Here is a 60,599-nt window from a genome sequence, read left to right on the forward strand (position 1 = left end):
TTGGCAAGAGACAGGTTGAAGATGTCTGTAAACTCCAGCGAGCTGCTCCGCACATGCCCTGAGTACGCGTCCAGGGATGTTATCGGTCCAGCAGCCTTGTGCGTGCTGGTCCTGCTCAGTGCTGCAGACATCTGTGGAGGAGAGTGTGATGGGGGGGTGATCAGCTGAGGGTTTGAGCTTGGTGGAAGTTTCTCTGTTGTCTCTTTCAAAGCGAGCATAAAGTCATTAAGCTCGTTCGCGTTGAATGAATCAGTGGCTGCGGGGGTGGAGTGAGTGGGTTTTGTAGTCTTGAGTCATGATGGCCTTCCATACATGCTGAATGCCCGCACATGCGTCGAGGGTCAGCGTTGGAGAAGTGTCCCTCTATCTCAGCTTGTAGCAGTGCTTGGCCTCTTGATGCCCCTTTTCAGATTTGCCCTGGATGTGCTATAGGCCTGTGCGTCTCCTGATCTGAAGGCAGTATTGCGTGTCTTCAATAGGAGTCGCACTTTCCTGTTCATCCATGGCTTCTGATTTGGGTATGTGGTGATCTGCTTCTGGGTTGTAACAGTGTCTATGGTGGTGTTAATATAATCCAGTACAGAGGAGGTGTAGCAGTCAATGTCCGTGTGAGAGCCACTGGTGGCTTGAGTAGCAAACGTACTCCGGTCTGTGTGTAGAAACCTTTCCTGAAGTGATGAATCTGCTCCTGCAGGCCAAACCTTGATGGTCTTCACTGATGGCTTCACGCGGTTGATGAGAGGTGCATATTGGGGGTGAGGAACAAAGAAAGGTGATCTGACTGTCCCGGGGGGGGAGGGGGTGTCGCGACGTAGGCTCCAGCCATGTTTGTGTAAACATGGTCTAAAGTTTTGTTTCCTCTGGTGTGACAAGAAACATGCTGGTGAAATTTTGGTAGCACTGACTTCAAGTTTGAATGATTAAAATCACCAGCAACAATAAACGCAGCTTCCGGGTGAACGGTCTGTTGCTTGATTGTGGTAGTCCAGTAGACAACTAGATGAACCCGGAAATGTTGAGTACACCAACGTTTTAATACAGATATTCAAAGTATGGGTCCCCATTATACATAAACTGCTGGGTGCTAATTTGCATATATGAGCAATTAGCATAATTAGCATTAGCATTGTCCATTTTGACCACATATTTTGCACTTTATAGCCAAGTTCTGCAAAAATTGTTGTAGTGGTTAAAAGTATTTCAAAGAGCTAATTCTCTTACAAATTTGATTTATTTAGGCAGATTCTGATTACTTTCAGGCCTGATTTTAGATTATTTTTATGGTAAACACAATAATCTTACATTTCAGAATCATGAGTGCTATTGTGAGGGTTGATGCATTGTTTTCAGGGTGGAGTGAAGCTGATCCCCTCCTGACACTTTGAACATTCAATGCTTTTTGGATAAATGATGAATCTTTGCTATGCATTTCTGGAGGAAAAGCATTGCGGCTATTTGACATAACTTGGATCCGGCTGTACGATCAATATTAATGGGGTGGCTCTTTAAGACACCCAATGAGATGACATCACCTAAGCCCATCACCGTGTGATAAACCCAACTATATACAAATATACACTATATACTGTACATGCCATACAAGACAGGTCCCACAAGTCGCTAGGCTAACGCTCAAATGTCTACCCAAGTTGGTCCGCAAGATCCAACAAGGACCCAGTTAACACCGCCAGATGCAAGAGTTAAAACCAAATTCAACCTAATTGGATGGGACTATACACTGAATTCTCACAGAATCACAACTGAATCATATCTTGCTGCTCAGTCAGACTTAGTGTCAGACTAGAGACTTAGTGTAATCCGCTCATCGCGGCTTCATCGGTTGCACTTTTGCCGAGCCAGGATGAACAGGTGGAGCTACGTCCAGTCAGGTGGAGATAGCCAGGATGAACAGGTGGAGCTACGTCCAGTCAGGTGGAGATAACCAGGATGAACAGGTGGAGCTATGTCCAGCCGGGTGGAGATAACCAGGATGAACAGGTGGAGCTATGTCCAGCCAGGTGTAGATAACCAGGATGAACAGGTGGAGCTATGTCCAGCCAGGTGGAGATAACCAGGATGAACAGGTGGAGCTATGTCCAGTCAGGTGGAGATAACCAGGATGAACAGGTGGAGCTATGTCCAGCCAGGTGGAGATAACCAGGATGAACAGGTGGAGCTATGTCCAGCCAGGTGGAGATAACCAGGATGAACAGGTGGAGCTATGTCCAGCCAGGTGGAGATAACCAGGATGAACAGGTGGAGCTATGTCCAGTCAGGTGGAGATAACCAGGATGAACAGGTGGAGCTACGTCCAGCCAGGTGGAGATAGCTGGGATAAGTGCACGTTCACGGCTTTCTCAAATAGACCACGTTATCGATCCCAGATTTCCTGATGCAGAGATGAGAAGACGCATGCGCCAGATGTTTCACCCAATGAGCAGCAGCTTCTAATGGACAGTAACGAGGAGCGGAAGAATGTAATATGGAAACTCAGGAGGAGGGGAAGAATATAATGTTGAAACTAACGAGGAGGGGAAGAATATAATGTTGAAACTAACGAGGAGGGGAAGAATATAATATCAATCAGAAAGGGACAACAACTAGAAAAAGAAGTAAGTGTCTTCAATACACGCTGTGAGAACATGTAAAACAATGTTCATGGTGTATTCTTCTGACAAGTGACCGCACCAGAATAAAAAGATGAAGAAGCGTCGTGGTGTTCCCGGTGTGATGAATGATAACTCCACTACACACGTCCTGTATATAGACCACGTGATTGGTCCAGGGATGTGAGACATTAGGCCGACATATTAAGGAGTAACACAAACTACCCTTCATTAGAGAAGGACAAGCAACAAGAACATGAATCATGAATGTATTGGTCTCTGATCAGTCTGCCATTGTTAGGCTGTCATCTGGGAATATCGCTACATTGAATATCCCGGGTTAATCCCTTATCCTGGTTTGTGCAACAGGCCCCAGGACTACAAAAGAAAGTAAAAAAACAGATAGTTGTGCTACTTCATCAGATTGCATAGGCCATGTGTTTATGTTTATGTTGCACAGGGAAAATGATAGGATCCCTGGGTATGAATCATAATGTTCAACGGTTACAGATACGATACAAATTTCCTTGGTGACTAGATTTAGCTAAGTTATTATTCTTATAAAGTCAAACGCAATTATAGTTCAAGGATTTCTCATTTGATTTTTTTGTAGCAATATAGGTAATATCCTTAAGTGTAACAAGGAGTCAGTTACCCCATTATTAATGTTTTCATTTTTTTATCCAGTACTGGAGGAAGTGCTCACGGTGCTAAGCTGCAGCCATAGATGAAGACTATGATGAAGGCCAGAGCTTGCATAAGAAGGAAGACCAGCACCCTCATCCTCTTTCTGGCTGTGGCTGTTTTAGTCCTTGTGCTACATTACATGGAAGTCTTGGAGGTGAGAACCTGGTTTTACTCCATTTTCACTGGATTCTTTTCCAATGTGCAACCAACGTGTATTTATTGGTGCTTTGTTAGTTAATAGCTTTGAGTGTATTGTCCCCATCTCTCTGTAGACCCCCAGCCTGTTTCAGCATGAGGTGAACTCCACCATCACCCCCCCGAGAGTTTTCCACTGACCCTGACGTGCATCTGGGCGTCTGCACCTTCCAGCCACTGTCCCTAAGGACGCTCTGGAGGAACGCCTCCTACTGGACTCCATTGCTTGGCCTGAAAATCCAGTACTGCCAACTAATCTTTCCGTGGAGCAGACCAGCGACCCAGCTCACAGCACCTTCACCATTCTCCCAGGCAGGGGGGGAGGACAGTGGCAAGTAGGGGATCAGCTGGAGGTTAGGATCAACATGTCTGATTTCCAGGGCCGTCCCAAGACGTTCGGGGGAGACTTCTTCCCGCCCGGCTGCACAACAAGCAGCTCGGTGCAGGTGTGGCTGGACAGGTGGAGGATCATCTGAACGGCAGCTACTCTGCAGTGTTCTCTTTGGTCTGGGAAGGAGCCGCGCAGGTGGAGGTGAGGCTACACACCATGCTAGACATGCTATGTCTATTCCACTATATTATTTATAATATATAATGATGACGATTGCAGATTTACCATTCAAATTTCAGAAACAACGGGATATTTTCATTTCAGGTTGAAGATTCTAATTGAGCCAAGAATAACATAAAAATAAAAAAATACATAAATATGGTAGTCATTTTCTATTCAATAAGCATCACAACCATACATAATGACATAAGTAAACTAAGTAAATTTAAGAAAGGTACTTAATTAAATTAAATAAAATACCGTAAAAAATGTAGCTTGATCAGTGTGAAATTTTACTTGTAGAATTATTAGGTTGACAGTCCGATGTTTTGTTTATCATGCTATAGAATAATATCTTTTGCTTACATGAAATAGTTATATACACATTTATTGTCCATGGCCACAAATCTCGAAACAAATTTGTTAGTGGGATAAATATTGTTGCATTTTATAATGTAATAATTTCTATTTATTGGGGATTAGATTTGTGTCCGACTTGATCCCGACTTGATCCCGACTTGATCCCGACTTGATCCCGACTTGCTCCCGACTTGATCCCGTCTTGATCCCGACTTGATCCCGACTTGATCCCGACTTGATCTTGACTTGATCCCGACTTGATCCCGACTTGATCTTGACTTGATCCCGACTTGATCCCGACTTGATCCCGACTTGCTCCCGACTTGCTCCCGACTTGATCCCGACTTGATCCCGACTTGATCTTGACTTGCTCCGATGTCATGCGCACGTCAGCAACGATGAGCTATGAGATATGTTTTCTCTCGTTTGGTGGGCGTGTCTCAGCGGGGTAACTTAAAGATTACATCTCACGACGGTATGTCAAATCTGAGGATTCACTCCCAAGGTTCAAAGACGTCCTCACAAATCTCTCAATCTTCTATCGCCTCTGCAGAGCTCAAGTTGGAATGTAAAAGGGCTAAATAGTTGAGCAGATGAACTTTTAACGTGTCAACTCTGGTTCTCTACCTATCGTTTCTATCTAGGTGACGCTGGTTCACCCTTATGAGGCCATCCCGGTGCTACAGAGACTAAACACCAAAAACTTTGACCGGCTTTACTTCAAGAGCGTCTTCCGTTCAGGCTCCATCTCTGAAACTACCATCTGTAATGTGTGCCTACGTCCTACCCAGCCGCTGTGCAACTACACCGACCTCCGTACAGGCGAGCCTTGGTTCTGCTACAAGCCCAAGAACCTGAGCTGTGATGCCAGGATCAACCACGCCATGGGACATTACAACCAAATCTTGAAGGCCACAGAGGAGAAGCTCTTCCAAAGGTGAGGGAGCACGTAGACAGGAGTGGCATTTTAAGTGACTTCTGATAAATACAGACATCTCCTTGGTGGGACCTTTCTAAAGTTTATTGATAATAATAATAAGAAACACTATATGGCAGAAGGGTGTTTTACAACATTGAGCACACCACAACCTTAAGAGCCAAACTTAAACGCACCCACTAAGTCCCATCTCTTGTTTCTCAGACAGCGTCAGTGTCCATGCAGTCTTAAAGAGCAGCTAGTATTCTCTGTGTCTTCAGCTGCAGGCTGTTGTACGTCCCAGTGATCCAGTACAACTACACTTTTAGCTGTCAGGATTTTAACCAAGACATTCCTGGTAAACAGATGCTCTGAGAGCTGTCCACTTGTGATCAGATTACTCAGGACAGATGTTAAAACCAGGCCAAAGCCCACTTTTAGACACACATTCATTATTATTTGCCACGTGGGGCAGCACAACAAGCTATTGACAGATCACCTTATAAATAAAGTTAATATGACTAAAGTGTTATCACACAGTGGCTTGTTTACGTCACCATTAGCATTTATTTGGAGTTGTGTTAATGCGTTCCGTTAAGATCGTTGTCCTCCTTTCTTGTAGTTCTGATGATAATGTTGTAGTTTGTGTAAGATATACTCATATACTTATAATGCATGCTTTTCTTCAGTGGTATCAACTTGAAAGTGTACATCCGGGCTTCAGGACCTGCCAGTGTCACCGTGTTGCCAAAAAAGCAAGGTGAAGCATCATTTTTACTACTTTAACTGCCAATTATAATAATTCAAGACTGAATGTGCTACAGACACTGAAAGTAGAACCGGCAGAGCAAAAACCTTTGGAAACAACTCACCCCTTTCGTCTGGCCAGTGTTCTGTAGAAGAATGTTTCAGCCCAATTTGAAAATACCTTTTCTCTGTACTGTGTGGAGGCAGCATTTACTATTTGCATCTACCAGTGCACTTTTAATACAAAATAACTGCCACCTTTCTCTTTCTAGAAGTTAGCTTGATTTTTGCTTTAGCTGCTATTATTAGGAGCTAGCAGACCAGTTTTCCACATTCAAACTGTGTATTTGCATTTGGATTCTCCCTTCCTCCCTTTTTTGTTGTTGTTCTCACATGGCTGGGCCGGTGCAGTTGAGGGTGGGGGGGGATTGGCTGAGGCGGGTTTCTCTACAAGGCACACCTTATCCTCAGCTTGTTGATTGTTCTCCACATCTAAACCGTGTCACATCTCCACTCCGTGCCAGATTATTCAGGGTGTGGCTCACTTCTACTTGTGTCTTAGTCCCGACCTCTCTGACTCTCGTTGAGGAAGTTCTTGGATTTGGATTTAACTGTTGTTTTTTCATGGAGTTTAAAACGCCCATATCATGCTAATTTTCAGGTTCATAAATGTATTTTGAGGTTGCACATTGTTTCATTTTCAAAAAACAAGTCTTCTTTCAAGTCGTCTGGCTCCCTTGGATCCGCTCCATGGTCATGCCTTTTGGCCTGACCAACGTCCTAGTCGTTTTCAAACTTGTTCATCTACCCAGATGATATCTTGATATTTTCCAGGTTCCAGTAAATCTGGCCGATTAGACTCTTTTCAGGTTGAAAATGGGCCGGAGCTTTGATGGGAACTTATTAGGTCACAAATTCTTTCTATCAAAAAGGATGACAAATGTGTCATTTGTCCAGCCCTAGCAGGTGCAATAACAGTGGACTCAGGAAGATGCCCATCTATAAACACCTGTGTGGGTGTTCAGGGCCTTTAAGGTTGAAAAATGCGAGTTCCATGTCACATCTGTCAATTTATTAGATTTTGTTATGGAATAGGGTCAGTTAAAGGTGGATCTGTCAAGATCCTGGCCGTGGCCGAGTGGCCCATCCCTTCCACTCGTAAGCAGTCGCAGAGTTTGTGGCGTTTGCCCATTTTTACAGAAGATTAATTCGCAACTAAAGCAGGGTTGCAGCCCCATTATCACAGCTCACCTCCTCTAAAGTTCGCTTTTTGTGGTTGCAAGCCGCTGACATTGCTTTTCAACCGTTGAAGCATTGGTTTACCTCTATGCCTATGCTCATCCATCTAGAACCAGCTCTCCAGTTTGTGATGGAGGTTGATGCCTTGTGTCATGTGTAATTGATCCCTAGATGATGTGTAAGTAAGTGAAGCTTGGCAAGCTGTAGGCAAGGAACCCGACCTTGGCATGAGACTGCTTTACTGCGCTGTTTGGATGTCAAATAGAATGTGAAAAGGTAGTAGGAGACTCAACATTGCCTATACATTTTAACTCTTTTTTTAATGCTACACTCATGTTGTTAAGAACATCGCAAATTTTTCTATGTTCTGCACATATATTTGTTTTTGTATTCACTATTTTATTATTTAATTCATGGTGTCAGATGACATGGTCGGCCACCAGAAACACTGCTGGAGCAGGGAAAGGGTTTGATGAAAACCGGGGTGACATTCACTCTTAGAAGAATGTTGGCAGAATTGGCGTAAACAACCGCAGAATAAGCATATTATATCAATATTATAAGTAAAAATGAGCTGCATAAGTTGCGCAATAAACTGCAGTTTTAAAGACCTCCTGTGACGAGGTCTCCCACCTAGACCTAGATATCCACCTTCTTGGACAGAGCAGTGGTGGAGTCTGGGGATCTGCAAGCTGGGTTTTTCTTGCGCTATTTTTTGGTCCCCAAACGGGACAGGGGACTTCATCCAATTCTGGGGGTCAAGCAAGTACCTTCACCCGGAGATTCAAGATGTTAATGGTCCCAAAGGTAAGGAAAACCATGGCAGGTGCCTAAGGTTCCATCTGACCCGGCCTATCAAGTCACAGTCACTCTCCTCTCCTGAAAAGGGACAGGGGGTCAGGTAGCCACACTCCTTGTTGATTGAGTGTCTTTGAAACCCAAGGTTATAACGTTTTCCTTACCTTGTTTCTCCTTGGTCCACCAGCCTACATAACGCCATCCCTATCCTTTATCTTCCTCTCAGGTCAACCAGAGGTGGAGAGCAGCATTGCCAAGGTTGGACCCTCTGGCCATTACTACCAGGGGGTTTGGCACGCACTAGGGGGCCCCACAGTTCGTCAGTTCAACACATCTGCCATCAGTCAGTGTCTGAAAGGCAAGGTGGTCCACATGTATGGGGACTCCACAGTCAGGCAGTTTTTTGAATTCCTCATCGCAGAAGTACCAGGTAGATGATCCACAGGTATTTATGGCAACAGTTGGATTTTGTTCACACTGCAGCTAAATCTGTTCCCTCTGTAATACTTTTAGGTCTTAAGGAGTTTGACCTGCACAGCCCGAGGCAAGCTGGACCTTATGTTGCCTTGGACTACGCAAACAACATCTTGGTGACTTCCCGTTTCCACGGTCCCCCTATCCGTATTGTTCCTGTCTCAACCAGCGAGCTTCGTTACATGGCCAATGAAATAGACGGCTTAATCGGAGGCCCCAACACTGTTGTAGTTTTTGGCATCTGGGCTCACTTTGGAACTTTTCCCCTGGAGATCTACATCCGGCGATTGCTGAACATCCGCAGGGCGGTGGTGCGGCTTCTGGACAGGGCTCCAGACACGCTGGTGGTCATCCGGACTGGGAACCCCAAAGTGATGTCACTTTCGGCGTCGCTAATTTTCAGCGACTGGCACACGCTGCAGTGTAACAAGGTGCTCAGAACCATGTTCAAAGGACTGAACGTTCACCTGATCGATGCCTGGGAGATGGTCATTGCCCACCACCTGCCGCACAACCTCCACCCACCACGTCCCATCATTGAGAATATGGTTAACGTTATCTTGTCCTACACGTGTCCTAAAACAAGCGGCTAGATGTGTGTTTACTGAGGTAAATATATGTATATATTATGGTTGTTTCAAGTTCAAGACCTTTATTTGTCCACAAGGGGTGATTAGTTTTGCTGCAGTTGCAAAGAAGTTGACAGTACATGACAACAAAGACGACAACATCCATTAAAAATACAGGATCAGACCAAATGGGGTTTGAAGTTCAACTTAATGTGAGGTGGACTACTTTACAATTTGTAAACTATTAGCACTCTACTGCAAAGCCTTTACAGACTGTGTACTATGCTTTTGACCCCATTTTTTCTGAAATCATGACTTGGTCTTAAACAGCCGAATTATTCACAGGTGTGCCTCAGAATGATGAATCCCAATGTCTTCTTAATTTGAAAGATTGCGGGCGCCCATATGTGGAGGTTTGCTCCTCGACGCAGCGGGCCCGGGGTTCGACTCTGACCTCCAGCCCTTTGATGCGTGTCATTCCCCCCCCCTCTCTCCCCTTTCATATCTTCTGCTTTACTGTCAAATAAAGGCCTAAAGTGGCCCAAAACAATAATCTTAAAAAAAATAAATAACTTGAAAGCTTGTGCCCGTTAAAGAATGACTAAGCTGTGTAGTGAGTGGTCTCGGGCACTGGCAGGGGGCCCCATAGCGCCCCCTAACGTGCACCCTGAATTTCTAAAAAAGCAACCATTTATCATACTAACTTTTGAGGGAACATGTGTATCATCTGGAACTCTATCAAGCTATTTTTAGTTAAAAAAAAATCACAAAAATTCAAAATTTAAGATATGGCAATTTTTGTGCGAAATTTCTCATTTTACGAAGACTTGTTTGAGGACTTTGGACTTGAATTTCTAAAAAAGCAATCATTTATCATACTAACTTTTGAGGGAACATGTGTATCATCTGGAACTCTATCAAGCTATTTTTAGTTAAAAAAAAATCACAAAAATTCAAAATTTAAGATATGGCAATTTTTGTGCGAAATTTCTCATTTTACGAAGACTTGTTTGAGGACTTTGGACCCAGGTAAACTCTCAAAATCTTGCAGCCATGTGCAGAATATGAAACTCTTTCCCCTAAATACACATTCAGGCTTTAGAGTGGTATGGTTGCCCTGTAGCGCCCCCTTAATTGTTATTTGCCCTTGGGCACATTTTTGACGGCCTCAATATGTACGAAAACTCACATAAATTGGCACCCATATATATATATATTTTTTCTTTTCTTTTAATGTCTCCAAATACTGTTAAAGGCCAGTTTCAGATTAGATTAGATTAGATTAGATTAGACTTTATTCATCCCACAACAAGGAAATTTTGTTGTCACAGCTGTAGCATTTTCTTCAATAACAGCAAAAAACAAAAACACACAAACAAGTAAAAACGCACAAGAAATCCAGGCCAACAATAGACAATGATAAAATGGTAGACTGAGTAAGCAAAATGGCGTCAGATAAAGGTGTTTTGAAGTGCCATGATACAAGAAACAACATTGCAGTGTAAGTGGCGTTAAGATTAAATTGAATGTGTAATTAGAGCAATGAAGCAAGAGTCGGTAGCATATTATGAATTATATTAACCTGGGACCATAAATATTGAAAAGTAAAAGTAAAATTAAAGATAAGCAGAAAGTGGGTGGTGTAGATGGGAGAAGAAACAGGAACAGAAACTACAACGTTATCATTATAAGGTGTCATTTTTGGTTTTCACAGTTTTTTAGAATTGGGGAAGTCTGCTGGTGAGTTGTGCAGACAATAATGACTTTTTGTTTTTTACTGTCCGTGAACAGCACCGAGGGAAAGTCACCGTTTGCCTTCTATCTAGTGACTGTGATCCTGTCGTTAGTTCAGATTAGTTCTGGTACACTGATCTAGATCTAGGAATAGAAGGACTCATGCTCTCTCCTATTGATTTGACAAAAACGCAGACTTTTAAAATACATCCATGTGGAAGCTTTTTAAGGAGAGAGCAGGTAGTTTCTCACCTATTTTTCTACCTCACTGCACCACAGTCCCCTGACTTCACTGTGCACACAGTGTGCAAAAGGCTAACCCGGCACCTACATCCTGTTCCTCATGCTTGTGACATTTCCTGTTTCAGTTCGACAGATGCTAACATAATTCATAAACGACAGCTCCTGCAGCGTTATACATTCTTTCCAGCATGGGGATTGTGGTGAAGATGTTGCTGTGGGCCTGGATGGTCCTGGACCCGGGGGTGTGTTCAGTCTCACTGCCAGACATCACCGATGGGAACTTCGTGGATGAATGTGTGAGGGAACACAACGGGGCCCGGTCCTCTGTCGGTCCGCCTGCAGGTGACATGCTGTACATGGTAGGCCTGATGCATACTTTCCCCCCCCCCCCCTCTCTCTCTCTCTTTCTCTCTCAGTATCTCTAACACATGACAGTAGTGCAGTGGTGAAGACTTCACCAACACAATGGGTCTATCATCTGATGGGCACGGGGTTAAACTGAAGTTACATTGTTGTGATGCTCGTAAAATGAAAATCATTTCTCATGACGTGGGTATGTGGTCAGCCCTCTATTGGTTTAATGCTGGTAGAGTAGTGCCTGAAGGATACATGCTAATGTATACTTTGGGGGTTGAAGTAAATCTTTTGCTTGAGGTTCAATTTATGAACATTGCCACACATATTTGCCACGCTGACTGATAGGAAACATCTTACAAATTCAGAGGAAATGTAACTCTTAGCCGTGTTGCGACATTAGGGTTAATTCTACGCTCCTTTGTTGGTTATGAAGTACTCCACAAAAGAAGACACTTATGAGACAGGAGTCCGTAGTACACGTCTTTTGACTGAACTGTATGAGTTCATTGTCCCGTTACTAACAAACTAGCTTCATTTTTTTCTTTATTGAATTCCATTTTGGAGAATCCTGTCAACAAAATACCACATGGCCTTAATGGCACAATAAAGAGAAAACATAAAAAGACTCTCAGAGTTATTGTGACAGGGCATAATGGAGGAGAAGGAGTTTTTGTTTGCAAGTGAAAAATGACCAATCACAAAAATGTGTGAGTCCCATGGATTACACAGTAGTATTAGGAGTAACCAGCACATAGTTTGGGGAAAATACACAAATGAATTCCATTTACCACCATCATTTTGGAGAGATGTTTTATGACCTCGTATTTGTTGTTCATGAATGAAAACTCAAACATAATAATACAGTAGTGAAAAAAATCAGACCACCATAAACCCAAACATGGAAAGCGATCAGCAGCTATTCTTAATAATGTTAAAACAGGATATGTAAATAGCTTACTTGTGTTCCTTCAGACGTGGGATGAGGGCTTGGCCATCACTGCGAGAGCGTGGGCGAGGCGCTGCGTGTTCGAACACAACATCTACCTCCGAGACGTCCGCCGCGTGCACCCCACCTTCTCCTCTGTGGGAGAAAACATCTGGACAGGCCACCCCCCGTCGTCGTTTAATGTGCGAAAGGCCGTGAAACGTTGGGTGGGTGAAAAGCAACACTATGACTACAACAGCAACGGCTGCACAAAACTCTGTGGCCACTACACACAGGTACGGGCCCACTACACAGTCTTTTCTGTTTGGGGTTTATTCGGTCTGCATTAACCCTTTTATTGTCCCCAGGTCGTGTGGGCCAGCACCTACAAGGTTGGCTGTGCCGTCCAGCTGTGCCCCAATGGGGTGAAAAGCTTTGGCCCTGAAGAGGGTGTCGTGTTTGTGTGCAACTATGCCACGGCGTAAGTTGAACACATCTACCAACGCAGACTCGGGAGTTTAGGACTTGAAAACCAGGTTCGGTTAGGCAAGGTTTCAGCCTTGATTTCAAGTGAAAAGCAAGCTTTAAAAGCTCAAAAACAACCATGACCGTACCCTAACCAGTTTCCATATAATTTGGCTGTGCCATAAGAGCTCCTTTGTCCAAAAACTATTACCAGACACATGAACTGTACCGTTGAACTGGGAACAAACACTAGTTTAGTGAGATTTGGGTTTTAAGTATGAAGTAACGGGCTGAGGGCTGAGACCCAGACAGGTTAGGGAAATCAGAAAGTGAAATAACACATTGTGGTCTTGGGTCCTCTCATGGGGATTTGTCAACAGGAACATAGAATAATGCCAGACCTCCATATATTAACCCTGCTGTCTTCCCGTTAACCATGGACTTGAAGTTTAGTCCAGATACTGGTTTGAAACCCTTGAACAAAATAAGTCAAATGCTATAAGATTAAATAAAACACCCAAAGATTCAATGAAAGTAATGTTGTATGAAATCATCAATGTTATTTTTGGACAATTTGGCTGAAAGAAATCCATATTTCTGATATAAAAGACTTGACCCGAGGACAACACAAGGGTTAAAGCAAACTACGTGACAGGTATATCTGCGGATTATGTGTATTTTTATTATTTGAATGAATGAACCAACAGTTGCTACCTGCAGTATGGTAATGCCCCGTTGACGGGGGTCCTTGTGCAGGGGGAACGTGAACGGAAGGAGACCTTATGAAGAGGGGGCAGGCTGCTCCGGATGTAAAGGGGACTGCGAGGACAACCTCTGCCGTGAGTACTCAGTCCACATTTAGTGGTGCAAAACATTCACGTCCTGATTTTAAACTGCGGTTTACGGATTTCACACATCCACGTTTTAGTTCTTGGCTTTTTGTGACATCTGAGATTTTAAGACCCGTTTATAACTACACGCTTAACCAAGCCAAGACAAAAAGCAAGAGCTTGGCCGTGTTATCTGCTTTGCTACTGAGAGAAGTTAACAGGCCATTTTACCAAAGAAAAACCTAGGAAAAGAATGAAAACGCTTGAGTGAAATGTAGCTGCTCAAGCGGCGTTTCAACCATTTCTGTCTTGCTGTCGTTGCAGGAAGTAAAGAACGAGATTCCCAGAAAAGTAAGTGAGAGTACAGTAGATAAGACTAAAGATACACAGACAACTTGTTTAATGAGTAGCTGTGGTTGGGACATGGTGTTGGGGAAGAAGAGCGTACCACATTCCACTGGATTAATCAGTTTAAACCGGGCTAGGTGTAAATACTGAAACCACTCTGTTCATGTTCCCAGGGTACAACTGGACCCCCGACTGGGACGCTGCTCCGGCCACCAGGGGCTCCGACTACGTGATTATTCTGGTGGTCCGGCCCACCGCCCTCCTCTTCACCTTCATCACAGCGTATGCAGTCCACCACTTTTACCCCGATGTATTCTGCTATGAATAGAGCACCTGCCGTGACCTTAAGAACACACACACACACACACACACACACACACACACACACACCACACCACACACCACACACACACACACACACACAACACACACACAACACACACACACACACACCACACACACACACACACACACACACCACACACACACACACACCACACAACCACACACACACACAACACACACACACACCACACACACACACACACACACACAAGGCTGCAATGAAGATGCAGGTTTTACTAACCCTTTCATTTTGTGGTCTATAGTCAGCTTCTAAGTAGTGAAAGATCTGTACATAAAGGTCAAACACTTTAGCAAAATAGAGCCCAGACCTCATCCAAGGCATTCCCCATCCCACAATGCATTGGGAATTTCCCCAGTCTGGAGCTCATTATACCGACACCACGCGAATGCAACATCTATTCAGAGATGTGAATGAAAGTGAAGAATATGTGGTGTTCCCACTCTTGAGCTTTGATCCACTCCAACATATAATGGGGTCTTACCTACCCATGATGCACTCTTCCACTGTTTCCCCATCGTGTTTACAGGCAAACGGAGGTAAAATAGAATCATGTCTAACAGTGACCTTTATTTTTGCATCCAAAGATGTGCTTTAGATAAACTGGACTTTAAATCTAACCACCAACAAATGTGGACTTTGCTACAAACCTGTATCTAGAGATATGATAAGTGAAGCCACATATACTTTACCTCTATATTAAGTTTGTTTTCATGATCAAAAAGAATAAAAGGTAACCCTACAAATATAAGCTCCAGGTTGTAAAAATCTTCCTTTAATTTGACATTTCCACAGACTGGGCCCTCCTGGACAAACCCTGTCCCTCTAAAGGACAGAATGATATCTTCTGACATGTAGAAATACTGAGCATCCTGGCCGAGGACTGGTCTCCAGATGGAAGGTTATACTGGGTTTATGAACAGGATATCCTAGTTCAATAAAGCAGCCAGGAGTTTGTGATGAATTCATTGCCTGACGTCCCGTCTTCCCGACCGAGTCCTGAGTCTGTCCAATAGGACTGTCCAACAAAAACCAGATCAACAATGCTGGTCTAAGTCTAAGGGGCTAGCCTTTGGTTTTGCTCTTTTTCTTTTTGCCAGTGGTGGTGCTGGTGGGGGGAGCCGGGTTCACAGGGGGAGCCCCCAGTTTCTTAGTTTTGGCTTTTCTCACTTTGTCCTTGATGGCTTCGATGTCCAGCGTGGCTTCTGTAGGAGCTGGGGCAGAAATAAGGGGGGGGGGGGGGGGGGGGTAGAGGTTAGCTGTACAGGTTTAGACCCATTGGCTTTGTTCTCAGGTAAACAGAGTTTCCCTTATTCCTACCTTTTGTGGTTTTCTTCATTAAGGGCTTTTCTTTAGGAGGAATGAAAGCTTTGTTCCTCTCTTCCTGCCTCTGGGTCAGCGCCTCCGCTTGTTTCACCTGAGAAAGAGGAACGACGACGTCACATCATTTCACACAGCCTCTCATGCTAACCTAGCGGCCTTTTAATGAAACTAACTAAGCAATAGAAGGACAGCTGGACTTTGTTATATTAATACCACTCATTGAACCCAGCAGGAGAGGAGTCCACCCAGTACTCACCTTGATCTCTTCCATCTTCTTTCTCTTTTTAACGCTCTCACGCAGGAAGAATTCTCCTGTGGCCAGCTCCTTGTCAACCTACAAACATAATAATCCACAGACAATCCAAATGAATAAATGGCAGTCTAAATAAATCGTACTGTGCATATTAGTCTCAATAACCCAAGTTATTATACCCAACCCTAATCATATTAAACAGTGGTGCCGGTACAGGTTATCTTCAGCCAGTACACTAATGTTACGGCGTTATTCAACCGTGAATGTTGGAATAAAGGTCTGACCGTGCTCTCCGGCTGTGCTGGGGGGAACGGCGTGTACTCCTTCTTCACTCTCTTCTTCTTGGGCTCCCTGCGCTTGGTCAGGTTCTTGTGGCGGAACTTGGGGAGGAAGCGTTCCCAGCTCTGAAGCCGTAGGTCGGGGTCTTTGGACAGCTCCCGTTTGATCATCAGCGTCTGGTGGTTCCAGTCGCCAGGACATGTGGAATGGGGGTGGTGGGGGGGGGGGGGGGGTGTAAAAGTAACAGAAATGTGATATTTTGGTGATGCACCGTCACGTTCACTCTGTTCCCAAGAATAGTAATCCCACATGAAACACTCTGGCTGTTACTTGTATTGAACAAGTTGTTAGACCAGGATGAATGAAGAACATTGTAACTATCCCAACCAGGTAGTGTATCAGTGTAATGGGTTAGGGTTAGGTATGAGTGTATGTATGGGTGTAATAGGTTAGGGTTAGGTATGAGTGTATGTATGGGTGGGTTAGGGTTAGGTATGAGTGTATGTGTGAGTGTAATGGGTTAGGGTTAGGTATGAGTGTATGTGTGAGTGTAATGGGTTAGGGTTAGATATGAGTGTATGTATGAGTGTAATAGGTTAGGGTTAGGTATGAGTGTATGTATGAGTGTATGTGTGGGTGGGTTAGAGTTAGGTATGAGTGTATGTATGGGTGTAATAGGTTAGGGTTAGGTATGAGTGTATGTATGAGTGTAATAGGTTAGGGTTAGGTATGAGTGTATGTGTGAGTGTAATAGGTTAGGGTTAGGTATGAGTGTATGTGTGAGTGTAATGGGTTAGGGTTAGGTATGAGTGTATGTATGAGTGTAATAGGTTAGGGTTAGATATGAGTGTATGTATGGGTGTAATGGGTTAGGGTTAGATATGAGTGTATGTATGAGTGTACTGAGTGCTGCAGAGCGTCTGTGGCTCCTTCAGGCCCTCAGCTCCGGGCGGGGCCAGCCTCGGCGTACCAACCCGGAGAGAATCACTTCAGTCAGGAGATCATGAACAAGGATGGAAAGCATCTTCACCGGGCCTGTCTGCAGTCTAACCAGTACTAGAGGGTCTGAGCTGTGGGGGGGCAGAAGGCTGCCCCAACTGCCCCGGGCTGTCACACGTTGGAACGTACCTTGATGTTGTAGATGGGATGAACGTTCTTCATCGTGTCCATCACCACCTTGCGTACCTGAACAATAGAAAAGAAAAGACATTGAAAAAATGCTTCTACATTTTCTTTCTTTGTGTAAAATTATAGTTCATAATTACGGGGAAAAATGTAATACTTGTGAAATAGATAAACTCAAATCAATATTATGAAATGCTATTCCACCCCCCTAACCCTAACCTCCATGTACCTGCCTGCCTCTCTAAAGATAGAGAGATTAACAGCTACAACCAGACTTACTACCACCCTGAGCTAGAGCAACAACAGAACCAGAGTTAAAGTTAGGCTCTTGCTTACGGCTTACTAACCCTGGTAGCAGTTGTTTAGCTTCCTTGCTTAAGAGAGGGGGGGTGTAATTGGCTGAAAGGTGGGGGGACAGTGATAACATAAAGACATTACAAGGGCTTTTCCAACACATGCTGGCCTGGCCCGGCTTGGTTTTTATTTAGAAGCTGCAAAAACAGAGAGCCGTTTCCAGAAGCATCTAAAACACTTTCTGTTAGGTTGTCAGTTTCTCCACCGTTCAGATCTAACAGTAGGCTCCTCTGTGAAGCTCCTACCTCCTTCAGCCCGTTGAAGGGCCCCAGGGCCGACACCGTGTTGCCCTGCACCATCACGTAGCAGTTGGTCAGCAACTCCAGCGCCTGGAGAAAAGGGACAGGAAGTCACGTGAATCATGTAGCTCATCACTTCAAAAGAACAAAGCTGTTAACAGGAAGGAGGACGGAACAGAAACACATACTGTGGCTTGGTAGAATCAAAGCTGCCACCTAGTGACCTGATTAGGTTAAACGTTTATGTATATATGTATGAGCAATGAGCCACTGTAAAGGTTGAAGAATCCAATCCTTCTCTGGCATGTCTACTGTACACTAACTTGCTTCGTTTCTTCTTGGTTATGCCTGAAGAGAGGGTTAGACGCTAAGCTGTGTTGCTTGTTTTTATTGCTGAGAATAGCATTTGATTATGCCCAATATCACCCCAAAGCAACAAGTGTTGACAGTTAAAAACTCCACATGCTTTCACCTATTCCAAGTCTGGTCCAGGTTCCATGGAGACTTGCTATCAAGCTAAGTCCTGCATTAAACTGCCGTTCCACTGCTCATTAGGGGCTTAGCCATAAACCTGGTTATGAGAGGAAGTCACCTGAGGTAGCAGTCTGATAGGGAATTCATTTTGATAAAGTCTTTTATTCCTTATTTCTTAAAGTAGTTTCTTAAGTAGTATAACTTTCATGCTTATTATGTGTAAATTTGACAAACTGTGTTTTTCTAGTTACTGCTGTTTAACACAGAGACGGTAAATGTCTTAGTTTCGAGGACAGCCAAAGTACATGTTGCACAAACTGTCTGCACTCTGAAAACTGACACTCTTGAGTGTAGACATAATAAAGATAACCACCGTCCAATGTATCCTTGTGTGTGTATAATAAAATGACTGAGCTGCAGAGAAATTGTTGAAGATCCTAGGAGCAATGCTGGTGATAGGTTGCTCTTAGGTTTTCTTCCCTTTTGTGGCAAAAGTTCTATAAACTGCTCACTACCGTCTGAGTCTCGTTTGTTGCCTTTACCGTCATTATTTAGTCAATTTAAGTGTCCTGAACCTGACAGTCAAACATTTTAACAAACACCGTCATTTAAAAGTAGCATCTCTGAGATGAGTGCTGCTTCCAGCAGGTCTGAGATGTGTTGGAGGACGGCGGGACGGCGGTGTGGGACTCACTTTCAGAGTGGAACCCTTGGGGCCGATCAGTCGCTGTCTTCGCTTCACGAAGCGCTCCCTGTTCCTCACCAGGGTCCCGATTTTGATGATGTCACACGCCATGTCATCCTGTAATATCCGCACCGCCTGGAAGCGAAAAAAACAGGGATGAAGAGAGAAACAAAAGCCCAAAATAATCAGAACGACTCCGTCAGCTCAGCTGTTGTGTTGGCACTGCCTTCACCAAGCATCACAGGTTTCTAAAAGCAAAACCAACCCCCCTTCAGAAACTACATCTACATACCTCACGCAGGGATGGGGATCTAGGGTTGGCTACATCTTTAATCGGTACAGGTACCTGAAGTGGTGTGTGTATGTAATGATCAGAGTCTTTATCGATACTGTTCTATTATTTGCTGGAAAGACTAGATGCCAAATTCTGAATCTTAACAGAACTATTATTGCTTTTATTGTAAAAAACTGAGCATGTGCCTGTTTGATTTCTTCGGTCTCTGACGCCGTGCTGGTTTAACGTGCTCTAAGAGCCAGTTTCCAGTGGGGAGACTAGTATTTACCTCTGGCTTTCCAGTTTGCGCACATATCTATTTTCAGACAAAACGTTCTATGATGTACTAGCCTCGACAGCAGCATTGATAAGCTCGACCCTTATGGATTTGAGGAATTTGGAATCGGGTCTCGAGAGATGTCATGTGCTGCAAAAACCTTCTTTTAGGGGTGGGTAGGAGACAGAAAGTGCCCCACCCCCCCCCCCAACCCTACATGACAGCAGTGCCTGGGATCAGGACCTGTTCGAACGGGACGCTCCTGGCCAGCAGCTTGATGAGGTCTCTGGCTCTCACGATGGCGTACGGGTCAAACGTTTTCTTAGTGGTGCACACCGTGATGCTTCCCTCTATCAGGTCCAGAGAGGCTTTGATGTTCTGAAAAGAGCAAAAGATATCCAGATTACTTTTAAGTAGCATTGTTTAAACACTGAGGTGTAAGTCATTTCCCCACCTTTGGTTCGCCTGGTCTCCCTGTGTAATAATGCTTGTATAACCTCAACCCTGCTATACGCAATCCAGTTATCATTTCCTTCAGGAGAACCCGAGCTATCAGGACACGCATGCTGCTAACATGTATAACTTGTTATGAGTTTTAAGACAAAAGAAACGACTGAAATGTCCCAGGAATGTATCGGATGACATAGAACGATGATGCCTCGGTACTTACCGACTCTCCTAAAGCCTTCTCCACGAGCGGCCAGCACTCCTTCAGGTAGGCCTCTCTGTATTTGGGGAAGAGGGTTGCAAAGCTGCTCTCCTCCAGAAGACCCCGGGGGTTGTCATCTTTGGTGAAAGCCGCCTCTTTCCATCCCTCGGGAACAGACAGCAGTTCAGACTCGTCCGCTGCAGGACACAGAACCACGGGAGGGTTAGACGAGCCAACTCAACCCCGTCCATGTCCCCCATCACTTCCACTACTGGCCTGTGGCTGTTTTAAGACTGAATGTGTCTTAGCTGTGGCACATGGTCTTTACATGGCAGCTACTCCAGAACCCAGAGCCTTGGTACAAGGCACTTACAGCTTCAAGACAAACATGGACAGAAAAAGATGTTTCCTAACTTTATGAGTTATCTGGCTTAGCGACATTGCAGGGGGAAAGGAAACATGAATTACTGGGTACTATGCAACAACCTGCGTGTTCCCACTGCCTGGGCATGGCGCAGTATCTGACGGTGCGTTCACGTACAAGCGAAGAGCACAGGGCTAACGTCTGTTCTAGCATCACTGCAGTGCCTCGGGGCATGCTGGGAATTACACTTCTGGGGGGGGGACAGGAATACTAATAACATAATATCACGTAAATGTAAAATGTTAGGTTGCTGTTGTTTCCCGTAGGGTGGACTCCAAACGAAGCCAAATAGGGTAAAAAGGGTTTTAAACACGACAGCTCACTTGTTAGCTCACTTGTTAGCTTAAGGCTAACGTTAGCTCATGTTTGCATTACACGCCAATTAGACGAGGAACTACCGAGGCTTTACCGTGAATGGGCCGCTGATGGTAAAATAATGGTGTCTAACTCGGCAGCAGCCGTTACATACCTAGGCTTTTAGTCTTTTTCCCTGTTTGTGGTTCACTCACGCCGCCTCCCGTCGTGGAGGACGCCATTGTTGTTGGAGGAAACGGGCTTCTTCTTCCGGTGTGGAGTTCACCGGCGGCCTTCATCCTCAGTGTTGGCGTGACCGCCATCTTGTGGAATTAGCTAGCTAGCATTAACCTCACCAGTCCTGCCCTCTGAAGCCAGACCAACACCTCCTGACCTCACTCCAGTCTGGTTTTCACTCGCACCTCTTTCCATTCAACGTAGTCCCAGTGTCACTTCCCCTCCTCTTTTCCAGTGTCTCCCTCTCATGTCCTAATCCCAGTGCTACTGCCACTCTTTGATCCCCCTTCTGATTTTAAGAGACTAATATGTGCATCTGATTTTTTTTTTTTTTTTAAATATCTTTTTTTAAAGCCATTTGGCTAGCGTGTCCACTCTCTCATCAGAATCGCCATGTGAGCAGGAACCTTAAGGAATGGGTTTTTTTGGGGGGTTATTCTATTGTATTTCCACAGGTAAATAAATCATTTGGTTTTCCCACAGGAAAATTGAAACATTGCCGCTGAACACAACAGTATAGGGCCATTCGTGACCTTTCCTCATGGTGTATACCTGTGTATCACATACAATACACCACGTAACAAAAAGCCTATACCCTTAGAAGACAACTATTAGTATTATGTAAGCATTTCCTTATTCTCGTTAGGCCCGTGGCGGAGGCCCCTGTATTCCCCCCTCACGTGTTTTCTGGAAGGTGTTTCACTAGTTGAAGCTGGAGTACATACGGTGGGGAGAACAAGTATCTGATCCACTGCTGATTCTTCCAAAGCATGTAGAGGTCTGGGATTTTTAGCATAGGTACACTTCAACTGTGAGACGCGGTAAAAAAGAAATCACATTGCACGATTTTTAAATAATTGGCATTACTTATGTCATGCAATAAAACGGCTAATCATTTTTAAAACAAATTCCCCAATAAGGCTTATATCCAAATTCTCCCCAACTGGACATGTCCAATCAGTAAAGTGACCCGACAATGAGGAGAAATGACTGACACTGGGCACCAAGTCTACAGCTCTCTCATGTTAGCATGCGGCTACTTAATATTTAGCGCTAGCGTGTGGAGTTTAAATGTTCTCCCCGTGTTTGAGGGGGATTTCCCTTCCTCCCACCATTAAAGACATCAAACTAAATCAATCTGATTCAGTGAAAAATAGGCTAACCAATCTCCTGGGACACCATTTTGCCTTTTAGCCCAGCTTAAAATGGATCTATATCCCAGTGACCCTGTTGGTCTTATATACCTCTGAGTTGAATCCAGAAGAAATGCACTTTAATGAATTAGGATTTACAAAGGGTTAAGGGTTAAATTACCAGCAGACAGGTAGTTTTTCAGCCTATACGGGGCGGAACAACAAGCTGTGAACACAAGACTGACCTTATAAAGTTTATATTTGTTTTGCATATGAAGGTGAAGGCATGTCCCACCCTCCTCTACCTCCGATTGGATTACCCGGGTATTCTCACCCTAACGAAGCCGACTCCTCATGGCTAAACCGAGCCAACCAACCACTGAGCCACTAAAGTCATCCTGCTACATCCACCTTGAAAGGGACATTATGTGAAACATTTTAATAAGATGCTTAGTTTCTGTCCCGTCTGTCTCGCTAATTACAGTTAACGATCTCCATGATCATCATCACACACACACACTCACAGATGGTGTTCCAAACACTTTATTGCAGCCGTAGTCGCTCATAGTAAGTCATGATTGCTTTGGTTGCACTCACTGAGAGTACGGTTACGCCCAAAAAGCCGATTAGCCCGGCCACGATGGAGATCATATGCTCCGGCCCTGCAAACAAACGGACACAGGTCATTTCATTAACTCTGGATTCTGAGGGCACATACACACCTCCCACGGAGTTACAAAAAAACAACTGTAGGTTAGGTCAATCATTTTAAATTAGTGAAAATAATGTCAAAACATAACATATAGCTAAAGAGGCAGTGAAGGCTAGTGATGCAGTCCATTTGGATTCTGATACTTTAAAACGCGACCTGAGACATAAACTCACAGTAAGACTGGGGGGCCGCTGACGTCCCCCTCCTGTTGACCACCAGGGGTCCAGCAGACACTACAGCAGCTCGGGTCCTGTCTGGGTCCCTCGGGCTCCCTCTTCGGGACCTCTTGGAGCGCTGCCGACTGCTGCAACGCTGTCACAACACCAGGCTCAGTTGGGGATTCTCACTCCTTTACATGTATTTGGCAGATTTCAGGTTTTTTTTCAATATGAAGACTGTGTTTAATATCATTTAAAGGGCCCCCCCACGTCAAGTTATAGTGCACTAAAAAGGCCTGGCAATGCAACACTTACATTTTTATTCATTGCACTTTGAAAACTATTACTCATTGTCCGTAGTGTCTTTGTGTGTAGGCCTACGTAGTGTTTCTGCTTGTTAATATTGTTTTGGTTGTTGTACAGTACGTTTCTCAGCGGTTTTCTGTTTTTTTTGCTGCACCTGAGTGGCCCCACTTGGATAAAAGATTTATAGAATTGGCCTTCGTTTACCTTTGTGCAGTCTTCATCATGTCCACAGATGTTGGCCAAGCAGTGCATGTAGATGGGCAACCCTTTGGGCATGGAGAACATCTGGATGGAGAACCTGCTGTTCTGGGCCCGGCCGTTCACAGAGAGCCACCGGAACGTGGTGTCAACAGCACAGCTGGGAACCAGAGAGGACAACATTAAACATCCCTATCAGTTCAATTATATTACACGCTCAACTGAAAGGAAATATCTATTAATATTTATCTGGTCATGTAGCACTAAGGGAGGGAGAGAAAGACTCTGGCTTGATTGTAACTATTTCGAAGTAATCTCAACCATCCAGGGTGGTGCTAAGCCCCCGATAGCACAGCAGAAGAAGGGCAGGGACATCCGGATGTACATTGGTTGAGTCCGCCTACATTTCCACCTACCCATCCTGAAGAAGAACACCCTGGACTGTGTCCTGGGGGTCGGGGCTCTCAGTGGCCCAGCAGGATTCCACCTGCAGGAGCACGTCTGAAGCAAACGAGTTGTTGGTCTGCAGGGCCACCTGGAGGAACAGCGTGTCCTCAGGGCCCAGGGTGATGGTGTCCCTGTAGGGGTCTGTGTACGACTCATCTGCGTACAGGGTCATGGTCAGGCCTAGCTGCAGGGAGGAGTTCACCGCCACCAGGGAGACGGAGGAGAGCCTACAACCAAAGGAAGGACCGGTTTAGACGTTTTGGCTCTGAACTAGTTAACAATGCTTTCTTTTTTTAATTCAGGCAGAGACAAAATATGAAGACCTTCCACTCACCACTCCACATCCACGCCGACTTGAGCGTTGCGAACATAATGTCGCGGGTAGACGCACTTCCAGACGACTTTTAGATCCCGGCGGGTGATGGCTTGGTCGATGAGGGTCACAGTCAGAGTGTTTAGGAACTGGATGTGGGTTTTGTTCACCTGGAGAAACACCGTTTGCAGTTATGTTAACTCAATTGTCCCACTTCAAAGAGCAGAATAGACTAAGAAACTGAATACACTTGGGTTTCTCCTGCCAATTTGGTTTAGTTTCTTATAGTTTTAGGGTTTCATATTGAAGATATCTTGTTATGGGATGACAAATTGAACACGATTCTGATCTAAATGTCAGCAGGATTGGAGAAAAACTACCTGCCTGATTACCACGAAACTTAGTGGAGGGTGCAACAGGGGCCAAAGATTCACGGGGCGGATACACTTGTTATTGTCCACTTTCGTTAACATTGTGAGATAGAGCGTTTGTGCTGCACCTATATGGTGATGGAGTAATCGGGGCTAGTTATTGGCAGAGGTCTGTGCTCTCTGAGTTCCCTTCTAGTTTGTGTACATGTTAAACACCATAAAACACTTTAACCACTTTGGTCCCCCCCCCTTCAGGTTAGCAGAAGTGTCCATTACATTCCATTATGCAAGGTTGTCGGATCAGGTAGTGGACAGCTCTGCTTCCCACCAGTAGGGGGACCGAAGGGGGAAAAGGGCTTTAGTGTTGCTTTAAGAAGCCCATGATGCCAATGATTACATCACTTAGAGAGATATAACAATTTATTTTCCTGTAAGAATGAGAATAATCGGCATTACCTCCACTATTCTGACCGTTAGTGGCTTTTTAGTACAAAAAAAATAGGACATTTCACAGCCAATTTTAAAAACGGATGCCATGTCCAATTTTCTCTGGATGTCTCACTCCCTTGCTGCCGTTTATGGAACATGTAGCTGTTAAAGTGTTAAATGAGCACATAGAATTTCATCAGTGACTTTACCTAGTATGTAAAAATAACCTTGTTGGGTGCATAGGGCAAATCTACTGTATTCCTATTTAGTGATAATACAAGGCTCTTATGAATTCTGTTCCCATTCCTTCAGGTCTCAGTGGTTCCCTGCATATCTGCACAGAATCTTTCCATCACTTCGTAATGAAATGTCTTCATCAGCTCGATCGACCACTCACCCGCCTCTCGGTTCCACATTCAGAGGCTTTTCGGGAGATGCGGAAGTGGTAGAACATCTCACTCTCTTCCACAGTGCACGAGCCGTTGTTCAGCCTCACATCTAACTTCCCCCCGATGGAAGAGGTCAGGTAGGGTTTGGCTATACCCCCCGTCAGTTTACCCAGACAGTGACTGAAAAGTCCTTTTTCTGTTTCAAAAAAAGGGTCAGAGTCAAGGAATCACACTTGCAGACTCTAATAATACAGTAGTAGTGATCTTCATTTAAAAAAAAGGAACATCCATTGTAACTGCATGCTAAAGCTAAAGTGGAATCTCCTTAACATGGAGAAGGGGGCTAGAAACTCATGCAAAACCTCATTCTGGTTAACTTGTTGGTAACCTCTACAGCCTATAATGAGGCCCCTGTCTGCAGTGCTCATTATAAAGAAGCTTTAGTATCATATCGCTGAGGTCCAATAATACTAAATGAGATCAATTCTTAGAACACAGGTTTAACAGGACAAGAGTTTACCGTTGCAGATTGGATGTGACGCCACAGGAGGCCCGATGACGGAGCTCACATCGTAGTAGCCATGTTGGCACAAACAGGCGTAGGAGCCCAGGGTGTTGATGCACAGAGAGTTAGGAGGACACAACGTTGGCTCGGAGGAAGCACACAGATCAGGACCTGAAGTCCAGTCGAGGGAATCAAAACAAGATCATTAGCTTCAAGTGTCTGGAAGACTTTCCACTGAACAAGTCGAGCTGATTTTATGGATCACCCACCTTCCCAATGAATGAGCCCATCTGTGACCGCCATGAGGTCTGTATTCAGGGAGTGAACGTAGTCCAGCTGATCTTCAACAGGCAGGGGCACGTCTTCCTCAGTTTTGGATGCGTCAAAGGATATAAACAGAATGTCCGTTTTGTTTGGCTCGCCTGCGGGTTCAATGGCAACCAGCTCAACGCGGGCTGGCAGATGAAAGTCATTTAACATCTCCTGTAGCTGTAACACACATGGACACACACACATGCTTTGGGCTGAATGCTAAAATCAGCTGCTAACATGCTTACAATGCCAACATTCTGATATTTAGTCGGTATAATAAGCGTGTTAGCATTTCTCCATATAGCAGTAAAACACATAGTACAGCTGAGGCTGATGGGAATGTTATGAGTTTTGCAGCTATATGATCATAAACAAGTATTTGACAACATTTTGACCTGATAGTGGGACTGAAAATGTAGTTATTACAATTCATCTTTCGGCTACCTGTACATTTTTGTACAATATTTCACTGCAAACCATCCAATTGTTGAGTTGTTTCAGCCTGGACCAAAGATACGTCAGTATTGTTTTTGTGTATAAAAAGAGAATTGTGTGTGGTATTTAGCATTAAAAAATATTTCCAGTTTTTACAAATTCATTATAAAAGATTCTAGACTGTAAGTTGTAATGCTGTCTTGACATGTAAGTATTACCGGGCTTGTTGGTGAATTGTTTAAGTTGTTGGACAGGTTGTTTTTGAGAAAGGTCTTCTCAGTTACCTCAAACTTCTGCTTATTAAAAAGCAAATGTGTCACCAAAAAGAAACGTGCACTGCCTGGATCTCAGATGAAATCATGCCCACACAGCACTGTCTAAAGTTAGGATGAAAACTGGACATGCAGCCTGGGGTCACTGATGGGAACCACCTTATCTTGAAGAGTCTTCCCCATTTCAGCTCTGGGTTCCGACGTGTCATCCAGTAGATCCTCCGGCAGGGACCAGGGCACGACCATTGTGAGAGCCATGCTGAGAGGATCTACCGGCGGCTCTACAGACGCCCCAAAAGCAGAAGCACAGTGGGTTAGGGTTCACCTTGAAAAGGTTATTATCAACAAAACAAGGAGATTAGAAAAAGGATCAGGCCTACACTGGAGAAACAGTTACTGTCTGGTCATTTCTGTACTTTTTATTCTATGTTTCTTGGAAAGTGATGTCGGAACAACAGGCAGCTGTTTTCCACTGTCACACATGTTGAGTGGACTGTCAGATTAAACTAGTGACGCCCAAACCAAAACCCCAAATCTACAGCCGTCGGGCGGACTCTTTATGGTTCTGGGGGGCTTTATGCAGCGTGATGTAGCCAACGTAACTGGCCTGAGCAGAGGGTTAACTTTAACCCTCTTAATGCTACCTCAGACTGACCTTGGTCCAGAGGAGATCCAGAAGCCCTCCCAAAGAGCTTCAAGGATGAATTAGCTCCCTCAAAACACACACGAGACCGTTCAGACTCCCACTGTCCGTCACATTCCTCCCACACGTCGAGGGTGTAGGTCGTCCCGTCCTCCAGCCCTGGCAGAGACAGCTGTGTGTCAGTCACCCGGCTGCTCCGGAGGGTGGTGCCGTTCTCCAGGGACAGTTCATATACAAAGGCAACACCAGGCTGGTGCGTGGTGCGGGGTTTCCACCGGGCGCTCGAGTCTTTGGAGTGGTACCTGAGCTCAGAAACCCCCAGAGGTCCTGGGTACACACAGAGTCAGGCCATATATTAATAACCAGTCTGTGTGTCATCTCATCCGTGTCTACATTACCTGTGTGTGCTGCAACTGTCTCGGCATTCATGAGCACGCCGTCTCCACACAGCGCCTCCACCCTAGCCTGGTGCTGTTGGCAGGGCTGCAGCCCCCTCACAGTGAAGCTGGTGAAGAGCGTGGTGCCCTGCAGCGCCCCCTCGTGGTACACCCTGAACATGGAGATGGACGAGGTGTTGCGGGCGTCCCAGCTCAGGGTGTAGTTGTCGGGGCCGTACGATGTCTGACACAAGGCCTCGATGTTGGAGTGACCTGAGGAGTAGAGACAGGATGAGGTCTTGCACTGTGGGCTTTTCTAAAAAGGAACACATCGGCAGGGTGAAGACAAAAAACACCTTTAGGGTTTTTACAGGAGCGGCCTGTCATATTTGCTCAGATTGCATGTTCATATGCTACTCTGGTGTAGTTTTCTATTCTTTAATGCAATGCCCCGTTCCCCAGCAGGGATCACTAAGTTTCACTTAAAATCGCTTCTCTTTCTAATTGGAGTCTCATTTTTTTGGCATTACTGTGTAGCCAACCACTGCTAGAAGCTACCGGATCAAGAAGGCTGTTCTGGCAAAAGCACTGAGCATTTAATTTCTCATCATCACGAACTTAGTTTGTAAGCTCTGGGAAATATGCCTGTAAATGGATTAAAAAAAAGAAAGAAAAGAAAATCCTTTTGGACTTCATAAATGAAACAGTAACCATATCTTAATTTCTGTACTTTGTGTGTAGTTTTCTGGCTCTGTGTGTATTTTTATGTATAATAGGTTCAAATGGATAAATGCATGATGGGCCATCTAGTCTCACCGGAGTTGCCCTCGTTCAGGACCATCTGGCTGTAGCGGGACTCTATCCCGCCTGGCAGACCGTCTGCAGGCCAAACCGAACTCTGGTGCAGGGCTCCAGTCGGACAGGACGAACACAAAGGTGTCCTCCTTGTGCCAGAAGAGCACCTCCTCTGTGATCTGGTCGGTGCCGCTGAGGTAGAAGGCGGTGAGTAGGAAGAAGGAGAACTTGCAGTTCTCAGGGTAGTCCCAGGCCAGCGACATGCTGCTGCTGTTCCATAACGTCACCCCAAAGTCCATGGGAATGTCTGGGTCTGGCCGAAAAAGGAGAAGAATTGGTAAAGCATTTAAACCTGCATTCACACATTCCTTTTGGTAACACAAGACTTATAACATAATATCACCTTTCAATAAACGGAACAGTTGCTTATTTACATGAAATGGCTTTGTTTTTTGTAACCTGTGTACTCTTGTGTTGGGTGGCTGCTAATCCACCCCACCAACAGTCGTACCAGTAATAGCGGAGAGGCAGGTGAAGGTGCGGGTGGCTGCTAATCCACCCCACCAACAGTCGTACCAGTAATAGCGGAGAGGCAGGTGAAGGTGCGGGTGGCTGCTAATCCACCCCACCAACAGTCGTACCAGTAATAGCGGAGAGGCAGGTGAAGGTGCGGGTGGCTGCTAATCCACCCCACCAACAGTCGTACCAGTAATAGCGGAGAGGCAGGTGAAGGTGCGGGTGGCTGCTAATCCACCCCACCAACAGTCGTACCAGTAATAGCGGAGAGGCAGGTGAAGGTGTGGGTGGCTGCGGGCTCCACACAGGCCACGTAGCGGCTGCAGGAGTCCAGAGCGGTGAAGTGGTAGAGGCAGTCGGTGGTGGTGTCCGTGCTCAGAGTTTTATAGGAGCCCATGTTAGCGTGATACAGGGTCACCGTGTGGCTTCTGCTGACTGCTGGGTGCCGGGCCACCCAGGAGACCTGCAACGTGGAGGTGGTCCTGGACTCCAGCCTGACTGGGAGATGCATAGTGTAGCCTAGGAGAAGCAAAACTGGAGTTTCAGTCACACAAAGAAATAGAAATTTAAAGCATTATTAAACCATATAGGATTACTTCACTTGCATAGATGTGCTAAGCTAACTTCATTGCGGTCTAGATTGACATATATTGACATTCTGGCCTGAGAGGAGCGCTGGAGTTGCCCCCCCCCCCCTCCCCCTGTGCTGCGCCATGTAAACGTGTGCGAGTGTGTATCTGATGAGCAGCCTCGGCCACAGTGTGTGAATGGTTCCTGTTCTACATAAATAGGGCTTTGATTGGTCATCGAGACTAGAAAAGCGCTATTAAAAAAAAAATAACTGCATTTTGACAAAGAACATTTTTTCTTATTTACGACATTATTCATTCACAAAGAAAATTGGTCTCCATGAAAAGGTTGGATTTTTCCTAATTTTTTGTAATTAAGGCTTTAAGGTTACTTTTCCATATATGATTTTTTATTTCCGTGTTTTAGTCAACTTTAGCAAAGCAGGGTTCATAAACCTATGAGCAGCACTGTAGCTTTGATTTCTAACATTAAAAGTGTATGTAGGCTTGGGCTTCCCACAGTTAACCCTCATGTTGTCCCCATGTTGTCCCCATGTTGTCCCCATGTTGTCCCCATGTTGTCCCCATGTTGTCCCCATGTTGTCCCCATGTTGTCCTATATCAAATGTTCTTTTTAATTCCCCAAAATAACATGATTGATTCCACCCAACGCTCTTTGCCAAGTACACATCTCTACTTTCATTAATTTTGGGGCGTCTTATTCCATTTTATAGCATTTGAAAAAAACAACTGAAGTGGTTTTGAAATAGTATTGAGTAAAATTTGACATATTTTAGTCTGTGATTATATTAAAAGACCGATGATGGGAATCACTGGACCGCCGACTGCAGGGACAATGGCTGCGTACTCGGGCGATAGAAGAGCAAGGGAACGGAGGAACGGAGGAGAAATATCTAAATCTAACTGTCTCTGACCAACATCAGCAATACCAGCAATGTTAACCCTGAGCCTGAACTCTAAAAGGGAGGGCAGGGCAACATCTGAGTTCAAAAAGAGGAACGCACATGAACAGATAACCTCACCGAATGCCAGGAAGAAGTTCTCATCCTGGTGGAAGAACACGGTGCCATTTTCACAGGAAAACACTTCATCGGGACTCATCATCTCCAGGAAGTCCTGAAGAAAGACGTTCCAGGGGTCGTCAACGAAAGCCAAAGCAAGATGGAAAGTATATTGGAATTTCATCCGTTATAGGAGAAGTACCTTGGTGACACTTGCTGGTTGCTTTAGGGGTTTCTGGAGGCCTCGGATCTTAGTGAATTTTGTACCTTAGATAGATTTTGTTTAACATTTTATAACTATTGATTTTAAGTGGGCAACAAAATGAACATTTATAAAAAAAAAAAAAAAAAAACGATGCTTACGTGGGTCAACTCTTAGAGTCCATGCCTGAACAGAGCCTCCATACTGTAGCGTGAGCTTGTTCTCAACAACTGGGGACACCGTCAGGGAGGTCACTTTCCCCCCCTTACTGATGAGCTTTAGGGACGTCTCATTGAGCCACAGGTTTCCATTTAACCTAGAGGATGGAGAAGAAGAAAGCCTCGGTACCAGGGCCTGGAGTCACCGACCAGTCACTGGGGCTAGGGGATCTGAAAATCTACTAGTCACAGATCTTGGTAAGAATACACATTTAAGTGCTGCTTGCCGATTCGCCAACTTGGTTCAGGTTCTCTCTGAATCTTGCTCATCTTGTCTTATTTAAGTCTGCCTCGTCACCCCAGTAAACGCCAAAGGTTAAAGCTTGAATCCAAAGAAAACAACTATGAAATCAGTCAATTCTAATTGGCTACCTGCCAACGTGGCAGATGGATTGACAGTCTCACCCGTCAAGTGCAAATTTCACCCACATTTGGCGCATGGTCAGGTGTTAATTTCAGGTCCTGGTGGTGCACTCCAGTTACACAAAGTCATTCCAAATCCTAAAATCTAAAAACCTGGCTCTTTGATCCTACCCTGCTTATCGCCACATGGACACATCGGGTTAACACACAATCTCCATCCCTTGACCAGCAAGTCTCCAATTCATCCGGTACACTACGACAGCTCGTCCTAACTTTACTACAGAACCCAAAGTATGTGGACGTCACAGTCACTTTAGTGTACTTCCGGTCCTGGGCTGTTTTTCGTCTTTCAGCTGGGTCCCCTAGTTCAAATTGATATGCTACAGGTCTCAATGATACTTCCGACAATAGTGTGATCCACCTTTGGGACAACAATGAAGGAAAGACCATGTCAAATTTGAGAACGTGACAATGCCCCAGTGCACAAATGGAGACCCATACGCAACTGGTTCTGGTGGGGAGGAACTGATTTAACATATGTGGGATTAACAGGACCGCCATCATCACACAGCCTCACACACACACACACACACACACACACACACACATAAGTGGGAAACGGATGCCTGCCAGGATCCTGAATCTGGAAGAAGGCCTTCTTAGATGGGTGGAGGCTCCAGATGTAGTGATGTGGTGAATTTACCAGAAATATATTCTCAGTCACACAAATAATGTTCAGCTATATGTCCATCTTGGCTGTATGTTGGCAGAGAAACACTAAATTGTGTTTTTGGAAATTAAGTTGGGCCTGCGATCCTCTTCAAACATTACTCGATCAAATAATCGAGCAAAATTAAGAATTGTGGGAAATACTGTAGACCAGAGATCTTCCAGGAGCCCTAGGGGGGTCCTCAGAGTTACTGCAGGGGGGGCCACCAAATTAGTATTATTTTTTCAATTTTTTTTTTAAAGATTTTTCAAAAATTAAAATGACTTCACATACAAATATAATAATGTTCTTTGTCCCCGAGGGGCCATTCAAAATTAATTACCTTAAATCCAACATAATATTAGTAAATATAAAACAGCCTAGCCTACCTATATGGGTAATCTCATACCTATATAAGGGTATATGATTATGGTAATTAGCTTAGTATTCCATGCACTAAAAGGTATGTTAACACATTATTCTAGACACAGCTTATTATGCAACTTCACTGACATACAGTAGGCCTACATGTAGTAGGGGCCCCAGCTCCATCTCTCTTCAGTAAAGGGGTCCGTTGAAGCCCCCTGCTGTAGACCCCCCCCTTGTAGACCCCCTGTTGGAAACTACACGTGTCTAAGCCAGCTTTTCTTCTTCGTGTGTTACCTCTCCAGAGCCCCGTGCTTGCTCATCCAGCATAAGGAGAAGGAGATCTCGGCGGTGCGTCCTGCGGGAAAACCAGGCAGATACCTCCAAATGTGTCCCGGGCTGGGGTATCTTGACTCACAACAGGCCGGGGGCCGGGGTTTTACTCACCAAACGATACGGTGTGACACACCAGTAGGAAAAAGATGACCGGGAACTCGGATTTCCTGAAATATAGAAGCTGATTAATGCGCGGAACTGGAGCCGGATCAGCGAAGGACCATCAAGACCATCAGACCCCCTGTCCCCTTACATTTTCGTCGGATTTCCATCAAAGGAAAGCATTGCGGGATTATTCAAGCCGTGGCTGGAAATGTCACCTGTCCGACGGCCTAATGAGTGACAGGTGTGCGCTGCCTTCACGTGCCGCTCGGAACTTCCTGAAGATAAATTCGTGTCATATATTATAGTCTCCAATACTAATAGGCTATAGACTCTTTTGTGTTATTATTGTGGTGTTCTCATGAATAAATTCCTTTTATACTATTAATAAAGAATGTGTATTGCTTAACAGTTATTGGCAATAAGCTAAGATGTTGTCCATTCTTTCAACACCTTTGTTGCTTTTTTCAATGTTTCTCACTTTCTTTTGACGTTTTTAACACTACGTAACACTAACTTATTAACTTTAGTTTTTCAATTATCTTATCTTTGGAATTTATGGTCAATAAACCTCATTTATAGGAAATTATGCCTAATGTTTGAGTTAGAAAAGCAGAAATGAGGAATTATTGAGACTAAAATTAAAGGAATGGATGTTGATGATAATCACAGACTGGAATATCTCAACTTTTACTCAACACTATTTCAACAACACTTCCATTTGTTTTACAATGCTATAAAATAGAATAAGACCCAAAATTAATGAAAGTAGAGATTTGTACTTGGCAAAGAGCGTCATGTTATTTTGGGGAATTAAAAAGAAGACTGACATAGGACAACATGAGGACAACATGAAGGCAACATGAAGACAACATGAGGACAACATGAGGACAACATGAGGACAACATGACAACATGAAGACAACATGAGGACAACATGAAGGCAACATGAGGACAACATGAAGGCAAAATGAAGACAACATGAAGACAACATGGAGACAACATGAGGACAACATGAAGGCAACATGAAGACAACATGAAGGCAACATGAAGACAACATGAGGACAACATGAAGGCAACATGAAGACAACATGAGGACAACATGGAGACAACACGAGGACAACACGAGGGCAACACGAAGACAACACGAGGACAACACGAGGGCAACATGAGGATAACATGAGGACAACATGAAGACAACGTGAAGGCAACATGAAGACAACATGAGGACAACATGAGGACAACATGAAGACAACATGGAGACAACATGAGGACAAAATGAGGTCAACATGAAGACAACACGAGGACAACACAAGGACAACATGAAGACAACATGAGGACAACATGAGGACAACATGAGGACAACATGAAGACAACATGGAGACAACATGAGGACAAAATGAGGTCAACATGAAGACAACACGAGGACAACACAAGGACAACATGAAGACAACATGAGGACAACATGAAGACAACATGAGGACAACATGAGGACAACATGGAGACAACATGAGGACAACATAAGGTCAACATGAAGACAACACGAGAACAACATGAGGACAACATGAGGACAACATGAGGGCAACATTAGGGCAACATGAGGACAACATGAAGACAAACATGAGGACAACATGAAGACAACATTAGGGCAACATGAGGGCAACATGAGGACAACATGAAGACAACATTAGGGCAACATGAGGGCAACATGAGGACAACATAAGGTCAACATGAAGACAACACGAGAACAACATGAGGACAACATGAGGACAACATGAGGGCAACATTAGGGCAACATGAGGACAACATGAGGACAACATGAAGACAAACATGAGGACAACATGAAGACAACATTAGGGCAACATGAGGGCAACATGAGGACAACATGAAGACAACATTAGGGCAACATGAGGACAACATGAGGACAACATGAGGACAACATGAGGGGTAAAAACAAAAATCAGAACCTGATGTCCCTTTTAAAGAATGGTTGTGTATGTAATCCAGTTTCATAAGAATCCTTGTGTGTGTGTGTGTGTGTGTGTGTGTGTGCGTGTGTTTGTGTGTGCGTGTGTGTGTATTGTGGAATATGAACTCCTCATAGGTTCTCATCGACCCCATTCAGAAAGAAGGCAGTGGCAGACCTGCCAGTAACGCTGCAACATGTTAGCAGAGGTAGCCTTTCATGAAAGGATAGAACTCTGGAGAATAAATATGGTTATGAAAGGGCATTATTATACACACAATATTACAGGACCAGTTCTATAAGCAACTTCATTTTAGACAGTAAATGTATAGGGCGTCCCTGATCTGTCTCTCTTTCAGTTAAGGGGTCCTGGTTTAACAATGTTGAAGCCCCTTTCCTAAAGATATTAATAACTAATGCTGTGCCAGTGTTGGGAGCCCTTTCAGCGTGTGACCCTTCAAAATAAAGCAGCGTGTCCTTGTGTCCTCTGCTCACAAGGTTTTCAGCGTGGACACAGAGGAGCAGGGTCCCCTCTCAGATTGCTTGATGGATTTGAAGGTTTGTGTGGAAAAGTAAACATGATTTTGTGCTACATTTCTTTTCTTTCGTGCCCCTGTTTTGACTCCAAACTGTCTCGGGACCCCCATGGGAATCACTACTGCATGTTGTGGTGCAGAAAGCCTGTAGGGGCAGTGTGCACCTTAATGACATTCGCAGTCCACCATCTGCAATTTAGAAGTACACTAAAAAAAGGGTTTTAATTAAACATCAGGACTTGATTAACTGAATATAAAAAAAGTGATTTTAAAAAAACTGTAAGGACACTTAAAACTTGAATGGCTTTGTTGATGCGACCAAGCCCTATTCCTTCATGAAGCCTGCTGGGTTTTCCCCATTTACCTTCTGTGTGGGACTTATGTGATTTCATTAAGCAAATGACAAACGTCTTGTCCTCTATTAGTGGTCCCGCATCACAGAGTCTGGATCCAGCGTTCCAGGGGTCTACTGGACGCCACCCAGCGATCAGACAGTGCAGCTTTTGTCTGAAACATCTTAACAGGCCACTAGCTAAATTGGAGTCACAAGTCTATGGAGAGTTTCAGGCTGCCACTTTTCTGCCCTTGCTGGACAATAATTCAAGTCAAATCCTAATCTTTGCAGCAGGGTCTGGGGAGGTATTCGTACGCATTATGGAAAGCCGGCACTGTTTCCTGCTGCTGTGCACACTTAGTTTAGGACTGGGCTCTGGAGGGGCGACGAAAAATGATGATGGCCTCGACCTTGTCGGCTTCCTGAGACGGATCTACCCCGGGCTGCTGGTGAGAAACGAGCCGCTCATCGTCAACAAAGACTTCGAGATAAAGTCCCTGAAGGAGCTGGGACGCCCTGAGGTCCTCTCGACCACAGGGCAGACCAAGGGCAAACCAGTCCATCAGGATCCAAAGGGGGCCGCTGGACCTGTGGTGTTGACCAAAGATGGCCAGATCAAGGGGATTACGGTGGACAAGGCCCATATATTCTATGGGATACCATATGCAGACCCCCCGGTTGGGGCTTACCGCTGGAAGCCCCCCAGACCCTTGAGTCCTTGGCCGGGGGTTTACGATGCCTCCTTCCCCAGGGCGTCATGCATGCAGGCCTGCAGCGGACCCATCACTGAGGAGTGTCCTCGGATGGTAAGAAACAACCCAACTTTTTACTTATGCATGTAATATTCCACTTGGAGATGAAATATCATGGGTGGTATTTTGGTGTTAGATGACCAACATTAAAGGGGACATTTTGTGGACGCATACATCTGGTTGATATTGAGGATTGGACCTAAAGAGGCACCAATTTTTTTAATAGTGTGAGCTTGGCTATGAATGTTTTCTAAGAACTGCATTCTGTGCCCATTCATTCCAATAAAGGTTAAAGTATTACTCTCCTTTAAAGTATTACTCTCCTTTAAAGTATTACTCTCCTTTTCCATGCGTAGTAACATCTGTCCCTGCAGGGCCGTGGCCAGGACACACCCAACATCTCTAAAATATGGGATGATTATTTGTATTGAGGTTTAAAGCTTCAGTAGGTAACTTTTGTAAAAATGTATTTTTTACATATTTGTTAAAACTGTCACTATGTCCTGACAGTAGAATATGAGACAGATAATCTGTGAAAAAAATCAAGCTCCTGTGGCTCCTCTCTGTCCTCTTACTGCCACTAGCAGAAATACACCGCTCCCGGTCAGAAACAGCAATCAGAGCAAGGAGGACTGTCTTAGCAGTGTCAATCACTCTCGTGTACGCGCCGCTCATACCCCTCCCCCGCACAGCGCGTGCCGTGTTCAAGCTCAAGATTGCCAGTGTTGCTGCAGTTGTGCTAATCGCGGAGAAATAACTTTTCAGGAAAACTGCCAATTTCTCGGTGACACCTGCTCAGAAAACAAAGACGGGCAAACAGAAGAAGACCGATGACAAAAGCGAGCTTAAGAATTAAACCGAGCCCGAAATAAAGCGAGGGGTCAACATCGAAGCGGCTTTTCAGAGGTGGAGGAAGCTACGCCTCCTAGAAGGATTCAACACGGATTCAGAGCTAGCGTTAGCCACATTTCTGCTTGACATGTAAGTATCCCTGCTTGATTTATTTCATTTTTTAAGAACTACACAACTAAGATATCGATGGTTACAGTACACTTTCAGTACACTGGTGATAGCGCAAATCTCAGTTTACTCTGTAGCTTGTTGCTAAGTCTAACAGTTAGCTTGTTAGCTTGTGGCACAGCAGGAATGTTGTAGCAGGTGAAGATTAACTTTACTTGCTAACTCCTTCACCCTCCGTATAAGCAATATTGTTTCGATACCTACAATTAGTAAGCCAAAATGTTTTTTTGTCAATCACAACAAATGTAGCTATGGTTAAACAACTTTAATTGTGCGCTGTCCCTGTCAACGTTTGGCAATGCAGAATTCTACTTTTGATTATTTTTAAACATGTTTTATCTTCCCCCTCAGGATGTAATTTGCAAATCAAATGTCTGACACACATTCTTTGTGCTCCTTCAACAGGTCAGACATGGCCCCAGACACAGAGGCACGTGAAGGAATCGTCTTCAGTCCAAATCAAAATGTTCAGTATTTCCTTGTGCAGGAGTACTTTTCTGAAAAAGCTGATTTATTTTACCCATATGCAAAATAAAACCAAAGACATATTTCTAAGATGTTATTCCTTGGCTTATTGAGCTTTCTCACTGATTCATCACTCCTACTGAAAGTTTAGATCCAAAAGGTAATTCAGTAATGTATTGTGTAAAGTGCTACTTTTGTTGTCACAAATGAGCGATTACATAAAAAATCATTTTAAACCCTTTCATTGAAAAAATTACAAAACTTTTAATAGAAATATTTAAATAAGCAATTTTTTTATATAAGCTATACCCTACTCAGAGTAAATCCCCTGTATTGTCCATGAGGATGTGGAAAGCATCGGTGGCCCTGCTTACTAGCCTGCGCGTTCACGGCAGGCCCGCTGTGGGGAGGAGCTGTGGAGGGGGGGCTGTAGCGCAGCAGAGAGCAAGGGGGAGGGACCTGTAAGGTGTGCTCGTTCAAATTTTTAGGCTAAGTCCACGTTTTCTCAGAACTCCCCTACTGCAGCTTTAAAGGTCTAGTGTAAAGGAAATCCTAAAACTTGAATTAGATTGTTGTTGTTTTTGGCCTGAAGTAGTTTTCAATTAAATATGTTGAATCTAAAAGTACTTTAATCAACTTAAAGATATCTACCATGTCTTGGGTTTTTAGTGTGATGGTTAGAAGATGTCCTCAGTGGGAATTAATAAGATGAATATGAATTGGTGCAGTACCCACAGTTGATCACTGGGACAAACCAACAGTAAAGCCTCTTCATGTCATAATTTTGAGATATGGGAATATCGCTGACCTGAATAATTGAGCTGTTTTCTCTCCCAAAGGTCACGAGGACTGCTCTACCTCAACGTCTTTGTCCCTCTGGATGTGAACTTCAGCGCCCCTGGGGAGCCCCCTGCCCGTCATGTGTATCCATGGGGGGGATTTCATCGCTGCTCGGCCCTCCAAGCCGCTGTACGACGACGCTTCATCGCTAACCTGACCCACACTGTGGTTGTGAGCCTGGACTACCGACTGGTATGGAAGTCTGTTGTTATTTCACTTTCAATGGACCTATTCCACTGGAAAACCACGTGTGAGCATTGTTACATATTCACTGTCCCAAACTGTGGTAAACCCCTGATGGAGATGATTCCGAATGTGCTGTATACATGTCCCAAAAATGCTGCTAGAGACTTCAGATACAGTATTAGGGGACCACTAAGGTCTATATAAGAGACTTCAGATACTATTAGGGGACCACTAAGGTCTATATAAAGAGACTCTTCAGATACAGTATTAGGGACCACTAAGGTCTATATAAAGAGACTTCAGATACAGTATTAGGGACCACTAAGGCTATATCAAGAACTTCAGATACAGTATTAGGGGACCACTAAGGTCTATATAAAGAGACTTCAGATACAGTATTAGGGACCACTAAGGTCTATATAAAGAGACTTCAATATACAGTATTAGGGACCACTAAGGTCTATATAAAAGACTTCAGATACAGTATTAGGGGACCACTAAGGTCTATTAAAAGAGACTTCAGATACAGTATTAGGGACCACTAAGGTCTATATAAAGGACTTCAGATACAGTATTAGGGACCACTAAGGTCTATATAAAGAGACTTCATATACAGTATTAGGGACCACTAAGGTCTATATAAGAGACTTCAGATACAGTATTAGGGACCACTAAGGTCTATATAAGAGACTTCAGATACAGTATTAGGGGACCACTAAGGTCTATATAAAGAGACTTCAGATACAGTATTAGGACCACTAAGGTCTATATAAAGAGACTTCAGATACAGTATAGGGACCACTAAGGTCTATAAAGAGACTTCAGATACAGTATTAGGGACCACTAAGGTCTATATAAAGACTTCATATACAGTATTAGGGACCACTAAGGTCTATATAAAAGAGACTTCAGATACAGTATTGGGACCACTAAGGTCTATATAAAGAGTTCAGATACAGTATTAGGGGACCACTAAGGTCTATATAAAAGCATTTTTGGAAGACCTTTAGCACTAGAGTTGTTAAAGCGACAGGCAGGCATCTCATGGTAGACATTAGTTAAGTATGGTATGTTTATTGAGGAGTGCATGTGCGTGTCTTTGCCTGTCAGTATGTCCGGGCTTGCTAATGCGTCCGTGTCCTTATCCTAATGACCGAGCCTGTTGGTAATTACTCTGCTTTCCTGCAGACTGAGAACAGAGCAGAGATATGTGGACAGTAATTGGAAAACGATGTCTTGCGAGGCAATTATGTCGGATCATGTGTATTTCTGCGTGATTTAAGGTGCTTTTGGTTTTCCTTGTGTCGGTAAGGACTCTCACTCCTCAGCTGCGGGGACTTATGGGATCTTGGATCAGCAGGCGGTCTTCTTTGGGTCCAACAGAACATTCCAGTGTTTTGGAGGATCCCAGCAAGCAAGCACACGCCCGCATGCACCAACCTTAAAGAAAAAAAAAAAAACATTTCTATTTTGTGTTGGGTTCATTTTTAATGTTAAAATCTGGCACAAATAGGATGAAAAAGCACACAAAAACAGATGTTGTGACCCCTATTACATACACATGACCACAAATAGACACACATGATTACACGATGCAAATGACTGAAAATAGACACAAACTAACACAAAAGTACACCTAACAGGACAATTGACCAAAAATGACTACAAGAGACTAAACGTACTGCAAAAGATGCAAATGACTAACATAGATGGAAAACAGCTGCAAATAGATGCAAAGCACCACAAATGAGCACAAAGGGTGCAAAACAACTAAATAGACTCTTGAGCTTGGGTGTCTCGTAGAGGTGGGGGGGGGGGGGGGGGGGGGGGGGTAGACAACTGTCACTAAGTGCTGGATATGTCCTGGATCCCAACCTAAACCTGGAGTTGGACCTGACGTTTTTTTGTCTGACTTCTCTTGCTTTTTACTGTAAAATACTGGCTATCTTTATTTAATTATAGGACTCTAGAAATGTAAAATTCAAATTCATACATTTCGATTCACGGCTGAATGTTGTGTTTCCTGGCAGGTGACGCTCTTTGGGGAGAGTGCAGGTGCTCAGTCATGAGTCTTCACCTGATGATCCAGAGCAGCCAGCCTCTGTTCAAACAGGCCGTCCTGCAGAGTCTGCCCTTCTCCATCCCTCTGAAGACCAGGTGAGGAACCGTCAGCGCCGGGTTGCCATGGTTACGGACATGTGCCTGCTGACGTTACAGAAATGGTGACTCAAAGAGCTGTCAGAATCCTAGGTTTCCTTTGACTAAGATAGAAGCAGGGGGAGCAGTGTGGTGCCGACGTGTTCCCAGCTTGCTCACAGACAACTTTAAGCCGAACTGTAATTCTGCGCGTCCGCGTCTCTTCCCCAGACACGACGCCCTGAAGCTGGGGAAGACTTTGCCAAACAGACCCGGTGCTCCGTGAGCGACATCGTCTGTCTGCTGTCTCTCCCTCCACAGGCTGTCCTGGCCGCCCAGATGAAAACAAGTAGGGCGCATCAAACACCAGCCCACCATATTTAGAGCATCGCTCAGGGCTGCCCACTCAGTTACATAAGAAGGCAGGATATAGTAGTTTATCTGCAAAAGATGATGAAAAACAGTATTTGTATCCGGAGCTGTGGCATGCTGGATAACTAAATTACCAAAGCAAGGGGCAATTAGAGGGGCTTTACTTCCTCACAGCACCAAATGACTGTTACATATCTGCAGGGTGGACACAATTATTGATCAGTATCACGGACTCTCGGTGTTCATTTAGCATGGCATGACTCCATCTAGCTCTTTCCGTCTCTAAATCTTTTTTTTCCCCAATCTAACGAATGTGTTTGGATCTCAGGTTCTAAGGTTGTGAACCCGTTCAGGTTCCTGGAGGTTTTTGAGACGTGGGGTCCACACATCGATGGGGAGTTAATAAAAGAGCAAGCTGTCACTGCCTTCCAGAAGGGCCACTGGCAGAGAGAAGCCGGTGCTGCGGGTAAGAGGGACACGCACGCAGCACACACGCACACACACACACACACACACACACACACACACACGTAGGAAAATGTAACAATTGTATTATGAAGCAGCCTCAAATGCTGCTGATGGATCTACCTGAGTACATTTTTCAGGTACTGTACTAAAGTACAATTTTGTACCACTTTATACTTCTACTTCTCTACATTTCAGAAGGAAATGAAAGAAAGGATGATTCCCAATGACTATTAAAATGCCAAAGATACAGCCGCAAGGCGGCATTTTGGAGACCATAACACGCAATGGCAGTTTATCAAATGACAGTGTTACGTAAGGTAATGATCGCACTAAATTAAACACATAGTTAAAGTTGTGAAAGCTACTAGGTTAGTTTAGGCATCAGAAACACCAAGGGTTAGTAAAACTAGGGATGGCTTGAGATGAGTCCACTTTGTCATGACCTGGTTTATGAGTCATGACAAAAGAGACCTGAGGACCAGGTAACCATAGTCCTCAGATTGGACAGATAGTCTAGCTAGCTGTCTGGATTTACCCTGCAGAGATCTGAGGACCAGGTAACCATAGTCCTCAGATTGGACAGATAGTCTAGCTAGCTGTTTGGATTTACACTGCAGAGACCTGAGGACCAGGTCACCATAGTCCTCAGATTGAACAGATAGTATAGCTAGCTGTCTGGATTTACCCTGCAGAGATCTGAGGACCAGGTAACCATAGTCCTCAGATTGGACAGATAGTCTAGCTAGCTGTCTGGATTTACCCTGCAGAGACCTGAGGACCAGGTACCATAGTCCTCAGATTGGACAGAGTCTAGCTAGCTGTCTGGATTTACCCTGCAGAGATCTGAGGACCAGGTAACCATAGTCCTCAGATTGGAAAGATAGTCTAGCTAGCTGTCTGGATTTACCCTGCAGAGACCTGAGGACCAGGTAACCATAGTCCTCAGATTGGAAAGATAGTCTAGCTAGCTGTCTGGATTTACCCTGCAGAGATCTGAGGACCAGGTAACCATAGTCCTCAGATTGGACAGATAGTCTAGCTAGCTGTTTGGATTTACACTGCAGAGACCTGAGGACCAGGTCACCATAGTCTTCAGATTGGACAGATAGTCTAGCTAGCTGTCTGGATTTACCCTGCAGAGACCTGAGGACCAGGTAACCATAGTCCTCAGATTGGACAGATAGTCTAGCTAGCTGTCTGGATTTACCCTGCAGAGACCTGAGGACCAGGTAACCATAGTCCTCAGATTGGACAGATGGTCTAGCTAGCTGTCTGGATTTACCCTGCAGAGACCTGAGGCCGGAGAGATCAACACAAAGGAAGCCCAAGGAAACGGATATCTTAATCATAATGGGAAGTACACATGTCTAAGTCAATCCCAGTGCAGATGAGGTCTAGTTCTTTGTGTGGACTGAGGCGTTGCTTTCTGTCCTGCAGGAACCACCTCAGAAGAGGGAGTGATCTTTGCGTTCGGTGTCTTCAAAAAGCCAGTGTCTGCCGTGGAGAGCACGGTGTACATCGCCGCCATCTTCAAACATCATGCTCTGCGGATCCTGCACAAGTACCTGCCCTGTACGTGGCGCCGACCGCAGGGACATGCTAGCTCAGGTAAGACCCGCTGATGTATAGTCCAAACTAAAGACGCAGTCACATTTTAGTGAGAGCTTTTTTATGGAAACAATTAATAAGAAATTGAAGATTCCCCACAAACATAGAAGAAACTTTTGTTGTAAAAGTGCTGCTTTTGTTAGCGCACAGATGAAGATAGACAAGAGGAAGTATGACAAAAAGCCGCCTTTGAAAACACAACACACATCCTGGGACAGGGTCTTCAAGAGACTAAAGGCTAATTTTCAAAAGACACTTGTTCTTTGCTACAGACAACTCCTATTTTAGTTCATAGAGAAATCTTCAGTTCGGAGAAAGCAAAGTTACTGAAGCGAGGCAAATTGCATACATTATTTGACGTGGCTTGTCTCTGCATCATTAGCCACACAGTGGCTGTCAGGAAACTGTCAACCCCGTTCCAGCTGGCTCCCATTTAGACCGTAACATCTGATTGTGTCTGTGTTGAAAAGAGTGAAGCAACGTTTGGAAAAAGGCAGACACTTTTAGGCTACATGTACAGTGTAACCTGCATTTCAAGAGCTGTGCTACACACACATGCATCAGTAACCATTTGGGTGGTCATGCATGGATTGATGTCCGATCGATGGGGGGGGGGGGGGGGGGGGGTCAGGAGGTGACACTCCTGGACAGACTTAGTATTCAATCACAGTTCACGATGCAGTGGAGTCACAAACTAAGCCTGCACACATACTGTACCCCCTGCTTCTCTACATAAAGGGCCCTTCCCACATGGGGGGGGGGCACTGATATGGAGGCCTTGTAGGTTACGCACAGCTGCCAGGGTTCAAGTCTGGCTCTGGGTTAACCCCTCCACGACCCCCCTCTCAACTGACTACATCTGGCCCTATAAGAATTCCACATTGAATCTGAGGGTAATACATTGATGTAATGAACTGCATCTTATGAAGGTAGTACCCTAACCCAGGGTATGTTCAGATAATTACCCCAGATATACCCCCGACAGTTTTATGTACATACACCACTAGTACCCTAACCCACAAAACTCCCAGGCTATGTTTAGATAATTACCCCAGATATACCCCCGACAGTTTTATGTAGCCTACATACAACTAGTACCCTAACCCACAAAACTCCCAGGGTATGTTCAGATAATTACCCCAGATATACCCCCCGACAGTTTTATATACATACACCACTAGTCCCCTAACCACAAAAACTCCCAGGCTATGTTCAGATAATTACCCCAGATATACCCCGACAGTTTTAAATATATACACCACTAGTACCCTAACCCACAAAACTCCCAGGCTATGTTTAGATAATTACCCCAGATATACCCCGACAGTTTTAAATATATACACTACTAGTACCCTAACCCACAAAACTCCCATGGTATGTTCAGATAAGTGCCCCAGATATACCCCGATAGTTTTATGTACATACTTTGTATGTATACAAAACATTTTTATCTCAAATACTATTGAGAAAAAGGTTTGAACCTGTGAATCGCCGTTGCATTGTTACCCGTCTCCCCGTCTTCATGTGGCCTTTCACTCCTGCTAGTTTTATTAAAAAGGTGCTCCATTTAGATCATCCGGCCGCGTCACTTTCTACAGCCCTCTTTTAAAATGATTGCCGTTTCTGTCCCTTTCTATTATCCGTAATAAACCGCTTATTTTTGCTCACGGTCTCATCCTCCAACAAGCACCCGTGACTGAAGCGTACAACGACGGCTTGTCTGTGTTTTTTTAGCAAAACATAAATGCATCATCAATAACCAGACTGGCCTCGGCCAGTGGGCTGCAAGAAAAACTAAATACTGGAATACAAAGAGATGGGATGCTAGTGCAGGCAGCCTAGGGATCATGGATGCTACCAGGATATTCACCTACGATTTCAACCAAAAAACCAGACCGGCCCACCAGAAATTCTCCTGCCACTCCGGATGCGTGTGTGTGTGGGTTTCAGGTGTCAGATGTCGGGCTATGTGGCGCAGGTTGTGTGCTGCTGAGACAAGACACGCTGGTTTCCAGGTAACAGGCAGATAAGACCATCCTACCTTTCAGCTGTGAGGGACGATGTGCTCCCAGCCCGTCCCTATGCAGAGGTCATGCTACTTAGTCTTATTCATTTTCTTTTGAACGAAAACACGGCAAACTCTAGGAGATACACTGCAAAACACAAACTTTCCACGTCCAAAGCAGCTTGTTTCTTCTTTATTATTTTAGCTTTCATGGTCAAAAGCAAATACAGTGCCTTGGTGACTAGCACGTGCAATATTACAACAGCTAGAGCTGGATCAGCACCAACGTGGAATCCATTAAAATATAAGCCAGTGAACAATTGGTAATATGTACCTTCCTTCAACAAAGGAAATTAAGACATGTATAAAAGAATAAGAAGGAACCAATTATATGAACTGTAATCCCATTATGATACAAAAAGAGTCAAATCCTTCCATGAGTCAGTGTGGTCCTGAGTGGGAGGTTTTCAAGATGGGAAGGGAAAGAAGAGGCGTGTGTGTAAGAGAAGCAGCTAAAGGAAAAGAACATCCTATGGAATGTGTCAACATCTGTCTAGAAATGCACAGATACAAAATCACAAGATAAACTGCATGCAGCCTGATTAGCCAAGCAGCTCTGCAGCAACGCTAACAAACGCTAACGCTAACAATGTAAACAGGCTGATGGTTAGTGGGTGATGTTAACCACAGTCACCGATTCAGTTTAGCATGTTAGCATGTTTATTTATGTGAAGGAACACAAAAGTCAGGAGGCAGGTGACAGGTGACAATTCAAAATTAGAAATATATTGGAATAAAACGCAGTCCATCAGGGAACTGGATCCTGGATCGCTTGACCCCGAAGTCCAGTTTGTCTAATTACTATGAACACTGTGTACTGTACCTGGGTTTGATTGGGTCGATCCGGGCCCTAGTCTACTTGAAAAGGTGGTCTAGAGGACAGTACATCAGGTGGGAACACCACTGTACCAAAACACCGAAGTGGACTACTGTTTGACTACAAGGAGATTTTAACTGGTGGATGAAAAGGAAGTTGACTACTGGAAGACGTTTTGGAGCTGGGGATTTGGTTTTACCACTGGCTAAAAACTCTTTGTGGGGGGGGGGGGACCAACCCTGCCTATGCTGGCACTGGAAGAAAAGTCAGAAGATCCTCAAAGTCTGTTGGATTCATCCTCCGAGGAGCATGAATGCCTCTACTAAATGACATGGCAATGATACAGAATTATTTAGTCTGGATTAAACTGGTGAAGGCCATCTACAGAGCCACGCTGCATGCATAGTTAAATATTATTTTCGTCTAAGATATCTTTTGTGTGGTCCCTTGTTTCTCCTGTCCCAGATCGTCACCGACTACATCTTCCTGTGCCCGTCCAGGAGGTCGGCGCGTGCCGGCACGGCGGCAGGCAGCAGGGTTGGATGTACGTGTTTGACCACGTGGCGTCGGACCACCGCGTGTGGTCCGGTCTGACCTTCTGCTACCAGCACGCCTGCCACGGCGCCGAGCTGCCCTTTCTGTTCGACTCCGCTTCGGTGGCTAACTTCACCCTGTCGCTGCCAGAGAAGCTCCTGTCCAATCGGATGCTGTGCTACTGGGGCGCCTTCGCCCACGCAGGCGACCCCTCCTCGCGGGCCCAACAGACCGCTTTCTGTCGGGGGCAGCGTCTGCCCGTTTGGCCGCGCTACTCCGACACCAGCAGCTGGCTGGTCATGAACCTGACAGTGCGTTCTCATGCACAAGTGGGAACCAGGGACCACATGTGGACTTCTGGACCATCTAGGCATCTATTAGGGAGGGGGCGGGCTGGGCTGCAACGTGTTGACTCACTTTGCAGTACATGAATGTAAATCCAGTCTCTAAATCTGGCAGCATGTAGTTGCGGTGTTCATCACAAAATATATCTTCATAAATTGTGGCCTATAGAAATTGCTTCCAAGCCGCATTTACAGTGTAATAAATCATCAGCTTTCAGAGAGAAAATCTCATTTCTACGACAAAGGATGCACAAAGACAAGTTGCTTTGTTTGGGGTAAATTAAAATATTTCAACCTGAGTGAAACGTGTCCTCCTACCCTAAAGCTACTATAGATGGACTCATCATGACATACAGAGACAAAGAAAAGTGGAGACTCCAAAGATTATATCTATAAGACAAGACCTTGTCACGTCAAGGCTAGACAAAAAGGGGCTAGCTTAAAAAAATGCAATTGACCAAATAATAAGTGCAAGAACACTGTATTTTCAGCCGTGTGACAGGTTCTGTTTCCTGTTTCCAACAGCCCTTGTCAGATGTCTTAGTGAAACCCAACTAATACACTGGGATGGATTTAAGGCCTTTAACTACCAGCTGTACTTTGTGTTAGAATGTAAAAGCACGTGTCTTCTAATGGTGGTTTATAAAGGCTTACCAGACATTTTCTTTTGGTTTTCTTTTTAATCTGGATCCCAGAGCTCATGTCCTACATGAAATGTACCAGCCGTCATTCCTCATGCGAGTGGTACTTTCATAAAAATGGGATTTAGGATTCAAAAGACAATTATTTGTGCTCATTGTGTATTTTATTGTTTAGATAGTTCTATAGATATAGGTATGTTAGTCACTCTGGCCAATGTGTTCTCAAATAAAACAAATCCTTAACCCTTGTGTTGTCTTCCACTGGACCATGCACATCACCAAACCAAAAAAATCTGTACTTTTTCTGATGTTTTGTCCTTTTTTTTCCAACACTTTTGTCCCTTTCTTGTTGCTGTTTTCCACCTCTTCTATCATCAACTTATTGCTACAGTTATTCTGGGAATTCGTGGTCGAGGATCCTCATTTTTAGGAAATTAAACCTAATCCTTGAGTTCAAAATGCAAGAATGAGCTATTTGGACTTCTATTAAAGGAAGGATAATCCCTGTCCATATCAACATTCAGTGGGGGTAAGGTTTCAAACGTTTCTCCAAATTCAACGAAATTAGAGATTTGATCTTTTTTCGTGCTTGTGAAGCGCGTCATGGAATCCTCCACGTTTTATTGGTTCATGAAAATTAGGAAGTTAAATAGAAACCCACATTTCTGAAATAGACATTTAGAAAATGGATCAAAGGGTTAAAGCTGCACGGAGCCGAGGCACATCATTATGTAAGAAAATCATGGGATTTATTGATTTTTCCTCAAACTAAAAGTGAACTGATAATTGATCTTCACCAAAGAATTCTAATTTTTAGCTGATTTGACAATAACCGGTGTCTATCCTAAAGCTTTTCCTCTACACAGAATAAATCCACCTGTTTTGTCCTAAAGTCTAAAGCTACATGAGACTTGTGGGAAACCTGCAAAATGTCCAGAAAGAAACGCTCCTGTGTTGTTAATTTCGTTATTTTAACATGTACCTCCAAACAAAACCTATATTTAGTATAATATGTTTCATTTTGGGGGGTTTAGGAGGCCTCTGATTTATACATCAAACTATATTACACACGACTGCAGTGCATCTTAACATTTAAACAACAGTTCAATCAGAAGAGACTTTGTTGAAAATAGGCAAAGATTTAGGGAGGAGACCTCGGGGAAGACCCAGGACTAGGTGGAGAGATTATATCTCCAACCTGGCCTGGGAACGCCTCGGGATCCCCCAGTCGGAGCTGGTTGATGTGGCTCGGGAAAGGGAAGTTTGGGGTCCCCTACTGGAGCTGCTGCCCCCCGAGACCCGATACCGGATAAGAGGATGAAGATGGATGGATGGATGGATGGATGGATGGATGGAGGCAAAGATTTAGATTCACATTGGGTGAGCGTGGCCTCGCCGTCCTTCAGCTCCAACCTTGTTCTTCAAGGTAACTGAGGTGGAAATCCATTTGTGGTTCAGTCTCTCCGGAGTTTCTCCTGTTGCAGTGTGCACACATATGGCGAAGATATGTAATATATATGTAAAGGGAAAAAAAATGGATGTCATTGCACAAGAGCAGTACACATGAGCATGCACCACCTGGGACGCCATTTTCTTCAACAACCATGTTTTTTTTTACTTGTATTAAAAGTGTCCCATACATTTTGTTGGATTTGAAGTTTCCCCTGGTGAAGTTTAAACACACATGTTTAACGTAACGTTGAATTTGTAATGAATGTGAAGTATGCTGAAGGCGGTTCAGCAACAGCAGTTTAACAGCGAGTCTATTACGTAAGCCGAGAGTGGAATCGCTCCCTCGTGGTTAGTAAAGCTTCTGCCCTTCGATTAGTTTTAATTTTAGTGAAGACAAGAACGGCGTAACGCAACATATTAAACCTGATGTCATACGAATTCATCACGTTACAGAGGTGGCGTTACGTTGCTACCAAGTGCGCACATGTAATCTGACAGCTGGTTAAAGTAATACTGCAGCTTGGTTATATTTGTTGGTAGGCCTACCTGTTGCTCCGGGCCTACAGTAGCATGAAAGGTAGCTTGCACATCTCAAAGTGTGCCAGAGAAGCTGGGCTGAAGTGGGGATTGCAAAAAAATCAGAGAAGTTTACTGGATGAAGAGGAGGAGGGAATGATGAAGAAGCAGAACTGGAGAGACCAGGAGGGTCGGAGCAGGAGAAGCAGAAGGAGATGAAGAAAGAAGTGAAGGAGAAGAGGGAAGGCCCTGAGACGAGGAAGAGGAGGCTGCAGATTCAGAGCGGGGGACAGAGGTAGAGAGGGTCAGGAGGAGGAAGATGAAGATGACAGGAGCGGGCGGCTTCAGAAGGGGACAGAGGTAGAGAGGATCAGGAGGGGAAGATGAAGATGACAGGGAGGAAGAGGAGGCTGCAGATTCAGAGAGGGGGACAGAGGAGGAGGGGGGGAGGAAGATGAAGTGCAGGGAGGAGAGGAGGCTGCAGATTAGGGGGACAGAGGTAGGAGGGATCAGGAGGAGGAAGATGATGACAGGGAGGAAGAGGAGGCTGCAGTTGAGGGGGACAGAGGTAGAGAGGGATCAGGAGGAGGAGATGAGACTGACAGGGAGGAAGAGGAGGCTGCAGATTCAGAGAGGGGGAGAGGTAGAGAGGGATCAGGAGGAGGAAGATGAAGATGGAGGGAGGAAGAGGAGGCTGCAGATTCAGAGAGGGGGACAGAGGTAGAGAGGGATCAGGAGGAAGATGGATGGAGAAGAGGAGGCTGAGATTCAGAGGAGGGGGACAGAGGTAGAGAGGGATCAGAGGAGGAAGATGCAGGATGAGGGAGGAGAGGAGGCTGCAGATTCAGAGAGGGGGACAGAGGTAGAGAGGATCAGGAGGAGGAAGATGAAGATGACAGGGAGGAAGAGGAGGCTGCAGATCAGAGGAGGGACAGAGGTAGAGAGGGATCAGGGGGAGGAGATTGAAGATGACAGGAGGAAGAGGAGGCTGCAGATCAGAGGGGGACAGAGGTAGAGAGGGATCAGGAGGGAAGTGAAGATGACAGGGAGGAAGAGGAGGCTGCAGATTCAGAGGGGGACAGAGGTAGAGAGGGATCAGGAGGAGGAAGATGAAGATGACAGGGAGGAAGAGGAGGCTGCAGATTCAGAGAGAGGGACAGAGGTAGAGAGGGATCAGGAGGAGGAAGATGAAGATGACAGGGAGGAAGAGGGTAGGCCTGCAATTCCCCCTGGAACACATGGTATGTTTTTTATGAAATACCATGTGAAATGACATGGCTATTTCTACTCTGCTGAATATGTTGTAGGGTTAGATATGTAAAGATATACAGTATAAATTATAATTACCACGCAAGCCATTATCATATGGGGGTTTCGGACCTTTCACGACCCTCCCCCCCCCCCCCCCCCCCCATGTCAACTCTTGAAGATGTGCCACTGGTTGGCTCCAGTCTGAAATCTTCTCTCCAGGCAGCTTGCATTCTATAATTATAAAGTACATATTTTAATGTGTCCTCTTACTCAAACTGTATTCGAAGGTCCAGGGTTAAATGGTTCAAAACTCTACCGTCTTCCAAGGATTCATAATGTCACCTCGCAGCAATATAAAACCCAAATGATGTAACAGGAAGCATTCTGTCCAAATAGCTATTAACCCGCGAAGGAAGAGAGCAACTATTTAGAATCCAATGTTCTTGGTCTTTCATAATCAAATATTAATATCTTACCATCTGTGCAGCTGTTGTAATTAATGCAGTGCATTCAGCCTTTGAATTTTCTCCATGACATCAACAGAGATTTGGGTAATAGTTAGATTTTGTTGCTGTTTTCTGAAAGCCGGCCCTTTCAGAGTACTCGAGTTAGGAAGAGGTTTCATCGAGTGTGGGCCGATCTATGTCTTTTTGCCGATGTCCTTTTCCTTCCACTTTTTTTGTGTTGATGATTGTGATTGGTTTAAAGAAACGCCGACAAACCAGAGCAGTTTTTCTCCCATCCATGAAGGCGGTGAGGACTAGTCAGACTGGACTGGACTGACGACACCCATGACCTCTACAAGAAGGGCCAGAGTCCTCCGCCTGCTGAGGAGACTCAGGTCCTTTCGAGTGTGCAGGACTCTCCTCAGGACTTTTCAGGACTCTGTGGTGGCCTCTGCCATCCTTTATGCTGTGGTCTGCTGGAGGGGGGGCAGCTGGGACGGGGACAGGAGCAGACTCAATAGACTGATCAGGAGAGCGAGCTCTGTCCCGGACTGTCCTCTGGACCCCGTAGAGACAGTGAGGAGGAGAGGAGGACAAACCTCTGACACCTCTCGCCCCTACATGACCCTGTGGGGTCCCTGAGCAGCTCCTTCAGCAGCAGACTGATACCCCCCCCCCCCCAACAGTTTCTCTGTAGGTACTTTGTTGTAGTTTTTATGTACTCCACACCACTCTGTTATCTTTATCATCTTTATTAAATATTTCCATTACAAGTACTTACTTTTTCAATATTTTATGGTCACAGGTAACTATAATTTATCTTTTGGTTACGTACTTTTTCTATACTACTTTAATTACACATTCAAACTTACTTACACTGCAATATTGTTTTCTGGTACCATGGCAACCGCACTTTACGATACCTTTATTTGACGCCACTTTACATTCAGCCTATAGTCTGTTGTTTGCCTGTTTGTTTGTGTTTACTATCTAATCTGTAAGTGCACAATATAATAATCAATGAATAATATGAATGAGACCATAAACAACGTACAGTATGTGGCTCCTACAATGGCTAAATGTGTCCTCCTAAATGTATGTGTCCTCGTACCTGGCAAATAAAGCTGATTCTGATTCTGATTCAGGTTCAATGTCCACTGTGAATAGTCCTGATTCGGTAGGCATCAGTTTAAAATATGCCACACACACACCACACACACGCACGCACGCATTGATTGGTAGAGCGCCGACACGTAGGGCGGTGTCGAGGCCACCTCATTACCTCGCCAGAAGTGAACTCTGCTGTGTCCCTCTCCCCCCCCCCAATCCTGTGCTCATTATAGGGACAGCCGATAGGAGGGAGACCGAGAAAAGAGAGACACAATCCTGTCTGCCCTGGATAATTTAGGTAGGTTATGGAATAGATGTCTAGCCGTCACTCTCAGGCTCTAAATCCCGGCTGCATGGGCACGATCCGATAAGATCTGATTATAGCCAATTAAAAATCAGATGACAGCCTTCTGTGCTCGGCATGCTACTCAGGCCAGTCAAAATACTGTGTTTAGGGGGGGGGGGGGGTCTGTACTTCTGGTCTGTACTTGTTTCCTGCTGTCATCAGTCACAGCCCCAGAGCGGGTTCCAATTCAAAGTCCCAGGTATGGTCCCGGTTAGTTAGTGGTCCTCCTCCACCTTGGGTGGATTCTTGGTCATAAACTAGAACCAATGGCAGAGAATTTGGGCCAGGTTCCAAACTGTTATGATTCTCATTCACATTCTCCTTTTTGTGTCGTAAATTAGGGAAATAATGCTTTTTGTTAATGTCTAACACTTACAAGGCGATTGGTAATTTATCAGGGGCTGTGATGTGTCCGTCCCATTAATCAACATATGATAGAAATTACTTTGTAAATAAATGGTGGTCTAAGTTGAAATCTTTGCCATTGCCTGATTGGTTGTCTTAGTTAAAGGAGGATTCCGGTCGATTTCACCACGTGGCTCTGCTGTCTGTAAATGTGGAGGTCGGTCAGTGGAGAGAGAAACTAACCAATCGGGGCTCTCTACACCGAGTTTCCTCCTGCTGGAGTCAGCACCCAACAAGCTTCAACAGGGCAAGTTTAAACCTGTTTTTAGCCTCTAAACATGTTCAAAATGTCAGTAAAAGTGTTTTCCGTGGTTATCTCCTTAGCGATATGAATGTAGAAACGGCTGTAGGCTGACACCCCGTGGAGCCAGGAGAGCTGCAGTTCAAGAGTTCAAGAGCTGTCGCACATGTGCACACAGGTAACTAAGCAACAGTGGGCTCTTGAACTTTTGACCTGCGGCAGTCCAAAGACCAATGGGCTTGTTTTGCTTTTGTAATGAAGCCCTTTCGGGTTTTTTTTTCCTGTGTGTCTCTTCCCTGGCTTTGCTCCTGGCTACATGAACGAAAAGCAACACAAGCACATGTGCTGAGAATGGTCTCAACGCGTTCAAGGTTCGAGGGCACCCGTGAGATCAGGGTTGCTGTTGTTGTCCCAAAACCTGAGCAGAAAGGCCTTTGGCAGAAATATCGCATTATGTCTTCAGTTACAGTTTGTTTGACTGGGCCCAAAGTGGTTTTCTCTATATTCCATTTAGTGCTGCAGGCGACTATCATTAAGGACAGACCCCTTCTGCTGTAACAAAGCTGCCTTTAGACCTTTAGCTGTGCGGGATAATCTCTCGCACTGTGGCACTCATCAAAGAGTTCACGGAAGGCAACAAGTGAAGTGCAAACTTTTCCCTGTGGTGGAATATGTTGTAAACGGATCTAATGGCATGACTAGTTCATGCTGATCAACAGGTTTGGATCGTATTAAACACTTAAAATGTTAGAGCGTTCCTAGATTCCCTTTTAAACTGGTCCAAGCCTTGGGGAGCAAAGTTAAGGACATTACATGGTATTTAACTGATGCTTTTATCCAAAGAGACGTCCAATAAGAGTCAACCATGAAGGTACAAACTCTGGACATCATGCTTCAAATCAACCAAACTACAAAAATAGATTAATGAGAAACGATAGGCTTTCACCAGGAAACAGGTGTTTGTGTCCTGGGAGTAGGCTGCACCATTCCAGGAAAAATAATAAAAATGTGTTTTAGCTTGGAATTGATATCTTCATCTCATTGCACGGGTACTGCACTTGTGTATAATGACATTAAAGGCATTCTGTTTTATTCTATTTCACGATTCTCTGCCACAATGTTTTCTCTCCGAAGTTGGAAATTCTGCCAAATTGGCGGAATCGGAACAAATATTTATTAGTGACCTATAGCACATTGCTCATCACCACAAGCCTGTACAAATAGAGGCTTCAGTGAAGAGAAGGGAGAGCATTAAATCCTATTTATACAGTTTAAAACTATCATACAACAATGTTGAACCCAAAATGAAAGTTGTCATTCGTAGTGGCCATGCCTGCTATCTGCATTAAAAAGAATAATATGTAGTTAACTTATGTCTGGGCATTAGATAGATAGATAGATGTTTATTGATCCCAAGAAAAATGGGAAATTCCTGTGTTACAGCAGCGAAATCAGTCACAAAGGTACATTAGGTACAGAGTTGGAGTCAGGTAAACATTCTCATGAATGGGTTTGTATTCCGCCATACCAACATTTTCCGAGTCTGCTGCTGACTACCAGTCAAGAAGTTCTGTTCTTAAATCCAAACCCTTAGTTTTTTTTTTTCCCTTAGTGCAGATCTACGATGGTTGAGCCAGACCTTCCCCTGTCATGACACAGTGCTAACCCAAGCACGGACATCGTCTGCCTGCGTGAGACAACCACCTTTTAAACCTCTTGGTGCAATGTGGTGATGCTTCGCGTTCAGCTTTGTAACAGAGGATGGCTAAGCCTCTGGATTACAGCACAGGTGCACCATGGGACACTTGAAAATCACTAGCACAATCACTAGCGTTACTGTTAATCAGTGAACAAAATACCGGCTAATGACAAATGACTAAATTGGATTTTCCAAACAATTCCAGTATTTTAGAAGTTAGCTAAGCACCATCAATTTTATCTACAGGGATATTAAACGGTTCACCACTTATTATTTATAAAAACTGCTTTTAGCTGCAGTTTTTTCTATTATGTTCTTACTCCACTGGGAAAGCCAGACCCTCTATATATCCATATTATCAGACCCTCCACATGGTCAAAAACACTTGTACATGCCCAGTAGGTCCTTCAGGCACATAGGTCTATTCAAGTGTTAATTAAAAGGAGAGAAGCCACATAATCAGCGTTAGTATTACTATATGATACAGAGACCCTAAGCATATACATTGCTGCTTTCAGAAAATCTGGGTTTCTGCTGACTCTCACACTTCTGTCTCATTCTCTGGAGATTTACCTCCCCCCCCCTTTCCCAACCTGAATTGAATTAGTCCCAAGAGCTATCACCTTAAATCCAGAAGGGAGACTACAGTGCAATTGCCCATAAATAACAAAAACTGCAGTAGTTCTGAGCAGAGGCTTGTGTAGGGAACAATGTGGGTGGGAAGAGATAGCCGAGCATTCAGACTCCAGTCTGCTACAGTTTACTGGATCAAAAATCCTTTTTACTGTACTGAGCCAAACCCCTACAGCATCAACAAAGCAACAAGAGGGAATGGGTCTTATGGCAGCTTGGGTCTTCTGGGCACTGACTTAAGCAGTTGTAGTTAAACCATATTCTATGTTATTATTTTAAACTCTTGTGTTCTGAATTAAAAGAAAAAAAGGTCCCACGGCATGAAAATGTCCCTTTATAAGTTAGAGTATCAGGGGGGTCTATATAAAAACACTTCAGATACAGTATTAGGGACCACTAAGGTCTATATAAAGACACTTCAGATACAGTATTAGGGACCACTAAGGTCTATATAAAAGAGACTTCAGATCCAGTATTAGGGACCACTAAGGTCTAGGCCTATATAAAGAGACTTCAGATACAGTATTAGGGACCACTAAGGTCTATATAAAAGAGACTTCAGATACAGTACTAGGGACCACTAAGGTCTATATAAAGAGACTTCAGATACAGTATAGGGACCACTAAGGTCTATATAAAGAGACTTCAGATACAGATAGGGGCCACTAGGTCTATATAAAGAGACTTCAGATACAGTATTAGGGACCACTAAGGTCTATATAAAGAGACTTCAGATACAGTATTAGGGACCACTAAGGTCTATATAAAGAGACTTCAGATACAGTATTAGGGACCACTAAGGTCTATAAAAAGAGACTTCAGATACAGTATTAGGGACCACTAAGGTCTATATAAAGAGACTTCAGATACAGTATTAGGGACCACTAAGGTCTATATAAAGAGACTTCAGATACAGTATTAGGGACCACTAAGGTCTATATAAGAGACTTCAGATCCAGTATTAGGGACCACTAAGGTCTATATAAAGAGACTCAGATCCAGTTAGGGACCACTAAGTCTATATAAAAGAGACTTCAGATCCAGAAATTAGGGACCACTAAGGTATATAAGAGACTTAAGATACAGTATTAGGGACCACTAAGGTCTGTATAAAGAGACTTCAGATCCAGTATTAGGGACCACTAAGGTCTATAAAAAGCATCCAAAGAGCAGTGATTATGATAATCGTGATTCCAATATAATTCAAAATAATGGTGATTAGGATTTTTCCCATAACTGAGCAGCCCTAGTTGATGCCATAAAAATGGGGTGCGACACCATGACTGACAGCTGTGATTGTGCTTGTGAGTCAGTTGAGGGGGTGTGTGTGCGGGACTACTGCACAGACTCTGGCTCCACTCTTCTCTGTTCACACCAATGCAACAGCCGTAGCTGGGACCTTCTAGGTGGGGAAGGGCTGGGTGGCTGTGTTTGCCAAATGGAACTTGATACTTTTGTCAAAGCTGTCTTCATAAAACGTGTTGGACATCCCATTTTTGTATACACAGTTATTCATTTGCTACAGTAAGCTACAGGAAAGCGTCTTTCAAACCATGAAATGCGTCATTGTACCCAGCACTTCTGAAAATGCTCTTCTGAATGCGTCTCTGTCCCCAGCACATTTCAAGTCAAGCTGACGCCCATGAAGACACGTCATCCGTCTTTATATGCAGTCTGTGGTCAGAGACCAGAAAATGACTGGGATGAGCAGAGGCAGAGACCAATCTGAGTGTAAGACGCTGAGATACCTCAGGACAATTAGGATGCACACATTCATGCTCATAAACCTAGCCACCTGTAGCTTTGTGAGTAAGTTGTTGCCTTCAGAAAAGTCCAATGGGAAATGTCCAAATATAGCACACCAACTGACCGGGACAAGAACTAATCCCTGTGAAGAACCTTGTGTTGCAGTAGTAGAAATAAAGTGGAAGGACAAGGGTTTCAACGTGGCCCGGAGGTAAGCACAGTTACAACAAGCGTTCATTAGCAGCCAATTAGACGACAGCCACAGCCCGTGGGTCGATGTGGCCGGCAGGTTGGGCTGTGTTAGGTAGATTTGTGAGTCGTCCATGAGCCCAGGGCTGCTGTACTGATGACCTACACAGTTCAAGGTGCATCTGGCTGCTCCTTAAGGTAACTACACTGCTCGTCATACGCTGTCCCACTTGCCATCGAGTTTATGGACCCTGAAATAAAGTTAGTTTATGAGGCCATTTCCTCTACATGTGGAATAATCAGCGGGCACTCAGAGGAGAACAGAATTTTAATACATGCTTTTGACAGCCTGCGCCTTGAGGTTGAATGAAAATGACCTGCAAATGTTCCTATCTGTCAACAAGCGTTAGCTCATCAAGCTGCTTGCCACTCCGAGCCGTCCTGAATCATCCAGTGAGCCGCAGTTAAGTTACGTGCTTTGTTATAGACGGAACATGCATCGCTCATGTAGTCTAGAGCTGTCAATCTTTCTCTAGACTTCCATTCCAATTCATTGTTTTTTTTAAATGTTCAAATCTTTGAATATTTAATGCTCAAATGCATCCTGTTATTAATATTGTACTACACTGCTCAGGCTCATGCTCATCGATGCAGCAGCAGCTCAGTCCGTAGGGAGTAGGTCGTGGTTCAAGTCCACATACGGACGTGCCACCTGGGCACTGCCAAGGGCACCAAACCCCCAACTGCTCAGGGCGCCTTTCCATGGGGCCCCCACTCTGGCATCTCTCCATTAGTGCATGTATAGGACCTGAACATGTGTGTGTGTAGTTCAGGCCTGTGTGTATTAACAACAGAGTGTAGATTGTAATTTCTCCTTGTGGGACTAATAGAGGTACATAATATTAATATATTGTCAGCATGTGGTTGTTGCTACAGGTTCTGTCCACTAGAGAGACATCTATCATCAGCCTGGCCTTGACGGGGACCTACATTATGGCGCATTTGCAGTATTTTCACCACGAGCACACAAATCAACAGAGACCTTTGTAACGAAACATTATCTAACCATTATGTGTTGTAATTCTAACGTTGCTTGGTTAGCACAATGGCGTCATGTTAGAAAGCCCAGCCAAAACGATTTGTTATACATTAAGTAACAATAGATTTAGCTACTACTTATAAGCATCCTAGCTCTTGCAGATTATCACGTTGTTGAGAATACAGATATTTGACGTTAACAGCTAGTCATCCAGCCCATAACCAAGCGATTGATCTGTGCACACAGGCACAGCTCCAGATACAAAGACGGTGTCAATCCAGCTGAGAGAGGCCAACAGAAGAAAAATTGTTTGCCTCTTAACTTTGTCTGATGGAGAAACATGTGGAGCAGCCCCCACAGACCCCGGCTAATTCCTGAAACCTCCTGCTATAAGATCCACTGCTGTTTGTCGTGTTCCACTGTGAAAGCCCTGACCTTGGGGAAGGTTGTCTAATTATTGCTTCACGGCAGGAGGGACGCTGCTGGGCGCCGGAGACGAGAGTCAGTCATCCCGCCCGGGAGGGAGGGGGGAGGGGTGTGTGTGGTTGTGTGTGTGTGTGCGTGCGTATGAGTGAGTAAGCAAGCGAGAGAAAGGCCGTTTATTCCGACCCTCTTATTGGACCCACAAGAACGTCTCATAAATGAGCATCAAAGACCACCCACAGGAAACTCAAGATTTGTTCATGTTTCTTGGACAAAAGGCTGCCACACAAAAAATGCAATATACAATACATACATGAACAGACAAAAACACAAGTCCGATGATTCAGCAAGCAACACAAGTGCAAAAACAAGAGTAACCCAAAATACTGTCACTCAATCTATGACAGTGGCGTTCCTTTTCTGAAGATACAATAACAGCATACTTCACTTAACGGATTGATGAGGTGAAATTAAGGACCGAGTCATTATCAGACCCATTGAGTCATTAATAAGGAATATGGAAGGGGT

At 44.5% G+C, this 60,599-nt stretch overlaps 3 protein-coding genes and 2 pseudogenes across 3 annotated transcripts; 3 read left to right on the forward strand and 2 right to left on the reverse strand.

The window, feature by feature from the left end:
* Positions 1–3,278: 3,278 nt before the first annotated feature.
* On the forward strand, positions 3,279–9,308 carry LOC116677957 (NXPE family member 3-like; annotated as a pseudogene).
* Positions 9,309–11,211: 1,903 nt separating this feature from the next.
* LOC116677956 (GLIPR1-like protein 1) lies at positions 11,212–15,121 on the forward strand. The gene is made up of 6 exons (XM_032508108.1): positions 11,212–11,477; positions 12,448–12,696; positions 12,769–12,881; positions 13,622–13,704; positions 14,020–14,046; positions 14,217–15,121. The coding sequence occupies exons 1-6, from the start codon at positions 11,307–11,309 to the stop codon at positions 14,369–14,371; spliced, it is 798 nt and encodes a 265-aa protein (XP_032363999.1). The 5' UTR covers positions 11,212–11,306; the 3' UTR covers positions 14,372–15,121.
* A 39-nt stretch (positions 15,122–15,160) lies between these two features.
* Positions 15,161–21,491, reverse strand: LOC116677955 (KRR1 small subunit processome component homolog). Its single transcript, XM_032508107.1, has 10 exons — positions 21,233–21,491; positions 20,361–20,536; positions 19,934–20,068; positions 19,149–19,274; positions 17,987–18,070; positions 17,391–17,447; positions 16,268–16,438; positions 15,987–16,064; positions 15,728–15,824; positions 15,161–15,621 (listed from the first exon to the last, which is right to left on the reverse strand). The coding sequence occupies exons 1-10, from the start codon at positions 21,378–21,380 to the stop codon at positions 15,473–15,475; spliced, it is 1,221 nt and encodes a 406-aa protein (XP_032363998.1). The 5' UTR covers positions 21,381–21,491; the 3' UTR covers positions 15,161–15,472.
* A 1,463-nt stretch (positions 21,492–22,954) lies between these two features.
* LOC116677954 (uncharacterized) lies at positions 22,955–33,675 on the reverse strand. Its single transcript, XM_032508105.1, has 20 exons — positions 33,644–33,675; positions 33,502–33,557; positions 33,352–33,412; positions 31,560–31,714; positions 31,399–31,463; positions 31,218–31,311; positions 29,861–30,124; positions 29,187–29,402; positions 29,111–29,152; positions 28,316–28,567; positions 27,930–28,244; positions 27,434–27,555; positions 26,525–26,744; positions 26,271–26,426; positions 25,759–25,946; positions 24,583–24,731; positions 24,218–24,475; positions 23,808–23,961; positions 23,313–23,451; positions 22,955–23,089 (listed from the first exon to the last, which is right to left on the reverse strand). Exons 1-20 carry the CDS (start codon positions 33,673–33,675, stop codon positions 22,971–22,973), a joined length of 3,057 nt encoding a protein of 1,018 aa, XP_032363996.1. The 3' UTR covers positions 22,955–22,970.
* Positions 33,676–36,350: 2,675 nt separating this feature from the next.
* On the forward strand, positions 36,351–47,939 carry LOC116677958 (cAMP-regulated D2 protein-like; annotated as a pseudogene).
* Positions 47,940–60,599: the final 12,660 nt, after the last annotated feature.

Source organism: Etheostoma spectabile, unplaced genomic scaffold (genome assembly GCF_008692095.1).
Source record: "Etheostoma spectabile isolate EspeVRDwgs_2016 unplaced genomic scaffold, UIUC_Espe_1.0 scaffold00006241, whole genome shotgun sequence".
NCBI classification, from domain to species: Eukaryota; Metazoa; Chordata; class Actinopteri; order Perciformes; family Percidae; genus Etheostoma; species Etheostoma spectabile.

What these genes read in the sequence shown, in the direction of transcription:
- LOC116677956 (XM_032508108.1), top strand. Translation starts at nt 11,307, where the DNA reads ATGGGGATTGTGGTGAAGATGTTGCTGTGGGCCTGGATGGTCCTGGAC. An exon ending in CAGGTGACATGCTGTACATG is followed by an intron (nt 11,478 to 12,447) that starts GTAGGCCTGATG and finishes GTGTTCCTTCAG; the next exon opens with ACGTGGGATGAGGGCTTGGC. An exon ending in CTGCGAGGACAACCTCTGCC is followed by an intron (nt 13,705 to 14,019) that starts GTGAGTACTCAG and finishes CTGTCGTTGCAG; the next exon opens with GAAGTAAAGAACGAGATTCC.
- LOC116677955 (XM_032508107.1), bottom strand. Translation starts at nt 21,380, where the DNA reads ATGGCGGTCACGCCAACACTGAGGATGAAGGCCGCCGGTGAACTCCAC. An exon ending in GGAGCGTCCCGTTCGAACAG is followed by an intron (nt 19,275 to 19,933) that starts GTCCTGATCCCA and finishes TTTCGCTTCCAG; the next exon opens with GCGGTGCGGATATTACAGGA. An exon ending in CAGCACAGCCGGAGAGCACG is followed by an intron (nt 16,065 to 16,267) that starts GTCAGACCTTTA and finishes TTATGTTTGTAG; the next exon opens with GTTGACAAGGAGCTGGCCAC.
- LOC116677954 (XM_032508105.1), bottom strand. Translation starts at nt 33,675, where the DNA reads ATGCTTTCCTTTGATGGAAATCCGACGAAAAT. An exon ending in GTGTCACACCGTATCGTTTG is followed by an intron (nt 33,413 to 33,501) that starts GTGAGTAAAACC and finishes GTTTTCCCGCAG; the next exon opens with GACGCACCGCCGAGATCTCC. An exon ending in GAACTTCTTCCTGGCATTCG is followed by an intron (nt 30,125 to 31,217) that starts GTGAGGTTATCT and finishes TGCTTCTCCTAG; the next exon opens with GCTACACTATGCATCTCCCA.